At 37.0% G+C, this 72,089-nt stretch overlaps 1 protein-coding gene and 1 long non-coding RNA gene across 2 annotated transcripts; one reads left to right on the top strand and one right to left on the bottom strand.

Annotated features, from left to right (window-relative positions):
• Positions 1–32,980: 32,980 nt before the first annotated feature.
• On the bottom strand, positions 32,981–37,441 carry LOC125616532. Its single transcript, XR_007347173.1, has 4 exons — positions 36,933–37,441; positions 36,540–36,707; positions 36,067–36,214; positions 32,981–35,309 (listed from the first exon to the last, which is right to left on the bottom strand). It is a non-coding gene; the product is annotated as an uncharacterized LOC125616532 (long non-coding RNA).
• Positions 36,701–64,961, top strand: Has2 (hyaluronan synthase 2). The gene is made up of 4 exons (XM_015486425.2): positions 36,701–37,017; positions 48,085–48,711; positions 60,602–60,703; positions 62,363–64,961. Exons 2-4 carry the CDS (start codon positions 48,085–48,087, stop codon positions 63,290–63,292), a joined length of 1,659 nt encoding a protein of 552 aa, XP_015341911.1. The 5' UTR covers positions 36,701–37,017; the 3' UTR covers positions 63,293–64,961.
• The last annotated feature ends 7,128 nt before the right edge of the window (positions 64,962–72,089 follow it).

Raw genomic sequence — 72,089 nt, 5'->3', positions numbered from 1 at the left:
CCAGAGAAATTAATTCACAACAACCATATTAGCTAAAATGTGGGTCTTGTAATATTAACCCTAATTTCTAGCCTGCCAGCCTTCCTTGAAGATTTTTAACTTGTTAGCTCCTATGATTTCTTCAAATAAATCTTTTTCTTTCTCTCCTTTCCCTGCCTTCCTTTTTTTCTGTCTCTCCCTCTTTGTCTCTTTCTCTCTCTCCCTATACACACACACACACACACACACACACACATACACACAATTGTTTCTATTTCTTGGGGGAATGCTAACTAATACACATATAAAGACTTATAAATTTATAATGTTTAAGACTGTGGAATTGGTACAGAGAATCATAAATATATAAGACATGAAGTAGATTAGATGTTTCAGAAACAAACTGGTATATGAATGGATACTAAATATGTGACAGAAATAAAGTGATAGACCATAGGCAAAGAAAGCCTCTTCAGTAAGTGTGTGGAAATAATCACAATACATATGATTGAAAATAACATGGAATGCCCACATCATATCATTAAAAATCAATTTCAGAAGAATTTATTACCAAATATGAAAGGCAATCTTATAAAACTGTTAGAAGAAAATATAGAAGACTATCTTTACCATTTTAGGCAGCTGTCAAAAAAATTTACTTAAATGTAAAAATTTTTCTACATTAAAATTAAGAGTTTTGATTATAATAAACTTCATAAAGTTAAAAAAGGCAGAAATTAGAAGATAGTTGCAGCACAAATAATCAATAAAATTCTCATAAAATACATAAAGATCTACTATAAATTAATAAGAAAAATGTAAGTATTTGAACAGTTTTTATCAACACAAAGATAAGCTGGTGTTTAACTGATGTAACCTTGGCCTAAAACTATCTCCAAATTTGGATAGCGTCTTTACATAGTGAATTGTACCCAGACTTGATATGTAAACAAATTGTAAACTAACCCAAGTGTATATTCTTATAATCAAACAACTGAGTCTCAGCCAATCATAGGCTGTCAACTAATGAGACCATATCCACATAAAGCTAATGACTTAACATGCTTGTGAGAGGCAAATGCCAACTCTAACCATTCAGGCTGTTTCTGTATATCACTTTCTTTTCTCTTCTACAAATATAACCAACACATGTAGGAGGGTCATATATTACAAATTGATCTTAATCTGGAAAGTTCTCCAGTTCTAGAATATTTTTATTACTAAAAAAAAAAATCTATTAAATTTAACTCACCACTGTTGTTTCTTCAGCATAGTAAATAAACATAAAAATAGACCCTCAGCCAAAATCTGAACAATAGAAGTATCCAGAGAAATTAATTCACAACAACCATGTTAGCTAAAATTTGGGTCTTGTAATATAAACCCTGGTGAGAATGTTAAATACTTATAGATATTATATTGTCCTGGTGGAAATATAAGTTGGCAAAAATTTTTGAAGATATTTAATTATAACAAGTAAAATTGAACATTTGTGTATGATACAATCAGCAATTCTGATTATGGATATATATTAATACCTGAAAAATCAATACTTCTTACAACATGAGACAAGTGCAATGATATTTCTAGAAGCAACATTAAACATAGACAAAGGGAAGGGGTGCAGTCCAAATGATTACCAATAGCACAAATGGACAAAAAGTAGGAAAAGTTATACTAGTAAAAAAATAAAAATGACAAACACATGTATCAAAAATGACAAGTATATGTATCAATATCAAAATTTCTTCTGAAAAAGAAGCAAAGCAAAACTTCTTCATATAATTTATTTGATGTTCAAACATTTGTACAGAACTACATTCAAGCTAGGTAAAACTAATAAGCAGTGGGGATATATTTAAAGATTGCAAAACTATCAAGAAAAGGAAGAAAATAATTAAGAAAATATGATACTTCCTGCCATAAGGATCATCTGGTTTCTTTGGGAAAGAGGCACATAGAGGATTCTGAGGTATTGACAATGTCATATTTTCTTAAATTACATGAATATTCACTGCATCATAGGTATTTGGTAATATGCAAGCTATACAGGCACTTTGTATATTCTCTTTTATCTATCAAATATATTTCAGACTGAATCAAACACAACCAAAAGAGGATTAAAGGAACATCCTTCTGACAAAGCATGACTTAGGATGAAGAAAGTCAGAAGAATATGCATGGAAGAAAGCCAAGGGACAGGCAGAAGCCAGAACTGAATGTCCTGTGTGCTTAGCTGGGGAGCTTGGATTTTGTCCTTGAGATAATACTATTAATTGACTTCCCTAGATGCAACCTCCTGTTTCATTTTGTCTCACTTGCTGAGATTAAATTATCTTCCTTATCAGTAAAGGTCTCAGATAAACAGTTGACACAGTGATTGGCTAACACAGAGATTCAAAAGAAATAAGATGACTCACGGATTCGAAAAGCCAAGGTGCTACTGCCTCTGGATGCAAGAACAGGTGTACTTCTCTGGGACAAAGGGCTCCCCATTGTTGAAAGGGAGACTCAGGGTCTTTCCTGGCTGCTGCTGTAGTCCTGCCTCCGTGGTGGCCTCCGTGGTGCTGCCAAACTTTCACTACTGATGACTGATGTATTGTCACCACCACTGCCTTAGGAGTTGCAGCCAAAACCCAGAAAATCAGAAAAAAAGGGGGAGGGGGAAGAAAGAGAGAGAAATATGGTCCTGATTTCCAATCAATTGCCAGTACTTCCCAGAAACAGTACCTTGACAGTATAGGGTAAAAGCTCCAAACTTCCCTAAAATACATAGTAGAGCACAGAATAAAAGCAATGGAGTTAAGAGCAAATTAATTAATAATTGGCAAATCTTCCTATAGCAAAGTTCAGATCTCTCCCCAACTCCCACTGCCCTGAGAACTTCTTACTTTACCCAGATGAAGCTCTCAGCTGCCTGGGCCACTATGTGGCTCCCATCTTCTGTGACATCCATAGCCCCCTGCTGTGCATTTCCTGTCCAGTCTACCCTTCCAATCTCCAATCAGATATTTTGGCCCTAACAAGATCTTCCCAGTCTCAAAGCTTATCTTGCTGCTCCCATTCACACGTATTTCAGACTAAACTCCTGCACATTCTAATTTAATTCATAAATCATTACAAAGACCACTAAATAAGGTCTATTCCTTTATGGAGACTAAAATCTGTATATGTGAAGAATGAGAAAACAAAGAAAAAAATTGCAATAGAATGTTTTAAGTTTTATGTTAGATGTGTCAGTTGTGATTTGGTTTGGCTGCATTTAAGAGAAGATAAAGGCAGATGTTGATAAATGTTGGCGTATCTTTTAAAGCATATATTTCTCATGCAGAAACTTCCTGGCAGTAGAATAGTTCAGTTCTGAGATGCCGTCTCCACCAAGTTGCTAGGTATTGAGGCTCTTGTTTTTCCACTCTCGTATTCTTAGCACGTAGCTTCCATCAGCGACATCTCATGGGTCGAGACAGATCTTAGATACCTCACCAGCACATTTACCTGCTAGGCTGTTTCAAGAAAGAACACAGAGAAATGTAGCTGAGATGGGTTCCTTTTAGCAACTCTCACACAGTTATTATTATTGGCCAGAAATGAGTCTCATGGTCATATCCTGTTGCAAAGAATAATGGGAAATGTATTATTGTAATGTGTGTAAGGTTACCCCAAATCAGATTGGATTCTATTAACTAAGTGCAGATTGGATATTGGTTAGCAGGTGGCACTGCTGGACACAAATATAATATGTATGGGCATTCAGATGAGGGGTCAGAAACTCACATTTTGGGAAGTCAGAGAAGGGTTTCAAGAGGAAATAATTTCTGCACTCCTCCCACTCCTTCTCACCCTGATTTAGAAACATACTCATACATGTCTGTCTCCAACAAATAGAAAGCAGATTCTATTCTCTTCTTTTAAATAGCAGATTGTCTATATATATTTTTGTGGATTGAGATGAAGGTGATGAAATTTTTCAGGAAAAGGGGAAGGTGTGTCATCTTTGCTATGGTTTACTTGTCTTTGAACTTCAAGAAAAAAGTCTCGGGTTTTGTTTTATTTATTTATTTTTTAATCACAGAGGAAGTCTACATGAATAGTTCTTTGAAACATCTGTAACTTATAACCCTGAAAATTTCTTATTACTAATTGCTGATCCACTTGTTGCTCATCTCATTGAGCAGAGTTTCCTCTTAACCCCATCTGGGCAGTCCCAACAGCTCAGGGTTTTAAAGACAGGCCAACTTCAAGATCCTAGGCATTATGTGGGTAAGCAGCAGTGACTCAGGCTGTGGAGATTATGACTTGACATCCTTTCAGAGAGCATGGTTTTTGGAATAGGTATGACTATGAAACCAACATATGAGCACAGGTCATTATAATAACTGATTCCCAGATGAATCACATTATCTATTTCTGGATTTATATCTAAAGTTGAATGTGGCAACTTTGACGGAAAAGAATCTAAAACCAAATTGAGACAAATCCCTACAATCTGAGGAAATTTAAGAGCAGCTGTTAACACACCTTCTCTTATTTCATTCCATTTGTTATAGCTGGTGTGAGATTATTCACAGAAAGAATGCCTTTGTGAGATGACTACTGGTATACCAAGCAATGAAACCCAAGCTCTAACAGTGACTTTGCTTCCTGTATGGTTTCATTTTAAATCACTAAGAAATGAGTAGTCTTGGCACTATAGCACATGCCCGTAATCCCAGCAACTTGGGAGGCTGAGGCAGGAGACTGAGGCAAGTTCAAGGTCAGCCTCAATGTATTGAGACCCTTTCTCAAAATACAAAATAAAAAGAGTTGGGCATGTAGCTCAGCAATAGAATGCTCCTGGGTTTAATTCCCAGTACCAAGGGAAGGGAAGGGAAGGGACTACCTAGGCACATGTCAATTATGGCAAAGCTAATGGAAATACGGCTGTTCCATCTAGTACTGAGCCGAAGTCAGGTTGGAGACCTGGTCTAACTTGAACTAGGTTAGATCTTGACCCTCTGAAACACCTCTTCCCATTTTCCAATTCTGAGACAACTTGACAGAGTCATGTCGCCAGCTGCCTCCACTCAACATTTCTGCGTTATCAGCTGAGTGTGGAAGAGAGAAAGCAGTCTGTATGCCATCATGTTCTGCTGGGTAAGAGTCACGCTGGAAAACGGATTTCCTGGGATCCCTCAGTGTGCTCTCAAGTGCTCTAAACGAGCATCTTGGAGGTTTCCTTATCTCTTGGGAATGAGAGATAGTTCTCTGCTGTTTCCCGTGTTCATATGTGATAATCTGCGAGGAAGCTACCAAAGCCCCAATCTCCAATTCACTGTTTAAAATGATAAAGTCATGTGGTTAAGCACAGGAGGGAGGAGAAGAGCTGCCCTTGGAAACAGGAAACGCTCTTTTCTGGGAGGCAGAGCTCCAGAATCACCAGCCCAGAACCCCAAATCCAGAATACCTAGTGGACTGAGGTGATTGGTCCTGTGGGAAATGAAAGATGGCGGCTAAAAGCCAGAGCATCAGAGCTGTGATGAACCTTATATTTCTTTTCTATCTTTGTTGGGGGGCAGGGTTCAGAGAATTGAACCCAGAACCTTGCACGCAATTATATTTCCAGTCCCCCTTTTTATTTTGTTCTGACACAGGGTCTCACTAAGTTGCCCAGCTGGCCTTGAACTTGCAATTGTTCTGCCTTAGCCTACCAAGTAGCTAGGCATGTACCATCATGCCCAGCATGGACCTTAGATTTTTTTTTTTTTTAAACCATGTATTGAACCCAAGAGTGCTTAACCACTCAGCTAACATCCCCAGTTCATTTTTTGTTTTGTTCTGTTTTGAGACAGGGTCTCACTAGGTTGCTTACAGCCTTGCTAAATTGCTGAGGCTGGCTTCGAACCTGCAATCCTCATACATCAGCCTCCTGAGCCACTGGGATCACAGGCATATGCCACCATGCCTGGCTGGACGTAGATTTCTAATCCAACATTCTTGTGTTACAGATGATAAAACCAAGAAACAGAGACACAAAGACAGGATTTTAAATCTAGTTCCAATACTGTATCACAAGGCATTTGTGATTTGTTCACAAGTGGAGCCATAGCTAGGAATCTGACATCTATTTCAGTAAATCCAGTAGTTTATTGCAACCTATAGTAAAAAATAAGGCTACATGTTAACCACAACATAATTTATTTGTTTTTACATAGAATTACATCAATTCAATGTGCTCCACTAATTTCTCATGTAAAAAGAAATCAGAGTCTAATAATACAAAATGGCCTAATGGAAAGAGTCTAGGTTTAAACCTGGGTTTAGTAATCTTCAGTAATTGGACAAGTCACTTAAAATCTCGAGTCACAGCTTTGTCATCTATAAAACAAGAGAACTGTCACCTTGCAGGGTTGATGAAAAGATTCCAGATGATGTATGGCAAGGATCAATTTTCTGGTTGACATTGTTTATGTTCAGTAAATAGGAATTATTATCAATGTTATTATTATTAAACATCAGAAAGACAAATTGCTAGCTTTAAAATGAGAAGGTAAATTATTAAAATAATTTTTGTACAACCTTTTCAGAGAAATCGCTTTTGTGTTAAAAAAAAAAAAAATTCTAACTTGTCTACCTTATCTACATTCAAATCTTAATTCAAGCTCTTGAATCCCCCAAGAAAGTGGCCCCTCACCTCCTTCGTCCTGAATTACACCATGTTCTTGGATGTACTTGCAATCCACATACGTTTGTTGTGTTGTGAATGTTTCTGGGGTTGCCATGGTTTCTAATACTCATTTCTAATCTGCAGTGGAATGTTTGAACTGAGCAGTTACCAGTTAAAGGGAGGGAAGAGGCACGGGCATGTCAGACTTTGCAGCTTCATATAATATGGTCAAAAATCACAGTCAAGCCTTCTGTTTTCCTTATCTATAAAATAGGATCATTATACTTCCTTTGCAAATTTGTGGTGACAATGACATGGACTAAGACCTGTGAAAGCAAGCAGCTTGCAACGTACAAGATATTCCATCATAAATGCTATAATCATACCAGCCAGGTTAGCTCACCCTTTCCTTGACATCTTTAACTCTTTCTTCTGGTCTCTTTCCAGACAGTTCTCTGTCCTCTCCTTTTAACCACTTAATTAAATGTAGCTATAGAGAAGAGCAAGGGAGATTTAAGGAAGTGGATTTTTCTTTTCTTTTCTTTTTCATTAAAAGTCTTTTATTTTATAGAGAGTAATTTATGGACAAAAGAAAAATGCACAGGTAAGTGTTAAATACTATGAATTTTTCAGAAATTGAAACAATAATTAAATTTCAGAGTGAAACAAAGAATTTTTAAAATTCTGCAGTGAACTCCCATTACATTAGATTCTGCAGTGAACTCCCATTACATTGTAGAAGTCTTGATTTTGAAATGAAATGTATTTAGCATTGAGCTTAAAGTTGAAAATAACTTTTCAGTTTTATAAACTGACTACACTCAAGCAAAACACACTAAGTTTATGAAATATCTATTTTGTTATTACCTGACATTTTAAATACATGGCAAACATTACTCATGATGCTCAGATCTGTACAGTTTTCTATTCAGAAAAATTTGAGAAGTGTATGAGATAATAGAAAAAAAAATCAATACAGTTCAAATGATACAATTTTTCCAATAACTTACTTATATTCATTTCCTATGGTTTCTTTAACAAATTGCTACAACTCACTGGGCTTTTCTTACTTGCTTTTTTATTCTTTATAATTCCATCTAAACTGCTGAAGTCATTTGATGAGCAAGAATTTCCAGAGAGGATGGGATGTGTCAGTCTTAGTCACTTATGTAACTGAAGTGCTGAGTAAAGAGCCTGATACACAGTAGAGCATGAAATCAATATGTACCAAGATTTAAGTACTTGGCTTTAGCATCAACTTTTCTTGCTAACTTTGGCCTTCAGGAAAGTTATTTAAATTTCAATTCTGTTTGCTTATCTGAAAAATGAAGATAATAACAGAAGTAAATCTTTAATTTATACTGAGGATTGCTGAATGAGATTTATGGGAGGTCATTGTTTTGGACTGACTTTATCCACTGGGTTCCAACAGAACAGACCAAACCAAACTGGAATCACTCATGCTGTTTCCACAGCACTCAAGTGAAAGTAAGTTGATTATCCAACCTGAGAAATCAGAAGAGAGATGATAGCCAAATTCCCTAACAGGCTAGTTCTAGCCAGCATGAATAAGAAAGTTCGATCTGCTTCTGAACTTGTAAGAAAAGCAACCTGAAGTACCCTGATGTCACTCAATCTAATATTTATATTATGCTTTTCTCTTGTTCCTGCTCAAGCTACCTTATAAAAGCTATCTGTTTTACCATGCCCATCAGAGTGACCTAAGTCCTTAAATGAGACTCTACCCAATGCATGAATCATTAATAAAAGTTAATTTGATATGAAAACTAAATTTGTTATACTTTTGGTTTTTAGAGGTATCAAATGTAAAATGCTTAGCATATAATAAATAGTAAATATTACCTATTTATTATTAGAATATCAAGTGAAGGTAAAATAGTTGAGAGAAAGGGCACAGGTAATTCAATATTATTTACCCTATAGGCCAAGCATTAGAGGGTCCACTAGGTAAGGCCTGGCCCACTAACCCTCCTACAAAAGGCCATTCTAGACAAACAACCCTCTCTTGTCCCCCTAAGGTGCTGTCTTTCATGTTGAAGCTACAATGCCTCTGATGCGTGTACTTCATTGTATTGTGAATTTCTTCCCCAGTCTTTAGAAATCCTATCCCCCTTTTAAGATACAAACTGAATTCAGAAGATCACCATGCTGTCTTCAGCCACCTGCCTCCACATCCCCATGCTTCTAAGAATAAGAGGTCACTTGTCTCCTAATCTTCTGCTGTCCTTTGGCAACCTGCTCACACCTCCCTCACAGCACAGCAGAGAATTGCTTGATAGGCTTCAGTGGCTTATCTCTGTTAGATTAGGAAGTTCCTGTGCAGAGTCCTCTTCACTGCTTATCTCCCTCTCTAGGAAACCAGCAGGCCTAGGTTCCAGTCCACGAGATCCTATCAGATTGAGTTAGTCAAAATTGATGGGAGTTTGCAAAATCATTTGCCTTTGCTGCTTCTTTGTTAATTTGTTAATTTGGCGGTGCAACGGGGTGTGGTGGTGCATGCCTATAATCCTAGTGACTCAGGCAACTGCAGCAGGAGGATTACAAGTTCAAGGCCAGCCTCAGCAATTTATGGAGACTCTGTCTCTAAAATAAAATAAAATAAAAAGGACTGAGGGTGTACTTCAGTGGTAGAGTATCCTTGAGTTTAATCTCAGTACCAAAACAAAGAAATAAATAAAACAAAATATTGGCGATTTATTCTAATTACTTCTTACTGGAATTGAACTGTCAGTTTAGTTTCTTGAAATATGCAGTTTCAACAACACAGGATTGAGTGGGGTGGAGCTACCTTAAAAGTGATTAAAAGGGATTTAAAAGCAGTATTGCAGAGACACGCAAATCAGTATTATGAATCCACACCACCTATTCTCACACTTTTATAAAGTTTCTGTCCCTTTCTGCAGCCCTCCTAATGAATTGAACAGTTTAATCAACAAACTGACCAGAATGGGTATTAACTCTAGTAACTGTGGATGCATCTAATATTGGAAGTGTCAGTGAAGCAAGTTTAGCCTGACACATAGCCTTAGTTTTGAAACCAAGCAGAAGGAAAAGAAGCCTGCAATTGTGAACATGTGCTTCAGTTTATGTGCCCTTAATGTTTCTAAAGAGCTTTTAATAATTTTTTTGTAAAAACAATACTTAAAATACTTAATGATAAAAATAGTCTTATGAAAAAGACCCTCCCACTCCATTTCTGAAAAGTATTTGCACCTGAAAAGTATAGCACGATGTTCTGAAATTATATATCAATACACATAAAATACATTTTACATTGAGAAAATTATGAATAACATTGTATAAATATTGTACATGAATTCATAACATTTTAAAAATGCCATAGCTTGTGAAAACAGGTAGACAGTGTAAGTCTGTGCCTTGTTGGGTGTCTAGAAATCAAGCAGTTACGTCAGTGTCACACAATGGGAAATTTTCTCAGTCTCTCAAAGCTTTCAATTCTCTGGGCTAATCTTGGTATCTCTCCCACAGGATTGATGTGAAAATTAAAATTAAAAATGCACACAAAATACTAGAGTGCCTGATTGCTACAAATATCCACTAAACATTTCTTTCTAATGTTAAAAAAAAAACACATACTAAGTTTCTGCTCTATTATGAACTCTACCAGTCTGCAATGATATAAAGGTTAAGAATAGGCATCCTGCTCCTTATTCTGACTTTCTCTAGAAGAAACCAAGGAAGCCAAGAGGATTAAAAGTATAGAACAACTGACAGCCAAAAGAATTGGATACTGAAAGCAAATAAAGATCTTCGTCTTTCTTAAACTCCATCTAACCAAAACATTCTATTAATATTGGCACTTTCAAAGCTAAATTATTCTAATTGCAAAAGGAGTTTGTAGTCTTACCCTCATTATACAATTGTCCAATTTGGAGCTCACATTGCCTGCAGTTTATCAATGAGCAGGACAGAGATCTCTTTTTTTTTTTTTTTTTTTTGAGTCTTCTACCCTGGATCAGTGAATTCAGCAAGAAATTTTTGCTGACTCAACTGGCCTTCCTCTTTGCCTTCAACATAACTTGTATTTATCCTTCAAGAGCCAGTTCAAATGTTACCTCTTCTGTTTTTTCTTTCTTTCTTTCTTTCTTTCTTTTTTCCTTCTTGCTCCATATATTCACAGAAGAATTCATTGCTGTATTGCTCTAGCTTTAATGTTTCTGCTGTGCTCTTCTTTGCTGAATTCCTTCATTATCCACTCCATAACTTGACTATCGTATGCCTCCTTCTAGGGTACATCTATTATTTGGCACCTCTACTATAAGCTCTCTTAGTTTAAAAAAATCAAATAATTATATACTGATATATTTATTATTCATTCTCTAAATGTGAAATTTGGGCAATTTTGTGGGACCATATTAATATGTGGATCATTATAAGGTAATGTTCTGGGACTCTGGTCTACTGAGGAGCCAGCAGACCTAGACTTTGGGTCTTGCACCATTTATGCAACCCTGAGTAAGTTGCTTAAGGTCTAGACCTTCCTTTCTTTAGCTTCTTTCCTTTTTCCAAAATGTTAATTTGGACTGTATAAACTCTAAGATTCTTTTCAGTTCCAAAATGCTATGAGTTTGTAATATCAACTAAACTAAATACCCAGTACTTTTTTCCCCTTAATAAATTAAGAATGTCGTGCTGAGAGTTTAAACAATGTTAATATAATTAAAAAAACAGAGCCTGGTATTTCAGAGGGTGGGCTCTTCAATCAGAATTCCTGGGTTTGAATCTTCTATCCAATGCTTGTTTGCCCTGGGATTTTTGGCAAGTCATCGAAATTTTTGTGCCTTTGTTTCCTGATTTATTCAATGGAGACAATACAGCTTGTCTATGTCATATGGTTAATATGAAGATTAAATTAATAATATGCAAAGTTTTAATAGCAGTGCCCACCTCATAAAAGGTATTAAATGCCAGCTCTCATCTTACTGCAGTATCCCATGCCAGTTAACAAGACAGAGGGTCCTGGTACCAAGTCTCCTGGTCATACAACCAGTGCTTTTAAAACTGTACCATAAGCTATCTAATATGGTGCTTATAGTAATTATCCACATAAACATATTCAGAGAGACTGAGTTGGCTATGTGTTCAGTACTGTGCTAAGCTCCTTCCTGTTGAGTTCTCTCTGTAAGTTATTATAGCTCAATACCTATCTGCAATTTCGGAATCAAATACTGAAAGTGTTTCATAGTTTATTGGATATCTTGAGCTTTTTTAGAGTCAAAAACAGACTTGACATGAGGCTATTTATATACTTTATTCCATTTAGTGTGAACATTTATCTGATTTATGACATGATTATTACTGGATTTTATAATGGAGTACTATCCCAAATCCCCTAAGAATGTTAAAATACATTAATAAATTGTTAGATAATATCCAGTGTTTCTATAGCCTTCTTAGCATTCAAAACTTCAAAAATTTATTAGGATAATGGCAATGTTTCATAACTGAATTGTGATGAAACTATGCAACTCCAATTTTACTAAAAATTGTGAACTGTATGCTGAAAACAGGTGAATGTTATGGTATGTAAATCATACATTAATAAACTTATCTTCAAAAATCTTAGAAAAAATAAGACATATAAAACCAATAAATTTTGCCAAGCATGGTGATGCATATCTGTAATCCCAGAGGTTCAGGAAGCCAAGACTGGAAGACAGCAAGTTTAAAACCAGCCTCAGAAATTTAGTGAGGCTCTAAGCAACGTAGTGAGACCCTGTCTCAAAATAAAATTTCAAAAAAAGGACTAAAAATGTGGCTCAGTGGTAAAGCAGCCCTGGGATCAATCCCTCTGTACAAACAACATCAATAACAATGCATAGGCCTGTAACATCTCCAGTTTAATAACTCCAACTGACTAATATTTTGTGTTTAGCTTGAAATAGGGCTTAGCGGATAAAGATACTTGAGTCACACTCTTAAAGGATTTGAGTTTATAATGATCTACAAGGAATAGTGCTATAATATTCACCAAAGAGAGAGGAAATGACAGACAAAAAAAGTAATAAAATGAATTCATAAAAAATTAATAAAATTGAAGAAAAAGTCCAAATACTATTTCCTTTTTAATTTTTCCTGAGTTATTCCACTACAACATAATTACTTTTCTTCCTCTGACCTCCCAAAGAAGTTTATATCTTTGGAATGAATCAATTCTTCCTAATCATCTGCATCTATTATACAGAATAGTAAGCCCCTAGGGAGCAGAGACAGTTTGTATTCGTTTTTGCATTACTCATGGTGCATAAAAAAATGCCTAAGTAAAAATTTAATAAATAACTGTGTATGTGTGTGTGTGTATATAAATAACTGTATATATATATAAAACTGTAGATACATATATAACTATATGTAACTATAGATAATATCTATATATGCATATATATAACTGTATATTAAACAATTTCCTCAATAAAACTTTGTACATAAAAATGTTATTCTTTTATATTCTATAACATATCTGATCCCAAGAGTCTTGACTAAAGGATTATAGGTCATTATTATAACATCATGCTTCCAAAGTCAAAACCAAAGGTCATAAATGTTAATCTACTTGTTCAAAACGAAACAGCTGTCAAACAATGAAGCTGATATTCCAAACTAGGTTTGGCAGACTTAGAACTCAAACTGCATCTGCTTTGTCTGAAGATATTTTCAATTGTGGGTATAGTATCAAGAAAAAGTTGGGGCTGGGGTTGTGGCTCAGCAGTAGGATGCTCATCTTGCACTTGTGAGACCCAGGGTTCGATCCTCAGCACCACATGAAAATAAGTAAGTGAAATAAAGGTATTGTGCCCAACTACAACTAAAAAATAATTATTACAAAAAAGAAAAAGTAATCTCAGTTTTTTAAAAGAAGAATCCCTTGCAATATATCAGTCAATGTTACAGAAATATAAAACTTTTCTAATAGAGTTGGAAATGCTCATTATTTGGGAGACTGGAAGATTCATTGATCTTCTTTCTTCTCTCAAGAACTAACCTACTCTACAGAATATTCAAAACTATTGCATCTTAATTCTTTATTTTTTTTTCCTTTGGGCTACCCTTTTCTAACTGTATGATGTGAGCTAAAGTCAACAGTTAGAATAGTTAAGCTAATAAAGAAATGCACAAAAACAGACAAGCTTATCACTAATTGGGTTTTCTCTTTTTATACAATTGTTTTGCTTTGTTTTGCAGTGCTGGGGATCAAATGCAGAGCTCATGCATTCTGGGCAAGCATTCTACCACTGAGCCACATCCCAGCCCTTTGTACAGCTATTTAATAAATTATCTTCCAGAACTCATCTTCTCATGATGCAGGTGGGTCCTTTGCCACAATGTAAGGCCACAGGATGAACAATCGGATTTGAAAATCAATAAATACAGTCCAGATCTTTTTCCTGGGAAAGATCAAATGTTTTGAGTTTAACTTCCTCTCTATCCCTAAAAACATTTCAGAAGGAAAAGACTGATGGATTCCTCATTGGTCCCTTTTCCTTTGTATGTTTTGCTAGTTTTTTTTAAAGCAGGCTGAGAAAAGTTGTTGTTCATTATTGAAGCTCAGAACGTAGTCAGATCCCTTTGAAGTTTAATACAGCATCTGTTCTGCTGTCCAAAGAGAGTAGAAAATTAACATCTTCATCACATGGGTTTCAATGTCAAGCTATTGCCACCCAGAAGGTGCAGGTGCAAGGATATAGTTAGCTTTGTTGTATAAAGCATATTCATATGTGAGTGGTGTGTGTGGGACCACTCACATAAAATAAGAACTACATCTTATAAAATGCATACTTTAAATATAAGTTAAAAACACATTGATATTAAGCTAAAATTAGTCTTCAGATTGATTTTTCTGTGACCTGTCAAAGTCATTTAGAATTTAGTCAATAATAAACTCAGTCCAGTTTTGAAAAACTCAAAACTTTCTAAGGGTCTACTAAACTTTTCTGGTTTAGCTAATTGAAAGGTATGACTTCCAAAGTGGGAAATCTAATTCTAGCAGCCTGTATAAAGGGTACTTCTATCTCTTCTCCTCAATCAAGATTTTGAAAGTTAAATAAGAGTATTATAAAAATAATGACCAATAACATATTTTATAATGACATATGCTCTAATTTGTCAGTCTATAAAAGTACATCTGTGACATTGATAGGGACAGAGATGAGGCATATGACTACTCATTAGTGCCATTAGGCTGTGATAAGCCTTTTCCATAGTGCAACTTCTGTAATTTTCAGTTTTGCTTCCTTAGAGTGAGGTGAGAACCTAGGAATACCTGAAATGCAATCTCAGTGCAGAAGATTTCAATTTTTAAAAAGTTTCTCATTGATAGTATTTCAAATTAAATTAGATTTTATAGATTCATTAATTCCCCACACATTATATTTTGCAAATCTATGTAGAATTTACTAAAGCAAGGAATCACAGTAACTCTCAAACATACAGTCAACTTCTACTACTAGGAAGATAGAATACACATAATTTTTTCAATTTCTCTCACTAAATAAAAGCCTTGGAAATTATGCGTAAGCAGGCTTTGAAACATAAAGAAGGCAGATGGGATAGTGACCTTGGGATCAGAGGACTGACACAGTGAGTTTCCTAGGATTTCCTTTTTGCCTTATAAGTCTCAGATATGGAGGTGAAAAAGCCAGCCACCCAGAAATGCTGACAAGCTCAGTCAACAAGAAAGCCCTGTCAAAGCCTCCTCTCTTCAGCCAGAGGATCAGGGAAGGGACAGCCTAGTAAGACTGCAAACTTTTAGATAAGAACTGCTCTACTCCAGCCAAACACTGCAGGACAAACTGTGGCAGCACCCCATCCATGCAAAGGTCCCATTGGGAGCCTAGATTTCCCACTACATCCGGTTGTAACCAGGTGCCCCAAGTCCCACAGTCTCCTGCCAGGGTGATGTCAAAGACTCAACCAGAAACCAGTACGGCCTGTCTGCTGTCATGAAAACTCAATCCCCTGAAGTACCAATGGAGAGGATTTAGGGATCCCAGAGCTTCCCATCCAGCACTGTTCCTGCTCCATTCTGGGATGATACCAGTGAGGCCCAGTGAAACATAGGACCTTTACCACTACCCAGTGGTGAAAAGGCTGGATACCCTTCCCTACTCACGGTGTCCACCCTTGTCCATAGTTTTGACTACTCCAGCCAACACAATTTTTTTCACATTTCATTAAGAATTATTTTTGCATGTGCTGATCGCTTTTTGTCTTTATCTGAATATATGTATTTGTTTATTATCATTTGTTCCATTATTCTTTTGTTCTTTTGCTTTGTTTTTCCTTTGATGGAGGACTAGTGAGATTTTTGTCTCTGTATTGTTTTGGTGTTTGTTTCTCCTATTACCCTTTCTCTCCTTTCTTCTCCCACTAACAGCCAAATCCTCTTGTTCTCTCTTTTTCCTTGTTCCTTTTATTTTTTTTTTCTTCTTCTTCTTTATGAACTTCACTTGATATTGCTCTTCTGCTTTCTTCCCTGTCACCTTTTGAATACTCTAAACTTTCTTTTGCCTTCTTACTCCATTGTCTTTTTTTCTTAAGGAAATATATTTTTTTTACCATCTTCCATAAGTATTTAATTTATACAGTTTCTGTCCCTACCACTTATGTTGCAGTTATTAGTTCAGTGAATGTCACTGTTGACTTACAGTTGTTGCTATTGTTAATTGCTGATGCCACCATTCCCGGTTTTGAGGGATTTGGGGTTGTAAACACCTGGTATTTTGTTTTTAATACTATTTACTGTTTACTGCTATTGCTGTTCTTTATCATCTTTTCTGTGAGGTGCTGTGAATTTAGTGTGACACTGTGAGTTCACAGAGTAGCTATTCAGCTGCGAAGATTCACACCCAACCTATCTAAGACACAGGTATCTTTATTCCATACACAATCTAAACCCATTCAAACTTTAGCAATACTTTAACACAACAAATAGGTGGGGAAAAAAAAAAAAAACCTCCAAACTGATGACTAACTCCAAGCATAAATGTCTATGGGGAGACCTCAAGTACCTTTCATCAACATCTTCTCCTGCAGCAAAAGCAGGAAGAATTAATAAACGGACTGCAGACCCTAAACCTACAAGAGGCTTCATTGTAGATTGCTCCCATACCCTTTTAGAACATACAGAGTTTTCAAGTTTAGAAGAGCAATCACAGAGTGTGTACCCAATATATTCTACTGTGGACAACACAACTGTCTGACCTGCTAGAAAAACCACAGTCTTGTAAGATCTACAGAGAAAATGGGATCCTCAAGCTTCGATACAATAAACAACATATAAAAATACGCTAAATATCACAAAAAAAACTAGCAGGGGAATTACACTACAAAAACTCAGTTAGAAATGTAGTCAACATTTCACCAAAACCCGATATCCCAAAATACTGTGAGAGAATGCTCTGCCCTAAAAAGATCCTCTTATTAAAAGGGAAGGGACATCCCATTTCAACAGATGCACAAGTCTCAACATAGGGATACAAGTAATATGAAAAAAAAATAGGTAACATAACAGCTCCTTTAAGGTTCATAATTCACAAACAGCAGATTCCAAAGATATTGACATAGATGAAATAATGAATAAATAATTCAAAAGAATGATTATTTAAAAATTAATCAATTTTCAAGAGAACACAGAAAAAGAACTGAAAGAATTAAGGAAGTCAGTTTAGCATAAGGATAAGAAAATCAATAAAGAGAGAGAGATTGTAAAAGAGCAAAATGAAAATCTTGGAAATGAAAGGCACAATAAATCAAACAAAAATTTTTGTTGAACACTTCTCCAATAGAGTAGGCCATGTAGAAGTCAGAATATTATAGCTGGAAGACAAAGTGGCTTCCCTTGAATACACGGAGTGCATTGAAAAGAGGAAAATAGATAACCATAACCAGAATAAACAAGAATTCTAGGACAACATTAAGAGACAAAATTTAAGAATTATTGAAATTGAAGAGGGATTCAAGTTACAAGCTCATGACATAGATAATCTTTTCAGGAAAATAATAAGAGAAAAAAATCCAAATTTTATTCTGTATGGTAGGTATTTTAATTATAACATGTCATGGATTTTCAGATATTGAAGGTATTCAAAATTCCAAATATACAAGGTGAAAAAAACGAGCCTCTCCATCATATAATTAAAATATCTAATATACAGGGCAAGGTAAGAATTTTAAAAGCCTCAAGAGTAAAACACCAAATCATCTTTAAAAGTAATTCAATCATAATTATTTATGATTTCTCAACAGAAACTATAAATTCCTTGAAATACAAAACTGTCACACAAGATCGCTATATCCAGCAAAGCTAACCTTTATAATAGATGAAGAAATGAAAATCTTTCAGCAAAAGCGAAAAGAATTCCTGACTAGTAAGCTGGCACTACGTAAGAAAACATATAAGGAAATACTACACCATGAAGAAATTAAAAACAAACTCCAGAGCCCACAGTGGAAAAATATCATTAGATGAGGAGAGAAGGAAATGAAACACAAACATTACAAATAAATAAAAATGCCAGGAAATGACAAAAATCTCTCTGCAGTGACATTGAATATAAACTATTTCAAAGCTCTGATTAAGATATAGATGGGCAGAATGGATTTAAAAGACTCAACTCTATGTTTTTTTTTTTTTTTTTTTTCAAATGATTCACTTCCAGACAAAGACAATAGCAAGCTGAAAGTGTGAAAGTGAAAGGATGGAAAATGATACTTCATGCACATGGAGCCCACAAAGGAGAGTAGTTACTCTGAAACCTGACAAAGCAGACTTCAAACCAAAATTAATCAGAAGAGACAAAGATGGTCACTTCATACTAGCAAAGGGAAAAATCCAACAAGAAGATGCAATGGTGTAAATATGTATGTTTCGTAAATACATGTCATGCAGTGTAATTAATTAACACAACCCAACTCAGATAGACCTAAAAACAATAATATTGATTGATTTCAATACAACCCCCTCACTGAAAGGTCAATCAAACGTAAACAGAGTAGATTTTTCAGACCTGAAAGATAAATTGTAAATCAAATTGATCTAATAAACATCAGTAGAAAATTACATGCAATGGCAGTTGAACTCACTTTCTTCTTTGCTGCCCATGGAACTTTCTACAAAAGATACCACATTTTAGGCCAGAAAACAAGTCTTAGCAAATATAAAAACAATCAATATAAACTTTGCATATTATCAAATCATAATGGAATGAAATTAGAAATCAACAGCAAGGAATACTATAGAGACCACATAAACACATGGAAATTGAACAATATAATTTTGAATGATGGATGAGAAACGTAAACAAATCAGGAAAGAGATTTAAAAATTCTTAGGATTAAACTAGAGGGGAGACACTACATATCAGAATCTCTGGTACACCAATGAAGGTAGTTGTAAAAAGAAAGTTTATACCTTATGAGTGCCTACATAAAATATATATATATATATAAAAATCCCAAATAAATAAACTAATGGCGCATTTCAAGGCCCTCAAGGAATATGATTTATCCTATTTCAAAACCAGTAAAAGGAAGGAAATAATTAAAGTCAGAGCCAAAATTTATCAGAGAATTTTAAAAAATATAAAGAATCAATCTAATGAAAATTTTGATAAAATAAAACATCCTTTTTTTTTTTTTTTTTTTGAAAAGATAAAACAGACCTGACAAACTTTTGGTCAAACTAACCAAAAGAAAGAACAGGAAGACACAAATTAATAAAATTAGAGCTGAAAAAGGAGATATTTCCACAGACATGACAAAAATGGGGAGGATCATTGAGGGCTATTTTGAAAACTTACATTCCTATAAATCGAAAAGTCTAGAAAAAGTAGATAAATTTCTAGACTTAACAAAGTTGAACCAAGATGATACAGAAAACCTAGCTAGACATGCCCAAAACATTTGCCCTTCCGAATTTGAAACAAGAGGATATAGAAAACCTAAGGAGACCAAAATACAGGCAATGAGGTTGAAACAGTAATAAACAGCCTTTCAACAAAGAAAAGCCCAGGACCAGAAGCATTCTCGGTTGAATTTTATCAGACATTTAAAGAAAAACTAACTCCAAAGCTTCTCAAATTATTATATGAAATAGAAACAGGTGAACATTTCCAAATTCATTCTATGAAGCCAATATTACCTTGATATAAAAAGCAGACAAAGAAACATCAAGGAAAGAAAATTACAGACCTAAATCTGTGATGAAAAATAGATACAAAAATCCTCAATAACATATTAGCAAATTATATTCAACAACACTTTAAGAGGATTTGTACATCATGACCAGGTTGGTTTTATTCCAAGGACATAAGGATGGCTGAACTTGTACAAATCAATAAATGCAATTACTGCTATAAACAAAATCAAGAACAAAAATCACATAATCATCTCAATAAATGCAGGAAAAAAGCCAACCAAATACAACATCCATTAACAAAAAAACAAAAACAAACAAAAAACTAGAGATAAAAGGAACTTATCTCAACATCACAAAGAATATCATGAAAAACCCAAAGCCAACAACATAGTAAAGATGGTTAAACTGAAAACATTTCCTCAAAGATCAAGAATGGGACAAGGATGTCCACTCTTACCTATTTAATACGATGATTGAAATTTTAATCAGAGCAATTATTCAAGAGAAAAAAATCCAAAGTGGATACGAATAGGAAAAGAAGAAATCAAATTATCACTGCAAATTATATCATCTTCTGTATATAGAAGACCCAAAAAGCTCCATCAGAAGACTTCCAGAACTAATAAATTCAGCAAGTAGGGATTACAAACTCAATAGCTTTTCTAAATTCATTTCTAATAATGAATCTCATGAAATGGAATCAGGAAAACAATTTCATTCACAATAGCCTCAAAATATATAAACCAAAAAAAAAAAAAACACCTAGGAATAAATCTAAACAAGGAGATTTATAGAACACTAAAGAAACAAATTGAAGAAGATAACAGAAGATGGTATCTCCCTTCCATATTCATGGATAGGCAGAATCAGTATCATTCAAATGGCCATGTTACCAAATATGATCTACAGATTCAATGCAACTCCCATCAAGATATCAATTTGACTAAGAAAAAACAGTTCTAAAATTCACATAGAAAAATGAAAGCCTAGGTATGGTCAAAGCAATACTGAGCATAAAAGCAATATGGAAACATCATAACATCTGATTTCAAATTATACTACAGAGCTATAGTAATAAAAGCAGCATGATACAGGCAAAAAAACAGACCCATGGAAGGGTATAGAAGACCAGTGGAGAATAAAAGACACATAGACAATCCATATAGATATGGTTATCTATCTGTTCCTTGACAAATGTCCCAAAAAAACATGTTGGAGAAAAGATAGCTTTTTAAAAAATGGTGCTGGGAAAATTGGATATCGTTATGTAGAAGAATGAAACTAGATCTCTTATCCTGCACCATAGTCAACTTAAAATTGATCAAAGACCTAGGAATTAGACCAGAAACATTGCAACTCTTAGGAGAAAACAGGTTCAAATTATAGGCACAGGCAATAACTTGTCAATAGAACTTTTAAAGCTCAGGAAATAGTATTATAAATTAGTTAATGGGATGGCATGAAACAATTAAGTACATGAGGAGAGATCCTACAGAATGGAAGAAAATCTTTGACAGCTGCTTTTTCAGCAGAGGACTGATATCCAGAATATATAAAGAACTCAAAAAACTGAATGCCATAAAAACAAACAACCAGTCAATAAATGGGCAAATGAACTAAACCGCCACTTCTCTAAAGAATATAAACAGCCAAGAAGTATTTGAAAAAAAATGTTCCATATCTTTATCACTCAAGGAAATGCAGATCAAAACTCCACTGAGATTTTATCTCACTACCCAGTTAGAATGCCAATTATCAAGAATACAAATAATAATACTGGCAAGGATGTAGGGAAAAAGATTGTTCACTTTTAGTGGGTTTGTAAATTAGTCCAATCACTACAGATATCAGTATAGAAGTTCCTCAAAATATTAGGAATAGAATCATCATATGACCCAGCTATACCACTCCTCAGTATTTTTCTACAGAATTAAGGTCAATATACTATTGTAAAACATGAATACACACATTTATAACTGCACAATTTACATTAGCCTAATGAGGGAACCAGCCTAAGTGCTCATCAGTAGCTAAATGGATAAATAAATAAATAAATAAATAAGTGTGTGTGTGTGTGTTAATTAAGTCTTTTGTAGGAAAATAAATGAAACTTGAGAGGATTATGCTAAATGAAACAAAGCCAGACTTATAAAGTCAAGGGTCACATGGTTTCTGTCATATGCAGAAGCTCGAGAGGAAGAAGGTTAAAAACAATAGGGGGAAATGCTATGAAACTAGAAGGGAGATAATGACATCTTTCCCCCCAAATCCCCTAGATCCCCCCATCTCTAAATACACACAGCATCAACAATCAATATTATACACCTTTGTACTTAATTAAGTTGGAGAACATTTTTCATGTCTACTGAACTGCCACCAAATCAGATGGCTGTAATAAATTTCTGCTGATTAATTGAAAGTTTTAAGTTTAATAAGTAATATTGCAAATATCTGACAATTCATGTAGACTTTAAGAAACTAATTCCAAGTATGATGATAGAGATATGTTGAAAATTAAAGAATGGAAAAAAAAGAGCATCATGCAAACATTAAAAGAAAGCAGGTGTAATGGTTAATTTAAATAGTCAACTTGATTGGATTAAGAGAAGTCTGTGGTTAAGGGGCTTATGGGTGTGTCAATGAGGGTGTGTCTAGGAATGTTGGGCATGTGGAATAGTCAGTGGAGACCCTCCCTAAGTGTGGGCAGCACCGTCCAATAGGATGATGGCTTGGTTGGAATAAAAGTTGGAAGAACAAGGAAGCAGTAGCAGATGTCAGCTCCATTATTCTTGAACTGGTTCTGGATTGCTGCTGTGATCCTCTAAGAATAACAGACTCTGGCTTCTTCACTCTTCTAAAGTGGATTCTCCAGAACCCTTCGGTCTCAGATTAGGGTAGCACCATTGATCGTTTTTTTTCGGGGGGCTTCAGCCTCTTGGACTGCACAGCTACTGGTTCTTCCAGCTCTGCAGCCTGCAGATGGACATTATGGACTGTCCAGCTTTTGGTCACCTAAGCCAACCTAATAAGTCCTCCTTTTATAATCATACTTTCTGTTGATTCTGTTCCTCTGGAGAACCCCAACTAATATAGCAGGAATGTTGTATTAATATCACCCCAAATAGAGCAATGGAAACTACCAAACATAGAGAGGTATATCTGATCCAGAACTTCAAAGCCTAGGAAGGCAAAAGAGATAGAACTGTATGTGATGAAGTGTGCAGTGGTGTTTGCCTGTAATCCCAGCGACTCCAGAGGCTCAGGCAGAAAGATCCCATGATGGAGGGCAGCCTCAACAACTTAATGACACCCTAAACAACTTAACAAGAACCTGTCTTAAAATAAGAAAAAAAAAAACAATAAAAAGGGCTGGGGATATTACCCAGTGTAAAGCACCCCTAGGTTCAACCCCCAGTACCAAAACAAGCAAAAAACAAAAAGTTATAGAACTCAAGGGACAAACAGGCAAATTTGCAAAGATAATTAGAAACTTCAACACCTCTTTCTCAATCAATGGAGAGAACAATTATGTAATCAGTAAAACTCAACAATAGCATTTATTTAAAAAAAAATCTAACCAACAGTTTTATAGAATATTCTCCAAGAGCAGAACACATTCTTTTCAAGTACTCACCGAATACATAGATAGACCATGTCAGTCTAGAAATTCACAACAGAAAGGGAAGAAAATTTCCAAACACATAAAAACTTTTATATAACCCAGAGAAAGTTCCTAGGTAAATTAAACAAAAACAAAAACAAAAACCAAACATTTAACTGAATGAAAACAGAAACAGTATATTAAGACATGTGAAATATAGCTCAACAGTGCTGAGAAGGAATTCCTAAGGCTACTTAGTTCCATTAGAACTGAAGAAATGTCAAAAAAATCTATGAGAAAAATTTTTTAAAATAGATAAATTTAGATTTATTTGTATATTTGTTTAAATATGAATATATAGAGATTTCTTTGTATGTCTACAAATAAGCTAATATATTAGATTTCCCGTGAAAATTTGAAGACTGATCATATATATACGTATCTTATATATATAAGCTAACATGTATGTATCTGTTTCTCAATATACACAATTTTTTTCTTGAACATTTAAAGACTGATCAAATTTAATTAGGTCAGTCATTGTGAAGGTTTTGAGATAACAAAACAATTCATCTATAAAAATGAAAATAAGCTGATGATTGATTGCTCAAGAATATTTTGTATTAGACATCAGTATTAAGCTCTTATTCTTGCTCTCCCCTTCTCTTTCTTTCACTCTACTTACATATACTTTACATATCCCAGGCAGAGTACTAGGTGCTAAAGATTATTCAAAAGCTAGTGAAGGAGGGCCCAGTCACTGAATGAACCAACTCCATCTTATTTGTGGCTCCATTTGCCTCTTTTGACTCTTTTCCCCTCTGAGCAATTTCCTTCTGCAAGTTACCTTGGATTCTAGGAACAACAGGACCGACTGGTAAGTACCTTCATGATAAGGCACTGAAACTACTGACAAGCAAAGAAGAGCCTTGCAGAACAGAACACCCATAATGAGCAATTGTCCTGAAAGAAAACCAAGGACGCTGACTCCACTGACTCCAAAGCAGGAGAAATCTCACAAGGTAAACTAAACCACCCCCTCTAATGATGACCTTCCAGAACCTCACAGAAACCAGCTGAGATAATGATCAATTAGACCATGCTCTAACAAGGTAGGGTTTTTTCCACCAGGTAAGCAAACCCCCTACCACGTAAGCCCCCAACCCTAGCCTTTGTTGCTCTTTTCTATAAAGTCCCAAAGTTTCTGTCAGTCCCTTGAAGGCGGATCTTTTGTCACTATACCCTCATATCTGTTCTTCCTAATGTGGCCCACCCATGCTCAGCTTTGTCTAATTGACATATTGAGAGGGGTGGTCAAGCCTGGTCTTTGAGCCCAAGCTGGGGCTGGGCCTTCACCCAAGGACTCTGGTAGCACAAGAACTAGGAAAGACTGTGTCCGTGCTATTAGTGAACTATGTATGCTTAGTTCCTAGAATACATTTCTTCTTCATCTAAATAAGCTACTTATTTTCAACTTTAATCTTCAGTAACTGGAAGAAAGCAAAGCAGGCACTAGGTCCTCAGGTGTTGCTGGTCTGACGCTTAGACATCAATGAAGAAGTGGAAGGTTGTTAAGTCTTATTCTCCAATTTGAGTTTTTCCTCTGGAAAAAGCAGAGTTCTCCTAATCATAGTTATCTAAGAAGCCGGTTCCTCCAGCAAAATTCTGTTTTCCAATGAAGTGGTGAAAAACCATTATTTAGCTAAAAGACTGAGTAGTGTTTTCTCAGATACAACCCTCTGCCTTTTAAGTAAGTAGATAAAATCTTGAAGCTAGAATTCCTTTCATGTCACTCTGTCTCTTGGGGTAACTGACATGAGTCCTTAACATAATATCTTAATATAATATTTCTTTAATAAATATTACCTGAACAAATAAATTCATGATTCAATTAGTGACTGGTTACCTGATATATAATAACTAATACCTAATAATCTAATATCTAATAACTGACCTAGTGCCATACTGTGGTTGGATATTCTGAGAGGAGCCAGACTGGATTTGTGTAACTTCTTTTCACAGAGCAATGATTGCAATAAATTAAAAAAAAAAAAAAAGACATAATAGGTTTTGAAATAACAGAGTAAGAGATATTTGCAGTGAATATTGCTGGTGTCATTTGATTTTCTTAACAACACTATGAAAAGATAGAGAGGATAATGTGATATCCACTTTTCACATGAAGAATCTTGAACTCAGAGCAAGTTCCTTGCCTAAGATCCTTCGGCTTTGCAATAGGACCAGGTAAAACAACAGAAAAGTTATTCGGCTCAGGGTTCAGGAGGCTGGGAAGTCTGTGAGTATGGCATGCCTACACTGGTCAAGAGACTTTTTGTTCTGTTATTTCATGGTGGAAAGGAAGTCAAAATGCACAAAAGTTGAAGACTCAATCTTTATATCAGGAACCCACTCCCTTAATAACCAGCCCACCTGAAATCATGGTCTTCATCCAAGAGCCCTTGTGACCTGATCATCTCTTAAAGGCCCCACCTCTTAACCTTGTTATAATGGCAATTAAATTTCAACATGTGTTTTGGAGAGGATTTTCAAACAATAGAAACTCTTTCAAGGAAATATTTCAAATTTTGCTTCTAAGCCTTTAAAACATAGAGTGTCATGGTTAGGATATGAAAAAATTCCCCCCAAAGCTCATGTGTTAGGCCATGCAACAATGTTCAGAGGTGAAATGATTGTATCATGAGGCTCTGATTATCATCAGTGGATTAATAACTTGAATGGATTTAAGAGTAGGTGGTGAAAACTATAGGTAGGTGAGGCATGGCTAGCAGCAGTAGGTCACTGGGGCTGTGGCCTTGGGGATTATATCTGAACCTGGTCTCTTCCTCTTTCTTTTCTCTTTCTTTCTCCTCTGTCATGAACCGAGCAGCTTTCCTTCACCAGGCCCTTTCCTCTTGATTGGTGTTTCTGCCTTGGAGGCAGATGACCACGGACTGAATCTTCTGAAACGGTGAGCCAAAATTCATCTTTCCTCCTCTAAGTGGTTCTTGTCAGGTATTTTGGTCATGGTGATGAAAAAGCTAACAGAATTCTAAACTTTAGGTAGGTTTGGTGAATACACAAAGTTCCTTCCATATTACGTACTCAATATTTTAAAGAAATTTTTCTTTAGGGATTGAAAATCAAATCTACAGATTTTAAATCTTCCAGAAGACTTAACCACAGGCTGTGGGTGTAGCTCAGATGGTAGAGCACTCTCCTAGCATGAATTTGATCCCCAGCACTGTGCACAGAAAAATGTCTTTGGTAGCATTTTAGTTTTTGAATTCTGGGCATCATCTAAAAATATTTAGTCTATTAGAAGGAAGTCTATCAGAACAGGGGAAATCAAACACCTCCATTGCAACTGAGGAGTGAGTTCTTTGGGACAAGTACACTTGTCATCTTAAAACATCAGTGTTTTCACCAACATCAATAATTATGGCCAACATTTATTTCAGGCCTATCAGAGCTTTAAAATAATGATTTTATTTATTTCCCACAATGAATTTCTAAGGTAAGGTTTTTACTCTCACACTCATTTTACATAGTGAGAAATTAAGGCTTAGATGAAGTAATTTTCCCAAGATCACACAGATAATAAATTTCTGTGTGCCCAAAGTAATTTAAGTCTAGAGCCCTCAATTTTCCACTTGATATTCACTTACCTGTGATAGAAATTACTTGATTAATGTGCCAGCAGGTAACCTATAGATTACATAAACCTCATGGTGTTCAAGGCAACCATAAGGTAACAGAAGTTCTTTGGATTTCACAATCACATTTTACAAAAAAAAAAAAAAAAAAAAAAAAAGAGCATCGTTATTCTTTTGTTATCCAAGTAGTTTTAAGGAGAAAACCTATAATTTTAAGAATTATGTATAAGACATGCAGGAAGTCTATTTTTTCATCTATAACCATCCAGAAGGCTTTCAAACTGGGCATATTCCCAGGGCCCACTACTCTAAATTCTGATGAAATGGATCTGGAGCTTGAACTCAGAATCTGTATTCTTAAAAGCAACCAGATGATGGTAATGGAAGTCACCCTCCCACCACTTTCAAAAACACAGTTTTATATTTCTTTTCACCTCTGATTCTTGAAGCCACCTGGCTTTTCAAAACAAACAATGAAGCTACTTCCTAAATTGCTTAATTACAAGTCTGACAAATTCAGTGAGAACAAACAACAGGTGCTGTTTGCAAGATGAGTTTGGAACCCAATCAAATACCTCCTGTATTTGTTTTTGTTTTTGTTTTGTTGTTTTGCTTCAGCATAATATATAGTTGCTAAGTTCCCAGGCTCACACTGATCTGAGTTCAACTTTGAAATTTTAAAATGCTAAGAAGAAAATTCTATGGGACAGGACATATCTATAATTGAAGAAAATGTCATTCCTTTGATAAGCATCACAGTTTGTTGCTTTCATCCTCAAGCTATCCTGCAGTGGCTTTCAGGGTAGTCAGGAAATGCTTTGAGTCACACTTCTTAATGGTATTTGTAGGACTGATAGCCCTAGGTAATTCTCCTAATGGGGTCTTGGGCTAACACCTCTCTTAAATAAAGATAGGAAGTCTCATTTTACTGAATTGATCCAGGCTTTCCACCCTCAAGGATTTTCACCATGAGTGTTTGAAGGCACCTTTCTTTTTTTCTTAATTTTTATTATTGGTTGTTCAAATGTATGAAATATGATATGTGAAGGCACCTTTCTTAACCTGAAAACATGGAATAGAATTTGAAGTGTGTGTGTGTGTGTGTGTGTGTGTGTGTGTGAGAGAGAGAGAGAGAGAGAGAGAGAGAGAGAGAGAGAGAAAGAGAATATCAGGTGTCAATATCTGGGGCAAGAGAAATGTAATAGATTCAGAAAAAAAGATATATATTCCCTGCTTTTTCCCAAGTGACAAAATTCTCTTGTGACTCCTTTCTTCCCTAAATTGATGTATTAAAAGAAAATAAAGGGTTTTTTTTAACCCCCTTTCTATCTTCTCTTTAAACTTTTAAGTATATGCTGCTGTTTTTAAATAATTAGCAAGTTTTAGGATTTCATAGTCTTTTCAAAGACTGTGCAATATTTTTCTTGGATAGGTAAGTTTTACCCTGTCTCTGTTTAAAGAGGAACAGTCTGTGAAGCCTTTGAAATTGCATGGCAAACTGGCATGGTGGCACATGCCCATAATCCCAGTGGCTCAGGAGGCTGAGGCAGGAGAATCGCAAGTTCAAAGTCAGTCTCCCCAATTTAGCAAGTCCCTTAGTCACCTTAGCAAGACACTATCTCAAAATAAAAAATAAAAAGGGCTTGGGATGTGGTTAAGCACCCCTGGGTTCAATCTCTGGTATCCCCCCCCCCCCACCCCCCCAAAAAAAAAGAAAAAAAGAAATTGGATGGTAATGTTTGAGTACATATTAATTATTCTGGGAACAGAGTAAATCCCCACTCCAAATTATCAAAAAAGGTCACTTTACCTAGAAAAGCTTAACAGTTACACCTTCTCATAAGAAATCAGTTTTCCAGATATTAAGTCTATCTTTTTAAGATTTTAAAAAGCTAAAAACTTTGTTAAGGTTTCATGAATAAGATGAAATGCCACATAATTTCTACAGAAGGTTACTTTTTAAAAATTGATTATTTCCCTTATCTATTCACAAATCATAGNAGAGACAGTATATATATGGTACAAAGAGGTCTTATAATTTTTAATAGAGTGTGGAATGAGCAAATCAAGCCAACCAATCCCTCCCTCACATTAAATAGAGGACATCTGCGATGAGAACATTTAAAATCCACCTTCTCAGTGGATTTGCACAGTGCTCAACTATTAGCTACAGCAAGGAAAATTATTTATACATTGTAGATTCTTAACTTGTTTCCACAATCAAGACTGCTAGTAATTGCTTATAGACAAACAGATATTTCAAAATCTTTTCCTTAGTCATTGCCATTAAGACCATTAAAATATCAAAGGCCAATTGTATTACAGGGGCCTGATAGTGTATGTAGCACTTTCTGTTTTTGTTGCTTGTTTTAGAAAGTGAAAACCCTCCTTGATAGAAATTGTTGGCATTTATATCAAGGATAGTTTTTTTTTTTTTTTCCTTTTATGAAATCTGAGTCTGAAAAGTAAAAGTAAAAAAAAAGATATCTTTTAGTCTATGGACCTTCCACACCCTCCAATCTGAGACATGCACGAATCTGGAGATAGTATTTAAAATTTAAATAGTTTGATAATGGAATAGTAAAGTACTCCCACATAAGTATTCAGTGTTTTAAGGTAAAGTACCAAAATCCAGGGTTTGCTTTCTCTTTTAAAGTAAATGATTCAGATGGCCACCTGGGGATTTTGTTGTTGATCAAATCACAATCATTGACCTCACATACCTTTGGATATCTATCAATCATTTAAGGTTTTGTCTAAGTCATACAATATTTTGAAGCTGGTTTCTTTATCTGTGGAAAGGGCTATTGAGAGATGATTACAAATTGTTTCTAATGATTTGAGGGGTTTTTGTACCCTTCTCTTTCATTGTGGTAATCCTTAAAAGTAGCTCAAACAATATTCAGAGTTTAATTTTAAATGATCAAAGACTGATAAATTGCTGCTCTGATACAGTGAAATCTTCAGAAACCATGATAAATAAAAGTTATTGATAAATAATCCTATCATTTGTGGAGTTGGAATATGATGTTTATTGATTTCACTGCCGTGCAGTGTTAATGATAGACAATGTGTTAAATCTCACCTGTATATACAAGACATATAGAAGTTGTCCTAAATATGTTATGTTCTCAGAATCTTCCATGTTATAACAAGCATTACTATGTTTCTTATGTTTATGCTTCATGTGTCAGGGCTATTATTGATATTCCTTTTCTTAGTGTTAGAATGTTATGCTTGAATTTGGGGCCCCCAAAAGACCACCAGAGACCAAGATCGATGTAAGCAGCAAAGAGGTGTTTATTGTGAGCTAGCTCCATCCTCCGCTCGCACACACAGCAACTGGTGACGCTGAGAGGCCTGGAGCCCAGGGTTTGCAGCAGTTTTATACACTCTTTGGGGAAGGCAGGAACTTCACATACATCATGGCATCTCTTAGCAAATCATCACAAACCGTGGGAAAATCATAAAACAACTCTAAACATTGGTTAGCACATTCACAGGCGGGAACAAGTTGGGTAAGGGTGATTGGTTAGTACAAGAGGGGGATTTGTTTGAACTGATTGGTTTAAGCCATGAGAGGAGTATGTGTGGAACTACTTGGTTCCCCAACAAGTTATCAACCAGGATTAACTACTGGGAGGGTCATCTGGCATCTCAGGTATTTTCCCTATCTCATGCTGATTGGTGGTTGCTAGGGGGTTGCTATGGATTCTCACCTGGCCTGACTGAGTCAGGGACACCTGGTGCAGCAGATCTCTCCTGTTATTTGTATATAAACAACTCAGCAGGGTGGGTATGTGCCTATGAGTGCTCTGTGGGTCTTTCCAAGGACAAGGGTCAAGCCCCCTTCCTTGGACAGGCTTTGCTCTGAGGTAGAGGCTGGTTTTTCAAGAAGTCTTTTCTTAGTGTTTAAAGGAGTGGGAGCTTTCAGCAGGTTGTCTATAATCTTAAAATTTTTAAAAGCCAAAATTATACATCACTGAATTGAATATAACTAATATCAACCTGTATTTTCCAAAGTGTAGTTTGAAGATTCTTGGGGAAATCCAAGACCCTTTCAAGGGATCAATTTATTTTTATAATAATATACTTTTATCCTTCACTTTGTTGACTTGGCACAAAGACAAAGTTGCTAGTGCCTTAGTGTGAAATGAGTCAGTGGCACCAAATTGTGCCCCAAGAATAACTGAACACAATGGGTTCTCAGGTGAGCACAAACCCAAGGAGCACTATCAGGAGATAAGGGAATGGAGGAAGACTTATTACCCACAGGGAGTAAGGAGTGCAGAGAAGTTATTTGCAAAGTAATGCGCATATGGAAAAATGGAAACATGGAGATGGGGATTTCATTCAGGGAAGATACACATGTCTATTTAGGAAAGCACAGATAAGGATGGTTGTGTTTCTGAGCACGCTCATTTAAGTGTACATTTCTGAGCATTTTGGTTTAAGGTTCTAGTTGGAAAAGGTGAACACTGTTTTGGGCATGCTCAGTTCTAAGTTCTAGAATACCTGTTCCAAAAGGAAAGAAGCTCCATACCAATGCTTTGGGCATGCTCACTTTAGTACAGAGACAAGTGTACTCTGGGTGGCCTAAAAGAATGAATCAGAGTGATGTAGTGACCTGAGCTGGTTCCTCATAAATTTCTTCAAAAAGTTTTAACTAAAAGAAAGAACAACTTTGAAGGTGTGTTAATGGTCTTTTAAAGGGGTGGGAGCTTTCTCTACTTAGGTATAGGAGTTTGTACTTAGGGGTGCTGACAGGCTTAGTGGCCCACACAGGTACTCCCAGGGAAATAAAAAGCAAGTTTCATGTAAGGTCCTAGATGAAGTTGTACAAGTTATTAATTTCATTAAATTTGAACTCTGGAGTTTATGGCTTTTCACTATTTGTGAAAAAGTGGAAAATATACAGAAAAGATTTCTGTGTATTCAGCTATGACAGCTGTCTGGAGGAAGAACTCTCCTGTGATTGAATTATGAGCTAAGATGGCCATTTTAATCAAGGAATATCACTTGAAAGAACAACTAACAAACAAATTCCTATTATTCAGACTGAGATATTCTGAAGACTTTTTTTTTTTAATTAAATGAATTGATCTGTCACCGCAATGAGAGTAATGGATAGTATTTGTTGATAATGAAAATACTGGGTCCTAAGAGAAAATTAGAATTTAGAAAATTTGTGTTACAATGTCAGAATAACATTTATTGGATAGACAATTAGATAGAAATTGGTGATCTTAAAATTGTGACTGTTTTTAATATTGAAAATGAAAAATACATCAACATTTGGAAAATCTGCAAATCTCAGTAAATTCATATTTTTCAAATAATCAATACATGACATCAAAAATTCAAAAACAGTTGTTCCTTTTTTTTTTTAAACAGGGTTGCTAAGTTGCACAGACTGTCCTGAACATGCAATCTTCCTGCCTCAGCCTCCCAAGTTTCTGAGATTATAGGCACTTGCCACCAGGATGAGCAAAAGATGCATTTGAAGTGTAAGATAGACCAACATATTTTAATGTAGCAGAGTAGATGAAGTTCCTCTATACTGTTTTAGATCCAACATAACAGTTTACCAAGTTTCGATGTTGTATCAAAGAAGAACATGTAAATAGGCGATTAAAATATTCTTCCATTTTGAATTATATATCTCTATGAGGTCAGAATTTGTTTTTTTTCATATACTTCAATCAAAACAACAACTTAATGAGAAGAAAATATAAGAAAACAGCTATCTCCTATAAAGCCAAAACAGTAAAGAGCTTTGCAAAATTAGAAAACAATCCTACTTTTCTATTTTTTTTTATTTTGAAAGAGTTATTTTCACAAAAAAGATGTTATTAAGTTGACATATATTTTGGTTTATTATTGCATTAAATTAATTAATATGCCTCTTTAAACTTTTCAGTCAGCTTTAATTTCTAATATGATAAATACTGATAAACATATCAATGCATATTTTTTGAGGCTCTCAATAATTTTTAAGAGTATAAAGAAGTTCTTTACCCAAAAGTGTAAGAACCATTTACATAGAGAATTATGAAGTACTAAGTCCCTGGTTATGGGTACTTTGTTTATATCAGACATATGACCATTGTTTTGTATTTTGAAAGGGAGATCAGAAACAACGTACTGCTAACTCCCATCACCTTAGATAAAAGTTCTTTGTCTGAAGTAATTTGTTCTGTTGTCTTGCAAAGCTGAACACATAAAACACATTAACAAAAACTTTTCCAAATACATGGATTGGAAAAAATTAGGTCTTAGGATGTCAAAACCTGAAGTGGGTGGAAGAAAGATGACATTATTTGCTTGGATCACAAGATGACATTCTTGTGATCCAAGCAACTCCTTTTTAAGAAAGAAAGCTGAAATGCAAGTTGCCCCATGTTATTCAGTTGGTTCATATCATAATGTATGAATCTGGAGCTCATATCTCTTAATTTGGTGCCTAGGAACCAAGACTGGCTGACTGGTAGCTGAAATTCTGACGGGAAACTCATAAGTTGGATTAAATGGGAAGTTTTGGGATGTGTCCATGGGCACACAGAATAACTCAATCTGAGAGTCAGTGGGAAGATGGTAGAAAGCTGAAGCAGGTCACATGAGAGAGCACAGGACAAAGCAGTTGGTGATGCTTCCACTCTGCTTTGAATGAGTATCTGTGTTGAAGACTTCTCCAGCCTGGGATGCTTTTTGGGGGTAGTGGAATCTTTAGGAGGTAGGGTCTCGTGGAAGGAAGTTGGGTCACTGGGGTCTGTGCCCTTGAAGGGGATATTGGGACCCTGGACCTTTTTTCTGTCTCTCTTTTTGCTTCCCAGCTGCCTCTTCCACCAGGTACTCTCACCATGATATATTCCCTTTCCAGGGCCCAAAAACTAATGAGGCCCAAAGGCTGTAGACTGAAACCTCTGGAACTGTGAGCCAAATCTTTCATCCACATAAGATGTATATCTCAAGCATTTTGTCACAGTAACAGAAAGCTAACACACTTACCAACAAAAATTTAAGGAATACAATGCCAGAAGATGAGCTCTAATGCTTTTTGAGTATGTCCACAGCATTGAAGACACTTCACATTTAACACATTCCATCCTTACAACAACTATGCAAAGCAGGTATTTTTCTCTACTTATCAACTAGAAAATCAAGGTCCAGGGAGATGAAATGTGTTTCCAGGATCTCACAAACATTAAAGATGGGATTTGCATGCAAGATCTCTTTTATTTCGGATCCTTTTTTGCATACAAGGAACTTAATCCTCTGGCTTTAAGTTGTGCTGGCCTTTTCCCCATTCCCTTGGTGGAGAGGGGATGAGAGAAATGTGTGGATGTATATCAACTTTTACATCCATCCATAGCCAGAGGACACGTTCCTTTTTCTTTATGGCTCATGAATTATAAATTCAAGGGGAAAAAGAATAAATATGTTTCCCTTTGATGAAGAATTTCAGTTTTATGAAATGTTCTCACTGCTTGAATTTATTAGCATAGGAAAAGTTAAATGCTACTAAGCAATAGTTGGCACTCCTGCATTACATGTAATATCCCTGGAAGTTTAGAGCTGGGAGATTAAATGTCTCTTGAAGGTCTCACAGGCAGGCGGTGGGCACCCCACAATGTCCATTCTATTCCTACATCAGTTTAATTCTCATCACATGTAGGAGTATAGAATTAGGGAATATATTTTCAATTATAATTTAGCATTTGAAAACGACCAAAGAGGCCAAAAAAAAAATCAGGAAGCTCAAGTCTGATTAAGTGAGATGAAATTGCTCTGAAATTTAAGCCAGTCTGTCTAAAATTGAACCACCCCAGGCAGAGTTCAGACAAAGGCTGAAACCAAGAAGTTTTGTTGGGGAAATGAGTAAGTGGGTCTCCCAAGAGCGGCGTGAAGTCAGGGGGCCAAGGTAAAGCTTCCCAGAGGTGTAACCGCTGCATGTGGGGGTGGGGCAGGGTCGGAAAGGTGGAACACTTTGCAGGTCCGCCCGAGGGCTGGGCTGGCTGGCTGGCTGGCTACCTGGGGTTGCAGAGAAATTTTTTTTTTTAATGCTTCTTCATATCTACCAACACCACACCCTGCACGGAGTATTGAAAGCATCACCCCCAGTTTATCGGACTTTTCTGTTTCTGTTTCTGTCTGATTTGTTCATTATTGCCAAGTTTATTATATGTGATCCTTATCATGGGCCAATAATTTATCAAGGCTTGGTCGAGTTCGAGTGAAATGCACACCTCAAGGTCCCTAGTAAGAAAAAGAGGCAAAGAAAAAAGAAAATGTTTTACCCTGTTAACAATTTCATCAGTCTCCCCCAAAACCAAGTCAGTTCATTTGTGAATCCACTCATTTTTTCCTAAACAGTGCCACCTACTGTCCATTTTAAGACTTTTTAGCAAGGACCAAGGAGAAAGAAAAGGGGCCAAGTATCCGAGAAAATAAACTCTACTTAACTTTGGGGACATTGGGGGAAAAAAAAAACATGAAAAGCCAACTTAGCAGCAAAAGAGTAAGTATTTTGACTCGCCAGCTTCACAGAAAACTCGCAAGGAAGGTCATCCACTTCCTTAGAGATGGCTATATATACACATATATAACTATTTTTAAGAGTGCTATATCGAGTTCTCCAGACTCGATGTTTTATTAAATTTTTATCTTTAATGTTCTCAATTTGCTTATTTTTACCTTAAAGGACCATATTTATGGAAAAAAATACAATACTTTTCTACTTTTTTTTTCGCCCACCCACAGCGAAGGTTTGACAAAGGGGAGGCTTTGACATTTGATGTCAGTTTAAAAACTTTTGAGCTAGCAGGAAGAAAGGGTTAACAAGTTCTAGACCACTCGCCTTCTTTTGGGGGTCCCGGAGGCTTTCCGAGGCTCCAGGTGCGCGCGCGCGCGCGCGCGCACACACACACACACACACACACACACACCCCATCACAGTCCCTGCCCAGGGCAGCTACTTAGCTGAGGGGCATCATTTGTCTTTAAAGCAAATTACCTAAACGTAACAGGGCGTTTATCGCGTAGAGGGAAGGCGTGTAGCTCAGACAAGACTTCAGAAATATCTACAAAGAGGGTCTCCTAGCTCCGCCGCTGGAGGAGAGGAGGGAATCAGGTGGCGGCCAGCATGTGGGCACTGCATTTCTCTGCACACGTTAACAATCAAGTTAATTGAATTCATTGGAGTTTAGAACCGGCCTCTAGCTCAGAGAGGGCTTTGAATGGCCAATTTCTCTCTCTCCCTCTCCTCCTCCCCGCCTCCCTCCCGCCCGCCCCGCGCCTCCCGATGCTTCCCCTCCCCTCCGGGTTCCCCAGTCCACACCTCCCTCCTCCACTCCCCTAAACCCCCACTCCCTCCTCCGCCCTATTAAAACACCCACCAGCTCACTTGTTAAGACCCCCTTAAGTTGGAGGAGGCAGAAAGGCAACAACAGCGAGGAAGGAGAAGTCAAAGCGTCTGGAAAGAATTACCCAGTCCTGGCTTCGAGCAGCCCATTGAACCAGGGACTTGAACCAGCCCTAGCCAAAGACTTTTTCTCCCGATTGATTCTGCGCTTCCTGGGTTCTGCTGAGTCTTCACCGGCATTTTTTTTTTTTTAAATACGAAAAAGAGACTTTCCGTTATCGGTGGGAGGGGGACTGGAATACACAAAAAAAGTTAATTTATTTTTAAAATTGATAATTTTTAAAAAAAGAGTTAGAAGACTGAAGTGCAACGGAAATAATAAAAAGAATATTAGTGAATTTCCTTTCAAAGTGGGAGAGTACTAAACATTTGAGACTCCCCCATCTTTTTTAAATGTTGTTTTTAAATTTCTTATTTTTTTTGGCCGGTCGTCTCAAATTCATCTGATCTCTTATTACCTCAATTTTGGAAACTGCCTTCCAGCAACCCTCCGGGACCACACAGACAGGCTGAGGACGACTTTATGACCGAGAGCTGAACAAGGTACGTTACACAGAGGCGTTTGGGTGAACTATGAAGGTCCTCAGGCCAGGGAAATGGAAGAAATTGTCCACGTGAATGTTAGAAAAAAAATATCAGTTTCTATAGAAAAGTTTGAGGTCTGAAAATTTCCAACAGACTGAAAATGGGAGAATATTTCCGATCAGTATCAAGTTTAGCAATATATCCGTCTTTTCCCATCCGTGCGGATCTCGCCATAAATCCGCTGCTTTTTTGGGTACACAGGTAGCTTCTCTTGGGCAACGCTGTTTGTCCTGAGATGTACTTTTCCATTCTGCATCTTCTGGAGCGACAGAGGGACTCTGTGTTAGGAAAAAAAGAATTTCCACTGTGTAAGGAAAATGCATCCCTCACAGCCGTCCCTTTCCCCCCTGTCTCCCCACCCCTTCCCTCCTTCTTCTTTTTTTCCCACACACTACGTTGGACGGAAAACCCTGTAACTGTCCTGCGGGTTTTACGGTTAAGCAGCTCGCTTTTTGCTTGGAATGAAAGGGTTAAGCGATCCCGGTTTCCAGCTCCTACAAGCTGAGACCCCCGGAGAAGGAGGGTCCTCCGCCACCTCCTCGCAGCTACCGGCCTCACTCGGCCACTCCCCCTTTACCGAGCCTCCCCTCCTTTGCACTTCCCAAACCCCCTGCTCAGCTCAGCTCAGCTCCGGAAGCCTCACTCCGGCCAGGGGTCCCTGACGCAGGCGGTGGCACTCGCAGCTGGGAGCTGGAGGAGGGCGCGCATCTCTCCTCCCAGCGCAGCGCCCGCCCGCCCGCCGCCCAGGGCTGGGCGAGCGAGGGGACCGCGCGCTGTGCTCAGGCAGCTGCAGCGTCCTGGGAGCCAATTCCGACGTGGCACCGAGCACGCCGGCGCTTCTTTCTGGGGGCACCACTGGGTGGAGGACTTGGGGGCGCCTTCCCGAGCACCCAAACAGGGTGGGGGCTGGGGGCCCACGGGAACCCGGGTGAAAGTGGGAGTGAAGCCAGAGGCTGAGTTGGGATGGATTATCAACACCTTAGGCGGAATTCGTCACGCTAGTTCCCGCCCAGAACGAGCCAGCGCTCCGAAATGGGTCCCAGTGAACAGGAGGGCGGGTCTGAAAGGAGGTTCTGTGTAAGGGTGCGAACCGGGGGGCGAGAGAGGCTGCTTCCTCTGCCCGAGGAAACGCAGGCGAGGGGAAACGGCGCTGAAAGGATCATTAAAGCTGGCCAGAGGGGCTGGGAGCAGAGAGGCGGTGCCTGGGGAGGAGGGCTTACAGGAACCCGATCTTATTTCATGGCCTTAGGTGCCAGTTTCATCCAGAGCCTCTCCCTCCATCCCCAAACGCCAGCGCTGAATTCTTGGACTGAAAGGCACTGGCGCGCTTCTGCTCCCGGGGGAGCAAGCTGCTATAACTGTGCTCCCAGAGGGTTTAGGCACAAACCCTCTGGCACCTCCCTGCCCAGTTCCCCGCCCATTAGAACAGTTGCTGCCAAGTTGGTCGCTGCAGCTGCACAGAAATGCTACACCTCCTCAACCCTAGAGGCTGGGCTGGGATTGCCTTTGACGTCATACCCAGGGGGAGGTGTGACGCAATAGGTAGGGAAGCCCTGATTGGTCAGGAAGGGCTTCCCCCTCAACTCACAGCCTGAGTATCTGTAGACTTTCAAGTCAGCCTAGAGTAAAGCGAAGCAAGCTGGTGGACGGGTTTTGCTGAAGACGTGGGGAGGCTGGTAAGAGGGAGAACGATTTTACTCCCCGATGTAGATTTCAAGGCAGCCTCAGATTTCTCACTGCCCTGAGTGAAAGCATATGATAATATGCCTTCGGAGGTGTTAAGCCAGATTGTGATTTTTTAAAGGTCATTCTAATAATAAAGTTTTGATGGTCAATGCATATTCATAAGTATGCTACAAGGTTTTTAATTAAAATATATATTTCTATAGAATGGGCAAGAACAGCTATTTACGCCCGTCAACAGATTTGTAGATATTTTAGATTTTACAGAATTGGATTGAAAAGAACTTTTGTTCTCCTTTTTCTTCCAATATGTGCAAGTTGACTCATTCATAAAATTAGTTTTACTACATACCTTTTAAACACTTAATAAAATTACATATACAGCGGAGATACTGTTTTTTGAATACCCATCCTCTTTCACGGAAGTTTTCCCTAGTAGCTTGGCTATTCTTTTTTTCACTTTCAATGAAAGTTTAATACCTTAAAATACCTATTTTGGCATGTATACTATATTGTGTATGCCTTTGCATTCTGAAAAAAAAATTCCAAATTCTACATAATTGTTTCTGGATTAAATCTAGAATATCCTTTCCATTCTCTTTTTGCTTATATATTACCAGAGACAAATGCATAGGAAAATGTATTGTAGGTATACTGGCAGATGCATGCTACCTGGATTGCTTATATTGTACCTAGAATTTTGAAAACTTATTTTACATAGATAGTTATGAAGCATATAAAAATTCAAAGATTTAATAAATTGGTGGCTTGCATCAAATAAAGTTATGACTCTCTTCAAAGAAAAGGAGATACTTAGTCAAGTACCTTCCTGGAAAACAGGAATTGTGCAACAAACCAATAAAAAGCTGTTTGTAGAAAGTAAATTAGCTTGGGCGTGATCATTTTTGTTAGGTCTTTAGGATATAGTACTTTTCTCTGCATGATGTCTTTGTGAACTAAGATTTATTTAAAAATGTTTTTGTTTCTGAAATTTTAAAACACATACCTTTTTACTGATGGATTTCTTTTTCTATTATTGGCAAGGCAGGAAAAGCACTTTGTCTAAGGATCAAGGTGGAGATCTGCTTTGACAATGTCTGTCCCACAGTTGTGCATAAAACTTAAGATCAAATAACAAGTAATTGCATTATTAGCTTCCTGGCTTTTTCATGAAGTGCATATACCCCAGGTCTCCATTTGGGTTCTCCTTTTTTGCATGCATACCCAGGCCATGTTCCTCTACAAAGCTGCCAGGATGAGCTGGTAGAGCAGCCTGGGGACAGCTCCACACTTTATTCCTTTCTTATCCAGCAGCAATCTGCATAGAATAAGTATCATTCCCTACCACATGTAGCCTTAAATTATTTAACAATACATGCATATTATGGTGCCTGGGATTTAACCCAGAGTCTTGCACATGCCAAGTAAGTACCTTACCACTGAGCTACATCCCCAGTTCCCATTTAAGAATATTTTGAATGTTATCTATGTGGAATTCATAGGTATATACTGCCTTGCTTACAATCTAGGAAAATGTAATTGATATGAGTTGATTAAATATAATAAGGTCACAGTGTTAAGTTTTAATTTTTAAATTAAGTATTTATGAATGGATGTCTTTTAATTGAATACATTTGTATTTCAGGTAATTAAAAATTGAAATTAACATAAATAAACATTGAAAAGTCAAATAACCCAAATTCTATAAAGCAAAATATGATATAGCTTATAAGAAACAATAGCCATTATTTATCACATATCTATGTTACAGGTCCCAAAGTAGACACTTTCTGTATATTGTATCTTATCCTAACTTGAAAAGAATATTTTATGAAGAAACCTTGCCTCAGAACAATTATGTGACTCATCCAAAGTCACAGTTTTAGTAAGGGATGTGGATGGAGTTTAATCCAAGAGTTCAGTATAATACCCTTGAACTGTACTATGCTGCAGCTGGATTAGTTAAATTTTATGGGGTCTCAAATTGAAAAGAAACTACATCTGTTTGAGAGGACCAGAAAAGATTTCACACAGAGACTTGGCATTTGTGTTGCCTTTTACTGTCCATGATTTTGACCTAAAAGATAGTTCTCAAGATTCAATATGGGTAGTGAAGATACTCAGTGGCAGAGTACATACTTACACATTTAATATAGTATGAAAATTTCATGTCAAATCTTTGGAATGTTCCCCTTATCTGTAACTAAGTTAAGGATGATAAAGTTCAGGATCTAATCCAGCAGTTGGGAGCATTGTCATCCTAGGAGTAATTGATTAAAATTGATGGTGCAAAGAAAGAGAAATCCGAAACCTAAGGCTCTGGATGCAGCTACCACTGGTGTGATGGTGTGTTTAAAGGCTTGTATCCTAATCCTGCCAACTTGATGCTAGAGTCTTTGCTAGTATAACTGCCTTGAAACTGGAGGCAGACTTCAAAGACAGGGAGAGGAGGACATAAGGGGGAGAAAAGAAAGGGGTCTCAGTGTGCTGTATCCCAGAGGGCAAGTATTCTAATGTGAAGACTTTGGGGAATGATTTCATGTGAGTATTTTTGTCTCAGATTTCTAGACGGGGGCATTAGCAGAGGGAATCCACAGAAAGGATGTGCATCAATGCAAATGAGGCATGATATCTTTGACTTTAACCCAGTGAATGCCAAACCAAACTTTATTGCACATTAGAATCTCCTGAGATTATAATTAATTCCTTTCAATTAACTTAGAATGTTGTTAGAGCCACATGTCAGGGACTTTCCCAAGTTATCAGGTAATTTGGATGTACAGCACAATTTGAGAAATACCACTTTTAAATCTTTGACTCACTATGCCTTCCTAATCCACCATTCACAGGCAGATAGCCACCATGAGATTATGATTTATTTCCAAGAAGCCAATTTCCATTGTCTTTGCTGGTGTCACCTGCATATATTAATAGTCCCAATTCTAATTGTTCTCCTTATGGTACAAGGCCTTTTTCCTGCTCTTTGCACACAACATAAGTTTATATGTAAAGAAAGCCTGTGCTCTAGAACTGGTTCTGTTGATGAGATATGATATCAAGCAATGCTTTCATTATGGACAGACACATTCTTTAATGTCTTCCATAATTGTTTTGCCTTTGTGTGCTTATATTCTGGCAATAAGTTAGAACAACACTGACTTAGTCTTCAGTGGATTTGAAAATATAATGAGGAAGAGAGGAAGTACAAGTGCCCTTTAACTTCAGCTACTCTTCCTTTGGATTGAAATGTTAGTTTGCAACAGCAATAATACCCACAATAATTAATTTTTGAATGAATACATATTTCAAGTGCTAGACTTTGTTTATGCTATCCTTCCTAGTTAGAATAATCCTGTAAAAAGGAATTATTCCCATGTTAAAGATGAGGCAGTGAAGCTTAAAGAGTGGATAGGAGGAAGAATTTGCCGTCTACTCTCATCAGGTGGCAGTGATGAAGAGCACAAAAGTGAAACACTGAAGATGAACTCCATCCTGATTATGGACACTCAGTGATGGCAGTAGAAGTGTTAAACTTAATGGGTCTTGATCACATATCTAAAAATTTTGAAGTTCAAAGATAATTAAATTGTCCAAGAACATAGACTTCTTCACAATACCCTCAAGGTTTGGCTTAAAGTCAGTTTGCCAATATAAGGCAAGAATTGGGATGAATCCGTTTCTTCTGAATCCTAACCCTTCTATTTTTTTTTCACCATGCCACAGTTATTATTTGTTATCTAACCATCAATAGGTTAAAGGGGTGGAAGGTCGGGTTCATTAGGTAATGTCACTGATAGGACAATAATAGAACTGGGAAGATTTTAGGTATTAAAATGAGTTCCATTTTAAATCTCATTATCTGTTATTTGAGTCAATATGATTAGCTGCGTTTTATAGAGGAAAATGAAGATGTCAGCTCTTATGGAACTTGGTCAGGGTCAACCAACTAATTAAAGAAAGAGGTAGGACTCTGTCTGGAGGCCAAATTCTCTGGTATGAGAGGTGGATTTTGAATACTAGTGTATATGATTTAAAAAACTTTTGTTAGTCTAGTTAATGTTATTAAATTTTTCCAACTGAAAAGAAAATATACAGGCACACTTATGCTTGAGTCATTAGAACCCAAATGCAAAGCATTGTATAAATGAGTCAACAATACATATTACCAGGATAATGGATTACAGGTTGATAAAAGAAGATCTCATTATTCCTCATGTCCCAAACACAACCCCTGAAATCATAAGATTGCTCAAATTGCAACTCAAAATTGTTGTACATTGCTCTTGTGTGTTTTCTGTCTTTATTATCCAAAGGTCTTTTAGAGCTGGTTTAGTGTTGCCTACAACCATTCATATATATTAAGCAAGAAAGTATGGAGCTGTTTTTAAAAATGGTAATGGGGGAGAAAAAGTAAGAAGAACCATTGGAAGGGAGGTACCTTAAGGGCCTGGTTGACTCTCAGCATGTATTCAGTGTTCCTGCAGTGATGACAGGGATGGGACCCATGCCTATCTGTCTACATTGACTGCCTAAGTTCAAAAGAATTTATGCATTCATTTGAAATGCATTATTGAGTATCTTCTATGTGCCAAACCCTGCTTTCAGTAGGTTTCAGTATAGGGATCTAATGGTTATGGAGACTTGTAATTCCCTGTGTTCTGGAGAGTGCACAGGAACAAGTTAGAAAACCCAGCAGGGCAAAGGGTGAGCATATGCTGGGGGTAAGGAGATTGCAGGGTGGGGGATTATTTTAGAAAGGAGTGGTAAACTGTGACCTCTCACAAGAGGGTCATCTGACCTAATCTCTGCAGCCTTTCAGAGATGCTGACTCAACAAATTTGAATTCACATCAACCAGATAAATAAATGGAAGAAGCACTTTATGAAAACTATGGGAACTTCGTTTTCACCACTGCACTAGGGCACTGAGAGCAGCTGTTGTTCTCCCTTCATCCAACATTTTGCTCTCTGGGTAATGCAAAAAGGTCAAGGTAGAGGAAAAGGCTCTGAGGTCCAATGACCCAAAGAGTCCCATTTGGGGTATATGAGCTAACAGCAAGACTTTATATCTGCTCCACAGGTGGACGCAATGGAAACAGTAATGCCTTTCTTATGGTGAAACAGAATTTTGGCTGCTGGTATTAGAAGCAGAATTGCTGTTGCATAGATGGAATCAGCAGCTTCTTTTGAAACAATCCCCATGTCCCTTTAGGGTGCACTCACATGGGAAAGTATGTGAGACCAGAAATCCTCTCTGAGCATTGGCTGGCCTAGGATCTGTATTTGAGCAAGTGCCCATCCCCCACTTTCCACAATAGCAGGGATACCACTTTCAAAGTTTTCCCCCAAACTACCTTATACAACACCATTTTATTAGAACAAAAAGATGCTGCCTGTCATGAGAATTCAATTCTATTCAGCAAATATTTATCAAGAAGAGTCAGGCGTTAGACTAGTATGTGCCCCTAGTATGGTTTTTGACTTTGGACAGCAAATTTACATACTCAGACTCTTGGTTCCCTTGGCATATACATATATTGTAACATGAGTGAAGAATATATTTGTCACCTAAAGCCAATAAGATTAAATAAGATCATGCTACTAAACAAAACAAAATGCAAAAAAATTTCTTCACTGACTAAAATCTAATAAATGATGAATGAATGTTACCAGCCATTATAACGAGGATGATAGGAATGATGGGATTTCATTCATTCAACAGATATTTATTGAATGGTAGTAGTAGATAGTATATATAAACCATGCAATGTTTTATGTCCTTTGAGAACAGATGTGTGTGTGTGTGTGTGTGTGTGTGTATCTATTGACTTTATGGATCTTACATTACACTCTATTAAGCCATTCCTTACCTTGATTTCAGTTCTGTGGACAACAGAAGTTATTAAATAATTGGTGTCAAGGTTAAATATTTTTTGATAGGCTCAAGACTGATAATGAGCAAAAATTACTTTTTCCTATTTTAAGTGTTTGTGGAATATAGATTTCTAAATCTTTCTGTCTCACAGTAAGCAAGCTCTCATGATCTAGCAGGGAACTTTGTTTTTCCAACTTGACAGAAAAGCCATGTAGCCATGCTCCTGTTTTAATAGGAAAGTATGCTTACGAACCAGAGCACATGAATCAGGGATTGTCTCACAAAGTCTTACACATATGGCGCCCATAGCTGTGAAATGACCCAGGGGAATAATAAAAGAAAAAACACATCCTGTGTGTCACTCCCTGAGATCAATGTATTCACTCAGCAAAGTTGGCTCTAAGATGGGCCTTTTGCCCTTTAGGCTGTACTGAAGTGCTGTGTGTCATACTAGGCCATGCTGAGATATGAAGCAGGAATATAAGGGTTCAATTTTAGTGACATGGTTGCAGTTCATTAGTAACTTTTCCCAGGCTTCAAAAGGACATCCTGAGGCTCCCATGATGTAAGAGGGTGTTCCCACTTTAGCGGTGGCCAGCAGATGCTATGTGACCACTCTCTGTGTCCACGTGTGCTGATAAAAGCAAGGAAAATGTGAATAATGGAAAAGAATGTCAGGCAGCTCTTTTGCTGGTGATGGTGATTTAAACACAAGCTAAATACACACTTAAGCTTCTGCCTGGCAAAGTGCTTTAGTCCCCATGAAATTTTTCACTCTTGTGAGAATGACTCATGTCTTGGAAATGACAAGTTCCAAGTCTGGTGCTCCCAGCACCTTCAGGCATTGGTTAACGTGCCCTTTGGGAGGGCTCAGCACCCCGTCAGCTGTTTTAATTAAGGGGATGCTGTATTTGCTTGCCTTTCACCAAAATCTCACCATCTCACCCTTTTGCAGTAGTCTCAACTTTCCATTTGTGTTGAGGTTGCTTCTGTTAGGCTCCCATATTACACTGTATGGTGTCCTATGCAGCTGCTAAAAGTGGAACACACATTTGTGCTTGTTTTGTACGTTTTTAAAACAGACATGTTAAACTGCATTGTGTTTCTTTTTTAAAAAAACTTTCACAAATGATTTTATTTTGCTACTCAGCACAGCCCTATAAAGAGTCTTTGAAAAACATTATCATCTACATTTAACAATGACAACAACAACAAAAAGATGTTCATATGCTAGTTTCTAGGCTGCTGTGTATTACCTAGATTATACTAGCTAGGGCAAACTAAACCCCCAAATGCACAACAGCAAACAGAAACCAATAAAAATCCAGAAATCATTTCTTGTTAATATGAATGCAAGGGAAGTCCCCTGTCTGTGGGCGCTCTCTCTCTCTTCTCTCTCTCTCTCTCTCTCTCTGTCTCTCTCTGTCTCTCTCTGTCTCTTGCTCTCTCTTTCTCTCTCTCTCTCTCTCAGTGGTACTGGGGATTGAACCCAGGGCCCCACACATACTACTGAACTATACATTCAGCCTTTTAAATTTTATTTTGAGACAGAATATTGCTAAATTGACCAATAAAGTCTCAAAATTGAGCTCCTCCTATTTCAGCCTCCCAGATAGCTGGGATTATAAGAGTGCCTCACTGCACTGGGCTCCGAGTTCAAGCAGATATCCTGATTCTTGGGAGAGTCCCTTCTATAAGGCAATTCAAGAACCAAGCTCCATCATGGGACTCTACACTGCCCTAGATATTGATGTGTGTACCCAGCCTGCAGAAGGGGTCGATTAGAGGAGGACACCCTCTCTCTTAAATGATGCACATCTCAGATTTCAGGAGGCTGGAGTGTCATGGGTGTACCACACAGTCTGTGCACAGGGAAGAGAGGTAACACAAAAGCATCCATGCTAATGTTTAGCAGAAGTAGAATGCATACCTACTTAGGACCATTTTGATACATGAACAGAATGGGAATGTGTGAATGGTGTCTTTCTAGAGCTGAAAAAATATGGTGGCCATGCAACTGTCAACAACCAGGATGATACTACATTCCTATGTGGATATTCAATTTTAAATTTTGATTTGGAGTAGGAAACTATAAATACGCATATCAAGCAAGAGGTTTTACAGAGATAAATCTTAGCCCAAGTTTCCACATAAAATAACTTTTTTAGCTTTTAAAACATTAGTTGAGTCAAAGAAAAAGATTAAGTACTAGTTATATACAAATAAGACAAATATCCAAAATTGATATAAAGGTCCAAAGATGGGAACATTACATTTATATCAATTATGTCCTTATGATAGTCCATTCTTAGAAGAGGAGGAAAGAAAACCTCAAGGGGGAAAATGACATAATAGGTTTATCAAGCATCTTTTCTATGCCAAGCATTGGAAATTATTTTTGAAAAAACAGAAAAATGGCTCTTTTAGCTTTGAGTTGTTCAAACTCTCATTTAAGAGACACATAAAATGTAGGGGAAAGTACAAAACTGGTTATAATTAAAAACTAAAACGTGTTTTAGGTCTAACATCCTTCAGCTTTTAATAGTATGCACACTCACCTGTTGTAATTAAGCATGATGTTATTTCTTCTTGAATATATTCATTATTTCTACAAACACTTATATGTGCTTACTGTGTTCCAATAAGGTTCCTGATCCCCACGATCTAACATCTAATATTGATGGTGATAGATGAAAGGGATAGATATTTGATGTGTGTATCCAGTTCAAAATTACAAGGGCTTTGAAAAATATTGTGCAGAATACCTAGGAGTAGAGAATTGTTTGTGTCAATGGGAGATTTGGAATTAATCAAGGATAAACTTCCTCATTAACAGATTGAAAACAAACAAAATGAAGCTCTGAAAGTAAGGTTCAAACAGTTAATTGATGAGCTAGGAGATGGTTTCTCCACCTCCAATCTCAGCCAGATACATGGAAAGGACGTACATTGAAGGATTTGCATTGGAAATGAGAAGAAATTAGACATAAGAAATTTATCAAAATCTTCCATGGGTGTTGAACTTGTCAGTGTCAAGGAGTAAAGAGATAATCTGGTACAGGAAGAAAGATTATGCTGGGCTTCAGAAATTTTGATTCTATGCCTAGCTATGACCACATAGAGTACACTATAGTCAGAGAGGCTGACACATTAAAAACAATGTGTGTGTGCTGATAAAAGCAAGGAAATTTGTTTAATATATTATGGTATTTGTTTAAAACATCTAGGTAGTCGTTTAATACATTATGATACTTCAATAGCACCATTATGGATTGGATTCTTGAGTTATGTCAGAAGGCTGTCTTTAGCCTCATCTTGAAGATGAGCAAAGTGGGTGCCAAAAGTCACATAGCAAGTGAGGGAGTAGAACTTCTACATGCTCCGTGTAGTGCCCCCCATTGACACCATGTGTATAACAAGCTTGGGACAGGAATGGTTAACTGAGAGTGTCATTTGATTATATTGCAGATGCATTGTGAGAGGTTTCTATGCATCCTGAGAATAATTGGAACCACACTTTTTGGAGTCTCTCTCCTCCTTGGAATCACAGCTGCTTATATTGTTGGCTATCAATTTATCCAAACGGATAACTACTATTTCTCTTTTGGACTATACGGTGCCTTTTTAGCATCACACCTCATCATCCAAAGCCTATTTGCCTTTTTGGAGCACCGAAAAATGAAAAAATCCCTAGAAACCCCCATTAAATTGAACAAAACTGTTGCTCTTTGCATCGCTGCATATCAAGAAGATCCAGACTACTTAAGGAAATGTTTGCAATCTGTGAAGAGGCTAACCTACCCTGGGATTAAAGTCGTCATGGTCATCGATGGGAACTCTGACGATGACCTTTACATGATGGACATCTTCAGTGAAGTCATGGGCAGGGACAAATCAGCTACTTACATCTGGAAGAACAACTTCCATGAAAAGGGACCTGGTGAGACAGATGAGTCACATAAAGAAAGCTCTCAGCATGTAACCCAATTGGTCCTGTCCAACAAAAGTGTTTGCATCATGCAAAAATGGGGTGGAAAAAGAGAAGTCATGTACACGGCCTTCAGAGCACTGGGTCGAAGTGTGGATTATGTACAGGTAAGTCCCAGATTCCTGCCAGGGCAAACATACATTGAAATAAAGCAGCTTTTGTGTCTCTCCAGTCATATGCTATAGCCCATCCTTGTCCTGAACACAGTACTTCTTTCAGTTCATTTGAAAACAGCACGACTGTTGAAAGCACATTTTGAAAGACAGAAAAAAAAAATCTTGTAAAACTGTTAAGACTATCTATGAAAATGCTTAAGTTGGGGGGTCATGTTCTTGGTTAGAAATCAAGATTATTTGGACAGGAGACCCTTCCTTCCCTTCCTGTGCCACCTTTCCTTCTCTGTCTCCTACGTTCTGCCAAGTCAAATCCAACGTCATTTTCCACACCCTTAAAAGTCTCCAACTCTTGTAAGAAAATAGTGTCGACCTAAGCGAGGGGTCTTGACAGAATCTGCAGGCTGAGGGAAGTCTATATTATGTTTTGGACACAGATTGGGAAAAATGGGAGTGGAGAGGATGATTTTGATTAAAAAGAACAGGGCATTCAAAATTGAGCTAGAAAGACAAGGAAAACAAAAACAAGTTAAAAAAAAAAAAAACTTAGAGCAAAATCGAAGTAATGTTTATTTCACTCCCCAAACAGCATTACCTCACTCACTCCAACTTGACCTTTGAGAGCATCTGTGATGATGTTTGCTTGCATGAAAATTAGGCAGGCTGTGTCTCTCAGTAATTGGCTGACAGCTCACTATGGGGTTTCTCTTGTCCCAGTTCTCACTGAGGCTTTCTTCTTTCGAACATTAGGAAGATCCCTGCGAATTTTCTAATTTTAATTTTCTGTAAATTCTTTAATTGGATTTTGGACATGAGATATCAAGAAGGAAGAACTATCACTGGTATAAGAAAGCTACTGGAACACTGCCCTCTTAAAAGTAAAGTCCTAGTTTTCAGAATATCCATTCTATTTTTTAAAGGGTCTTTATTGCCAGAAGTCTTAACTGTTGGATTTCAGAGTAACGAGAAGGGAATGAGCATTGGCTTTTGAGTCAATTTGCTGAGATCATAATCACAGATATTACTAACTGATTGACCTTGCAGACCACCTTCCTGGGCCAAGGATATAGCTCAGTTGGTAGAGTGCTTGCCTTGCATGAACAAGGCCCTGGGTTCTATCCCCAGCACCACCACCACCACACACACAAAAAAAACCAAAAAAACAAAAAACCAAACAAATAAAAAAAAACCAACAACAAAAATCTCCTTCCTAAGCCTCAGTTTACTGGAAAGAATAAAGCCATCTTAGAAACAGTTTGAAGAAAATTTTGTCAAACAATGTATTCCAAGTGCTTAGCAAGAGTTGTTCATGATATTATTGTTAATATGATTACAACTTTTACTGTTAATATATTTATTATATAGTCAGCTAGTCCATACTAAAAAAAATTATAGTATCTGTCATTTGTCACCTTAGGATTAATTTTAATTTATATATGAAGAATTTTGAGGTATTTCTTTGTCGATACCTATCCACATAGTAAGCTCTCCTCTGGGGAGTTGGCTGAGTTTCTCTCTTAGGTTTCTCTTGATTTCTCAATGGTAGAACTTTCACATTTGAGGTGGCTTCAGTTATTGCAGGACATTTAGGATCTACATATGCAACTCTAGGCCTAGATGAGAGGATGGCAGGATATTCTTAAAGGCAGGCATATGAGAGGAACTTTGAGGATATGAAGAATGATGCTCTGTGCCTAAAATGAGAAAACATCTGTTTTCGTATTTTGCCTTTAATTATAGTTAAAACAACTGCTACATTTGTCAGGTCTAATCAAGAAATCTTTGTGTGGGTTTTTTCTCTTTCTTTTACCTTCCCCTCCCAAATCCCCTTCTTCCATCACTCTTGTTTTAAATTTTGTTTGTATCCTTGACAACTTCACACTGTGCCTGTCCAGGAAAAAAAAATTCAAAATATGAAAGGTTAGAATAAGCTTCCTGTTGGAGGCCTGATCAGGCTTGAGAACTGTCCTTCCTCCAGGCTGAACCCCTCCAGATAGACTTACCCCAGCAGCTGCTCTGACCTAGGCCCTAATGCCTCCTGGGACTCTCAGCCAGTTCCAAGCACTCCAACATATGCTAAAATCTTTTAATGTTCTGAAGCTAATAATTCCATCCTACTATTCCTCTTCAAATCTCCTAATTTTGGACCATGTTTGACCTATAAAAATGGTAATTTCTTCAGGTTTAGACTACACACTGAACACTCTGATCTTCTGACTGTCCAGGCTTCCGGAACTGCAAAGTCGAAGCCACCAAAAGTAATATATGGGAGAGGGTTGTGAGGAAGTTGGCTACCAAGTGCTCCTGGTGATCAAACTTGGCATGTGGGCTGGTTAGGGAAGGAAGGCAGTGAAGTCGGGTGGCCATTCACAAGAGCAAATGGGGCGCTGAGGAAGAGACTGATGACCTGCTTGTTCACATACTTGCTGGAGAATTCTGCTGGGATATGCAGAGAGATGGCCAAAAAGACTGGGTTCCACTTGCAGCTGGGTCCTCATCTCTCCTCAGCACTCTTTCCACTTGATTTTGAGTGTCTAGCTTATTTCTCTCATGACCTATTATTTCATACCTTCCCCATGCTCCCAGCTTCCTGCCCAAACTCCTCCCAGCCTAACTACTAACAGATGACCTTGCCTCCTACTGAGAATCAAACAAGAGTACTGGGTCTGAATGCTTTCAAGACCACCCTTATTCTGTTCTGCTTATACTGCTTCAATAGTAGCCCACCCCATATCCTTTCTACCTACCCTCCTAGGATAAGCCTCTATCAATGGCCACTGTCCCTCTATTGTCTCAGCTTTCATCTGTAGTCCACTCTACTGACTCATGTCCCATCCCAGAAGCCATTCAAATCACAAATGTTCATGCAGAACACTTAGGGAAGCCCTAGTCCAGGAGGAGGCCTACATGACAGCAAGCTTACCTGGTGACTACTGGCCACTTTCAGAGAGAGAGAGAAGATAGAACAGAAGAAAATTAACAAAGTGATAAATGAATAGAAAGGGAATGTAAAACCAAAAAGGAGAATGAGGAATATCTTTAAAATTTAGAATCAATGTATTTCCTAGATAAACTTTGCTTTTCAGTAAAGAACAGATTCTGACCTGACTGGATATGGCCTAAGATAGAGCAAAAGTCATTCTTACTTCTTCAGACTAGAGCTTCTCTTGGCTCTTTTATTTACTAAAGTAGCACATGTTTAGAGTAGCATGTTTTAAAAATAGAAAAGAAGCACAATGAACAAGTTGAATTGACCTGTAACCAATACAGAAGTGGAGAATGAATCTTTCCAGCCTAGATCCATCTATTTACCTCTAACCCCCAAATCAATACATGCAGTTCATTAATTAAAAAAAAAATATATATATATATATATATACACACACACACACACACACACACACACACATAATATAGCAAAAAGATGGTGTCATCCATGCTGCACATTCCAGCTAAGGTCACATAGGTGATGCTTTGCCTTCTTGTTTCAGTGTAATTATCTTCTTCTTTGTGTATTTGGTGCCATGTTTTTACATTTCTGTGCAGTGGTTGGTGGGGAAGCTGTTGAATGTGAACCCAAATGTACTACTGAGGTTGTTTCTCTCTGGTATTTCTAAGCACAGGAGAGCTGTGACGTGCCTTATGCAAAAAAGTCCTTTAGGTATGAGTTGTGCTATTGGGTACAAGTTCAATGCGAATGCCAACAATGTATATTAATTAAGGTATATTCAAGAAGAAGCTAAAATAAACAGGGTTACGTATTGATCAGTTGAGAAAGATTTTGTACACAGGGACTTAAAGGAACCTAACCCTGTGTTTCTGCTAGAAGCAATTTTTTGGTAATAGCTAATCAATCTTCACGGCAACTTTAGAGAACATAACTACCATAAATAATGATAATTAACTGTGTATAATATTTGCCTGGTTCCTGTTCTCTACAGAAAGCCTAAGCAACTGAAATGTTCTGAGGGCTAGACTCCAGAATTGAGAATATTTTTTTCTTTCTATTCTTCATGTCAGAGGAAAGGATTAACAGCATACTGAAATAGGAATGAGGAAATCTGAATTCCAGACCCAGATCTGTTCTTTATTTGCTATGGACTTGGCTCCAATTGAATCATCAAATGAGCTTGTAGAACACATGATCACTAAGATCCCTCCCAGCTTGGGATTCAACTCAGTACCATCTTATCTCCATTGACCTCTTGATTTTTTTTTTTTCCAGCAACATACTGGAGATCTGCTAGAGACTAAAACAAAGAGAATTAACAAAATTTCTTTTCATTTATCAATTACTATCATGTTTCTCTTATCACTTTGAAGCTGCCATTTCCCCAAATCTGGGTTCTTGAATATAAACTCTGATTTAAGGGCTACCATTATGGGCTTTCCTGATTTGTTTCTTTTGAATGAGAATTTCAAACATTTTGGGGGAAAAAAAAAGGTGTTTCATGGCTCAAGACTTAAAACAGTTGACAACATTTGATTCCCCACTTTTCCTGGTGGCTTGTCACCTTCACTCTGCAGCTTCTATAACTTTCACTCATGTTTAAGCTTTCTTAAAAAAGGAGACTGAACAACCAATAACTTTTTTTTTATTACTTTAATGCTTGGAAGACATTATACGTTGACTAAAGGTAGGAATTATGTTATAATGACTTGGATAATTCATTCTCTAAAGGAATGCTTATATCTTTCTATTTCCTTTCCAGAAAAACATAACAGAAGTGCCAAACTGCTTAGATGTGTGTGAATTAGAAGCTTTCTGTTGGCTGGATTTGAGATCCCATACCATAATCCAAATTACTTTTAGAGATGAGCCTTTCATTGACATTTTTGATTATATCAGAAATTTTAAATTGTGGGCAATATTTTGTTTCTGTAAAGGTTACTTTTTGTCCTTGTTTTCTGTTTTTTCCCATGTCGTGCATGTATGTAGTCCTCCCCCCCAAAAAAATTACCAACCACATGTTATTCCTTTTCACCAGACATTGAAGTTTTCAGGGTCTAGATTTAAAAAATAAATTTGTTATCTACATTTATATACTTCCAAATCCAAAGATCATATTCCTGTTTGCCATGTCCAAACCAGGTGGAGCTGCTTCCCTCCACCATGTCCTTCCACCATGATGTTCTGCCTCACCTCAGTCCCAGAGTCATGGTGTTGGCTGACTGTAGACTTAGCTTCAGAAGCTTTGAGTAATGTCATACTCTTCAAGTTCAATGGTAATGAAGAGATGCCAGATACAACGCATACTTATGTAAAGTTAAGTGAGTCTAAGTATGCCATTGGCCACATGATGAGCTTTTGTAATGTAATGAAAAAAAAGTACAAAGACATGAATTGATGTGAACATACTTTATATACAAAGATATGAAAAATTGTCCTGTACATGTGTAATAAAAATTGTAATGCATTCTGCTATCATGTATTTAAAAAAATAAAATCAATTAAAAAAATTCACAATGGTACATTCTAGGTCAGGAATGAATCATAAATCAGCTCAAACCACTCTCTAATTATTTTATTTCTTTTCCCTAATTAACAACCCAATTTGAGGACTTTTGCTGTCTGCTCTAGAATTCAGCTTTTTGATATAAATTGGTTGGATATTGGATGAGACATTGGTTTCCTCGTTCTGAGTAAATTATTGCTTATTTACCATAATTATAACAAAGATGCCTTCTCTCTGGACTATTGTCTTGAATTTGTGCCTTTGGTTTTGAATTTTCACTTCTTAGTACATGTGACTTCCATTTTTGAGGATTTTTTTATAAGCTAGCCATTATTAAGTGGTTTACATACATTATCTCATTTATCAACCATCCCTACCAATTAAGGAGATGGTATGGGTATTCATATTTTCACCTGATAGATGGAGGCTCAGGAAGATGAAGGGATGAGTACAAATTAAGAAGCTAGTTCAAGTTTACACAGCTGGGAATTATGTTGAGAACCAGATCTATTTGATTCCAAGGTCTTGTATAGTGCTTTCTTTTCCCTCCTATGGTATGTTTACTCTGGTTTACCATTAGGAGTTCAGGGAGAGTAGAACTATCTTGGGTTTCCTAGTAATTAACTATTTTAAGGTCTTTTTGGTTCATTTGTTTGTTTTTTGTTCTGGTCCTTACCCCTTTTCCTTAGAGAAATTGCTAGGGATGGATGAGCAGAATCTTCTTTTACTTTGGTTAAGTTGTGTGGCAGGGACCAAGAGCAAACTGCAAACACTCTAAAAATAGACTCACCAGGTCAAAGTTAAGATGAAGGGTCAAGGTTAAGATGAAGGATCAAAATGAAGAAGCAGCTCAGGTTTAAGAAAGGATTGAGCCTTATAACAGGAAAAGGGTGAAGCCAGTAGCAACAGCAGTGGTCTTGATTTGTTTTCAACCTGTTTCCTCACCGAAGGCAGTAGGAGGAATAAAGATTTTCTCTTGCTGCATTGGCTTTCAGCATCCTTTGAAGTAGAATGAGAGGTAGAGAAGGAGATCCATCAGTCAAGCTGAAAGGAAAGATATTTTTTAAAAAATGAAATATGGACACATGGCATTTTAGACAGGGGTCTTATAATTTGAAAGGTATTGGATGGAGCAAATAGTAACATTGTAGAGAACTTTTTTGGGATTGCTGTGAGGTAGATGAACTTTTAATATTAGTGAGAAAATTTGCAATGGATAGTTTCATGTTCCTTTTACTGATTTTCTCCACTGAGACATATATTTGTGGTAATGATTACCATGATTCTTTAGACTTAGATTTGCTTAAGAAATATAAAAATTTAAGGGTCATCACTTTATACTAATGGGATTCTACATCTACAGTCCTTTCTAATTCACAAAGTACTTTCATATGTGGGATCTCACTAATGCACTATGATGGTGGTACAGGGCTTGTCCAAGGTTATAGACATTGTAAGTTCTGAGACTTAATATTTTAATTTAGGTTTCTTGATTCTGTGGGCATTAAAATAGGCAAAATCTAAAGAAAACCTGCATAATAGTTTGTTAGTGAGGCTCAGTGGCACATGCCTTTAATCCTACCTATTTATGAGTCTGAGGCAGAAGAATCCCAAGTTCAAGGCCAGTCTGGGCAACTTAGTGAGACCCTATCTCAAAATAAAAAATAAAAAGGGCTGGGGTTATAGCTCAGTGGTAGAGTCCCCTTGTGTTCAATCCCCAGTACCAAAAAAAAAAAAAAAAAAAAAAAAAAAAAAAAAAAAAAAAAAAANGTAGAGTCCCCTTGTGTTCAATCCCCAGTACCAAAAAAAAAAAAAAAAAAAGAAAGAAAGAAAGAAAGAAAATAAAAGGTTTATTAATATTCTATTCTTTATTTTTAATTTTTTTAAAAAAATCCTATTTTTTATGCAGTTACTGCTCTTTATAGCACAAGAAAATGGAGGCAACTTAAAAAAATCCTAGAATTAAAATTGGGGCTTAAAACATATTTAATCTCAACATCGCTGTTAATTAGGTTATTTATTTTCATAGTACTAGGGACTGAATTTTATGTGCTCTACACCTGAGCTATATTCTCAGCTCCTTTAAAAAAAAATGGGACAGTATCTCACTAAACTGCTCAGACTGACCTAAACTTTGAGCAGCTGAGAGTACAGGCATGTGCCACAGCCACAGAGTCTGTATGGTGACTGTTATGTTAATGAAAGTAGATTATTATTTTGAAACCAGGGTTGGCAAACTTTGCTTATAAAACAAATAAGGATAGAATATAATTAGGAAGAACCAGCCACTTCAGTGTTAACCAGTAAATATTCAGCCTTGCAACTGCTCCTCTTTGCTGTTGTCCTGTGAAAGCAGCCATAGAGAACATGTAAATGAGTGAGAATGGCTAAATTCCAGTAAAATTTTTATGGACAGTGAAGTTTGATTTTCATATAATTTGCATGTGTCATAAAATATTCTTTTGATTTTTTTTCTGCCTGCTTAAAAATATAAAGACATTCTTAGCCACTAGGCTATATCAAAACAGGTGGCAGGCTGGACTTGACCCAGTGGCCAGCCCCTGTTTTGACAGGGAACTAAAGGGAGGTGTTAACTCTTGGCTAGAACAGAATAGCTGAAAGGGCACTGATCATATGCTTTTTTCACTTGATTCTGTGGATAAAACTGAGATGCCTGGTTCTTCCCAATAATTTCATTTCATCTTGTCATTTTCCACTCCCTTTACTCAAAAGTTGTGACTTTGTTTCATTTCCAAATCTCCTAGTGAAAAACCTTTCAACAAATTGCAGTGATACTCTCAGTGTGGCCCAAAAGACTTTTGATTTGTTCCTGGTTTCCTATATGCAAATCATGTCTGTCATTTTTCCTTATGTGAAGTTCAATTCTGCATGAATTGGTGTGTCTCCCACAGATTCTAGCCCAGAGCTGAACAGCCAACATTCATGAACGTGCACACTTGTTATTGGTGAGGAGGTAACTAGATATTTTGTCTTTGCTGATTTTAAGGGCCAAGGCGGTGTTCTTCACATCCTACTAAGCAAACGTCACTGTGTTCCTGAATATACATGCTTTTCCAGACTGGCAAAGACTGACTTTCCAGTTGGCATTCTGTCATCAAATAACATCCAGGAATGGAAATTCTTTAAAACTCATAACTCCTCATAGAAGAAACCCCGTTCCCAAGAGACTTCTGAGAACTTTCCCTTCTAATGCAGTTAGGTCACCAAGGGAACAGTCTCTCAGAGGACATTTGGCACTTCCCTTTTGGAAACAGGGAGGGGCACAGGCCAATTTTAATATGCAGAACCTCAGAGGTTTGGTTCAAGTGTGGTCATTTCAAAGAGGCTCTTTCCCTGCTTGCTTGGGCTCCCAAGCAGGCGGAGTTATTTGAACACTAATTCCGGATTGCTCCCTTCCTGTTGTTTTTAGACTTATTTTAGCTTTTTGGTTTTACCTTTCCCAGCTTAAGTCAATAGAGGAGGGTGTGGCCATGAACTTGGGAGGCTGGGTTCTAAGGTGGGCTGGACTTCTGCCTTCACCTTTCTCTACCCTTATTGCAGGACTCCTGCCTGGCTTGAAGCCATGTACCAACTGGTGATAGACAAAACATAAGAGAGGAAAACATCTCTCTCAGATAACTTTGTGTAGTTCCTGAGGCTTGGGATAGCTGGATTTAAAACCAAGTGCTAGTAAAATCCTGTTTTTCAAAATAAAAAATTAATGCCTACCTTTTTTCTAATTTTCCTCCTTAAAATAAAGTGACTATGCTGAACCTAAATGAAATGCCAAAAAGTAATAAATAGATTCTTGTTTTAAAAGTGAGTGCTTCTAAATAACCAAACTAAAATTTTAAAAATACAGGAGTTAACCCCCAAATTGCCATACTTAAATCTATAGGTGTGATAAGTTCACTTTTTATTACTGAATGTCCCTTATACTCCTTGAATCCTTAAATGCCAATAATGCACTTAAATCAATCTTTTCACCAGCATTTTTCATTAATGGAAAACTTTTCACACACAAAAAAAAGCCATTAGTAAAGTTAAGAGTGGTACTTTTAAAAAATTTTGTGATTCCTTAGCAAATAATATGAAGAATACATTCTGCATTTATCTAGTGTCTTCTTCAACCTTGAGTCTTTATGCTGCTACACACTGATTTTTTTTTCAAATGTTGACTTTTTATGGCAGATTTTGGAGAACTGTTAAGATAATTACTTTTGATTATAATTATAGTCACGTGTCACTTAATGACAGGAATATATGCTGAGAAATGCATCACTGGGTGATTTCATCTTACAGACATCATAGAATGCACTGGCACAAAGAAAGATGGCTACAAGATCATTAGAAAATCTTGTAGACACGGTAAAATGTGGTCAGTCTTTGAACAAAGTATTGTTAATGTGGCACTTGATTGTAAATAGACTAAATCTTGATTCAATTCAACTAGTATAGCTGGACTTGTTGGCAGAATAATAAAAAATTAGCTAATATTCTATGCCAATCATGTCCTTCATTGTTTGGCTGGCTCATCATGTGAATTCTGATCAATTTATGTTTGTTAGGGCCTTGGTGCATTCAACAGAAAAAATACTATGTCCAATTAGTAAATATTCCAGGGATAATGTCTTAGTTTATTTTCTGTTTTCATCACAGATTATCTGAGACTAGGTGATTTATAAAGAAAAAAAATTATTTAACACACTGTTTTGGAAACTGAGAAGTTCAAAGCCATGGCAGCAGCTTCTGGCAAAGGCTTGTCTACTGCATCACAAGAGGATAGGAAAGCAGAAAGCCAACTGTGAGCATGTGCAAGAGAGACAGAGGGACACCCTCTTTTTTTAATTTTTAATTTTTTATTTTTGTATCAACCTGTTCTCACAATAACTAATCCAGTTCTGAAAGAACCAGAGCTTATTGAGTGAGGATCAGCCTGGTCCTGAGAAAGCCATCTGTTTGTGAGGGCTCTGCCTCTTAGAGGTCCCACCACCTTTCAACACTGTTCTGTTAGGATTCCATTTCAATATGAGTGTTCAGGGGGACAGACAGTTTCAGATCATAGCAGATAGGAAGATGGGGACATTTTTTTTTCCTAGTTCTGGTTTTCTCATATGATATGGAGGCAGCTCTGTCCATAAATTTAGTCCACCAGGACTCTGCCACCTGACTTCCTCCTTTCCTGAGAGAAGAGTTGTGCCTTAATCTAATTGGTGAGTGTGGAAGGAGTAATGGTTTACCCATCTTTTCTTTCTACCCTGTGTTCTGGGATGGGGCTGCCAAAAGATACAGCATTAGTCAGACCCTTTTGAAGGGGCACACATTGTGTCTGCAGAGGAGGCAAGTCTTACTTGGACACCGTGAGAGACTGAGTCCAGTGCTGGGGGACATGATTATGACCCCCCTTCTTTACACAGAGAAACCCTATTCTTCATGTCAGCCTCATAACTGTACAGGTAGTAATATGGATTCTCTAATCTGCTTCATTATTCTTTTAAATTTCTCAGTTGATTTAGAAGTCAGGCCAGAAAAAAAAATTACTATTTATAACTTTTCTCACTTTGGCTTCTGATAAAAATGACTAGTAGGGGTGCACACATTTAGAGGAATTCCAATAATCTTAACTTTAATTTTATAGTTGGTTTGGCTTCATCATTGCTTGTTATGACTTTTATAAGGATTGTTTTTAAGAATAACAATTGACAGTTCTAGAATAACCCAAGGTGATTTATATCTGCTTTTAAACCCTGAGGCATAGAAGAACAAATAACACTCTAGAATAAAAAGGTTTTCTGAAGGTCACATGAGTTCTCTTCCCTTTGCAAAGAAAGAGGGTATTTGCAAGCCCAGGTGGTATGGGCACTGAACTCTCTTGCTTTACAACCATACAATCACTTGGAAGAGACTTGCCTTCTGTCTCTCAATCAGCATATTAAAATGAAGTGGGGGTTGGGGGCACCACTAAATATATCTTCTTTTAGTACAGTTGGATAATTTTTTTATTATTATTATTCAAAACTGAGAGACAAGTTTTTCAATTCTTATTTGAGGAACTGAAGAAAGACATCTAGGGTGACTAACCATCTGAGTTTCCCAGGAATGGGATGTTATCTGGGACAGGAGACTTTCATTGTCAAAATTTGGAACATCCCTGGCAAAGTGAGAACAACCTGGTTAGCCTATAAATTATACCCAGCACAGCATTTTAGCTCTTCTATCTAGCAATGTCACTAACTTAAATATTGAACTTTCTGAAAAGTCAACTCTTTGTATTGTCCATGATATAACAAGAATAACAGATTCTTGTGAGACTTGTTCAGTGAGGTCTTGTGACAGTAAGGCTTAGGGCATAGCACATATGCCTAATTTTGACTAAAGTGCACTCATAGTTCTTTTCTTTAACTCATTTTCTTTTTTCTCCTTTGCAGGTGTGTGATTCAGATACTATGCTTGACCCTGCTTCCTCTGTGGAGATGGTGAAAGTTTTAGAAGAAGACCCCATGGTTGGAGGTGTTGGGGGAGACGTACAGGTGCATACAGCTTCATTTTTTAAAGAAGACACTTTTAAAAACACTTTCTTTATCAATCCATTGAGTACATATTTATTATTCTGTTCCAGGTATTGTTCTTGGTGCTGGACCCATTAGAATGTGCCATGGGCCCATTTCAATGTCTCATTTCCTATCTAAATTGAAATGATCTATTATTTCTTTCCTTAGTCATGGGGTATCCCCTGTGTTCATAGTAACTGATAAATTATATACAACATAGCATAAATGTGCAATGATTTCCACCATATCTCCTGGGGTCACAAGTTAATCTTTAGTGTTCTGCTAAAATCTGATATTGGAATTCACTTAGTTATAGAAGTAAAGAAGTGAAAATATGGTAAAAAATATACTTCTCTACTTAAAATCTAGCCAATGTGTGGTTGATTAAAAATATAAATTGGAAAACAAAGGGAGAAAATAATTGCAAATAATCAAATGTATACTAATAAGGCAAAGAAACAGCAGGTAGGTATTCCAATATAAACCATCATTTAATACCAATAGAAAAACAATCAGTGAAACAAGTATTAGTGAAGGTAAGTTTGAAACTTGCAGAATGGAAAAATGAGTGTGTGAAGATGTGTGAAGATTAAAACAAGAGTCCTTTGAAAACATGAGGTTAGACTTTAACAAAAGATGAGACAAAAGGATAATTATCCTTGAAATTTAGATTTTGTGGTGTTGCTGTGTAACCCATTTTGTGTATGCATGTTAGTAGAAATGGTGAAAACAAATTGTTTTAGAAAGAATAAAGAAATAGACAGGTGATACAAAGGAAGCATGCAAAATCCAGATTAAAAAATGAATAATAGTGAGACAGTGAAGAACATTTAGACATATCACCAAGAAAAGGCATAATTTTCAATAGACTTTATATAAAGCATTATTTCAGGATTCAGATTTTATGTGGAGGTCAGAGTGAATTCTTTTTTTTTTTTTTTTTTCGGCAACACAGTGAGTGGCCTTTATTTTCTACCATTTGTAAAAAACTGACATTTAGACTTCAAAATTTATAATACAAAATTATGGGCAGCAGTTTAAAACGTTTCAACAATGGTGAGATTCCACTTTGCTGACACAAACAAGGCTATTATTCCATGTTCAAAAAGTAGATTTGTCTCAAGACCAGAGTGAATTCTTATGTCATTGGCATTACAAGACAACGTGGAGAGCAGGGAAGGAAAACTGACAGCCAGGGATTGGATCAATTGGAAATTAACTAGAACAGGAAGGAGCAGGACTTTAAAACCTTCACACTTTAGATGGTGGGAAAGAATGGTTGGAGGAAGCAGTTATGGACTGAGAACTAAAGCCTAAAAAACTCAGTTTTATATCAGAATAGCTGGAACAAGAATAAAAAACAGCAAAAAGAAGACAAGAATAATGAAGTTGAAGAAAATGGTCACCATAGAAGAATACACAGATACACACACACACACACACACACACACACAGGTCAAATTAATCTAGCAAAACAGAAGACAAAATTGACTATGTCAAAAAGAGGAAGGAACCCAAGTAGGGGATAAAACAACAAATCTCATGCTAGGTAGTCATCTCAGTATGGTTCAGGTTTTCTTGGCATTTTTAGCTAAAGCATACATTTATTTATTTATTATTTTATTTTCCTCCTTGCAGATTTTAAACAAGTATGATTCCTGGATCTCCTTCCTCAGCAGTGTGAGATACTGGATGGCCTTTAATATAGAGAGGGCCTGTCAGTCTTATTTTGGGTGTGTCCAGTGCATTAGTGGACCTTTGGGAATGTACAGAAACTCCTTGCTGCATGAGTTTGTGGAAGACTGGTACAATCAGGAATTTATGGGCAACCAGTGTAGTTTCGGCGATGACAGGCATCTAACGAACCGGGTGCTGAGTCTGGGCTATGCAACAAAATACACAGCTCGATCCAAGTGCCTTACTGAAACGCCTATAGAATATCTTAGATGGCTGAACCAGCAGACCCGTTGGAGCAAGTCCTACTTCCGGGAGTGGTTGTACAATGCCATGTGGTTCCACAAACATCACTTGTGGATGACCTATGAAGCCGTTATCACTGGATTCTTTCCTTTCTTTCTCATTGCCACAGTAATCCAGCTCTTCTACCGGGGTAAAATTTGGAACATCCTCCTCTTCTTGTTAACTGTCCAGCTAGTGGGTCTCATAAAATCATCTTTTGCCAGCTGCCTTAGAGGAAATATCGTCATGGTCTTTATGTCTCTCTACTCAGTTTTATACATGTCCAGTTTACTTCCTGCTAAGATGTTTGCAATTGCAACGATAAACAAAGCTGGGTGGGGCACATCTGGAAGGAAAACCATTGTTGTTAATTTCATAGGACTCATTCCAGTGTCGGTTTGGTTTACAATCCTCCTGGGTGGTGTGATTTTCACCATTTATAAGGAATCTAAAAAGCCATTTTCAGAATCCAAACAGACAGTCCTAATTGTTGGAACATTGCTCTATGCATGCTATTGGGTCATGCTTTTGACGCTGTATGTGGTTCTCATCAATAAGTGTGGCAGGCGGAAGAAGGGACAACAGTATGACATGGTGCTCAATGTATGATCTCACATTGTTGATGTTTGCAGGCACACAAGCAGACACACACACCACCTTAGTTCCTCCAGGGGCGCTACAGTAATTGTGGCATCAGATGATGCCACCAAAGGAGACATATCACTGCTGCTGCGACTTGAACAAAGACATTTTTATGGATTATTTTGATTCTGCCAAAGTAAAATGATACATCAATAAGAAGAAATTGAAATTAATCTGTTATTTCTATGAAAATGGGATGGATTCTTTGTTTATGCACTTTTTCCTTACCGTGCATCTGCCTGACAGTGTTTGCCCTATATACCTCACTAGCCATGCTTTATGTGGGTTATCATGGAAGAAAAGGATTTTGGAAACTCAAGGAAAAGTTCTTTCAACCTATACGACCTAACTTATGGACTGTTTTGATAGCTAATTTTTTTAGGAAGGATTTCTCTTCTTTTTAACTCTACCAAATGAAATGCCAAAGGAAATGTTGAAGGCCGTTGGCTGTGCTGTATTTTGATATAACTGTACTGTGTTTTAAAATTTTGTATGCTGATTTTAAAAACAAATTTTGCATATTCTATATTTTACTTTTCTGCCAAAATACACCTGTTCTTCCTTTTTTTAATAAAAATAAATTCTGAAAAAATTCATACTTAAAAAAAAAAAAGACTTGCCCAAAATGTGAAGCTTGGTTAACTGATGTTCATGATAGAAAGAATAAAATATTTCTCTTATTCTATACCTTTTAAAATTGAATAGTTTGTTTCTGTGAAAAGAATTTAAAATCTTCAATATTCTAACTTTTGGTTTTCATTTATTTTAGAAAAGGCCAATATATCTGTTCCACTTTGGTAGTAAACATACACACTTATGTATGTATCAAAAGAATTCATTGAAGAGCAAGGTCCAAGGGTAGAAAAATGCAAGTTTTTCTTCAGGTAATACAAAGGGAATGCTAGTCCTTGAAAGAAAACATGAGGCATTCAGCACTGGACAAATCATGAATATCAAAGAGGAATAATTCTAGCTATGTATTCCCAAGCCAAATAAAATGGAAAGTGGAAAAATTATCTGAATAATTTGGACAAATGCAATGCAGTTCTTCAAGGTCCTGTTTTATAACCTGAATGCACCAGTTCCTATCTGTACATTGAACATTTTCATCTATTATTTGAATTGGCCATTTTGCGTTATGTATTAGTATGATGTTTACCCAGGTGAACTGGATAAATTGTAACAAATATAAAACGTACAGATTCAAAATTGGCAGATTAAATCTCTGTGTCCTTCTACTTTCCAGGGAAGACTTTTTTTTCCCTGAATTATTTAGATAATGAATGGCCTCATCTCTCCTGTTCTTGGTCTCCATAAAAATGTCTGCACAATAGAAATGACAGCAAGATCTAATAAGTCCTATCAAGAATTGGCACATATAAAAATTGACGAACCTGATACTCTGAACTTGACCAGTTTAGTTGCTACGGGGCCTCATTTGTTCAGTTTGTCTTTTACATGATTGATCTTGAGTTGTAGTTGGTGCTGTGTACACCTGTGTTGATGCACAATCAGAACATGTGAATAGTTGAATAAAAAGCACTGTGGTGAAGCAGAGACAGTGAAGAAGATCAAGCAGTGTGCTCTTGTTTTTCTGCTTCCCTTTTATGCAGATACCTAGCACAAATATCCTAAGGAAAAAACTGCATGTTCTACCTACCGAGTATAAAAAGGTACATTCATCTTCTGAATCTCAGACTCTCACGGATTGGAGAGCCTGTGGGAAACAAACACACCATGCCAATAATTAAGACTAAAACTTGAGTTTGCCTTTTTAACTATTTATGTTCTAAGTTAAGCTTTGATAACATTCAAATGTCAAATTCTCTCATTCTTAAAAAAGTTGAATTAATTGCCTGTATTTATTTTAGCAATTATTCAATGTATTTCCAGTATAGGATGTATAGTATAATTGATTTTTTGTAAATAAAATATTTTTGATAAAATCATTGCCTTTTTTTCCTGAGGGAAGGGGAACTTTGTTTTCTTGATTGTAATGGTATGGATTTAAAAATGGGGTATAGAAAAAAAAATCATGTTGGGCAAAGATAATGTTACAGAATGGCATATTTGGTAGAAATCTCTAAAATTAGTATGGTTTGGAAATCTGTAAAACTAAGAGACAAAAAGATAATCTCAATCAATGTTAGCCTTTTGTCTTTGATCTTCTTTCTCTCAACTCCCTTGAAAGTAATCCAAATTTACACAAAAGTTTGATTATAGTAACTTATAGCAGAAAAATCACAGATATGAAGAAAATGAGCAAGTTTATTATAGCATTATTTACAAATAATAACGAAACTTTAAAATAACCTAAAATTCAATAATGAAGGGGAAAATTAACTCAACTATGGCATATCCAAATAATGGAACATTGTTATCCACTGAGCACAGTGTTCTCAGAATATCTGAGGAAATCATAGAAGTGTCATCCTTAATAATAAATAACTATTCTGTATAGTAACATGCCCATTTTGTAAAAAAATAAAAAAAATGTTCAAAAATGGTTATCTCTAATACTGGGAATTTGACCAATTGTTATTCTGTAAACATTTGTTTGTTCTCTAAATACCATAAACATGTATGCTTTTATAATCAGAAAAAGGATAATAAATGTTTTTTAAAAGTGGGTTGGGATATCTAATAGCATTTCCTGGTTTGAGGAACTTTGATGGTAACCCATCTTGCCACTTCTCCCTCAAATTCATCTCATTTCCTAATTTTCATAACTTAGATTCTGTGAATCTTTTATTACATTGGTACTGATACATTACAAACTAGAGCCACTAAGCATAATTGCCACAGTAGATAACAGAAATATGTATAGTTCCAGTTCCAATATTGATAGTCATTTGGGGCTATAAAAGGACTGGAGATCTTTTAAGGTGGTACCTTTTAGGTTTTGCTGGCCCTATGGTCAGTTATCTGAATCCTCCTCAACTCTGCTATCTTAGCACAAAAGCATCCTTAGGCAATACGTAGACCAAAGTGTGACTGTGATCCAGTGACACTCTATTTATTGGCAGTGAAATTTGAATTTTATGTATTTTTCACATTGTGGAAAATGCTCTTCTTTTGATATTTTCAAACATTTAAGAAATAAAAAGCCATTTTCTTAGCTTACCAGCATTACCAAAACATTCAATGTATCAGATTTATTCTGCAGGCCATAAATTAATGACCCCTGCTCTTTTAGGAACCTATTGACTTATTTGTACCATGGAATAACTGACACCTAATTTTTGAGCATGAACTTTACTATGTGTTAAGTGTTATCAGAAGCAGATTTTATAGATTAACTATTTTAGTCACCATATCAGTTCCAAGGGGTCCCACTATTACTGCCATTTTACAGGTGAGGAAGCAGAGTCTCAAGGAAATTTGGTAACTTCAGATAATAATACCAGTAAATTGCAGGGCTGGAGTTCAGTGTCCAGGCATCCTGACATCAAGGTTACCCTTCATACCAGTGGCTACTCACTGTATTGTCCATAGTCCAGCAGCGTCAGCCATGTCTGGGAATTTGTTAGACATGCAAATTCATGGCCCTACTCTGGAGTTATGAATCAAAATCCAGGGGATTTAATAGTATTTCCTGGAACAGGTGCATAATTAGACCTCTAGATGACTTTTGTAGACATGTAAGTGGGAGAGGCATGGCCCTAATCCTTAATCTTATATACTTCCCCTCCAGAGTGAGGATCATTTCTAATATATCTGTCCATTCCTTTGTATTCTCCTATTAAGCTTTGCTACTTTTGGTATCATTTATGAGTATTGACAGATAGCCAGTTTTAACTAAGTTTAATAAGTACCAGTTACGGGCAGAAATGAAGAATACTTGTTTCTATACTCAAGGAGCCTATCATTGAGTAAAAAGACTATTATCTACACAAAGATTTGATGTAAAACAAAATACAGGTATAAATAGTGGCATGAGGATATAAAAAGAAGGAATGAACAGGTACAGTTAGCTGTGTGAAGGGAGGTTTCATGATAGATAGCATGCTGTTTGGGTTGGTTCCTAAGAATGTGCCAACATGAATGGGAACTAAGGACTTTTCTGTGGAATAAATAATATGATTAAAGTGATAGACATATGATTTTAATAGGTGGTCTTTAAGCAACACTAATATTTAATTGAGGTGTGGGTTACATTTAAGCAAGTGTAACTATAGTAAGTAAATTTGAAGGTGGACCGCAGCTGACCATACTCAACTGGGAGAAACACTAGAAATGGGTATTTACATTAATTCAGACAGATCCTGGTACATTCAGGAAGTTTTTAATGGGGTGCTTACAGTCTTGCAAAGTTGGGTACTTTAGGTGGTTTGGGCTTGAATATCCCACATGAACCATTGTATTTATGGTCATGATTTGGTCTGAGCATGTTTAGAATAAACTGGCATTGTCTTCGCATCACTTGATGGCATTTGTCACACACCTTCCCATGGCCTTGGAAGTCACACCCTCACTTCATTAATGGCATGGGTTTCTGCTGGTTACCTAGCCCATCTTTAGTTTCCTTTCTGTGAGGAGTCACAACCAGCTGGTCACGACAGCCATTTGACTGAACCTTTGCCATGTCCCTCAAATTCACCTCTCATCCTGTTAAGAAATTCTTTTGTCTCTTGACTAAATCATTGAAAGCACCTCCTGATCCCCTCTTTTCACCCCATTTCTATTTCATCCAGTGGATGCTCTGTATTTCTGTCAAAGGCCTAATTTGGGATACAAAGGTTTCACCTGGCCTCATCGTCAGCAAGTAACTTGTTGCATTGAACACTTTAGAAAGCACTCGGTGATGATGGTTAAGCTCCACCTTCCCTGGAAGTCTCCCTCCTACTGTTTTCCTTGGTCCTACTAAGTTAGATGCTGTGCTTCCTCCTGAGCACACTGTGCCTTCACCTTCATCTTTGCTTGCATTTTCCTCTCATCTGGAAATGGATTTTCAATGGTTCCTCTATCCCTGTACCTATTGATCAGAATTCTTCTACTTCCTTCAATTCACTATCCTCTCCTTTCCCATATTCCTCAACTTAAAGGGATTTCTCTCCCCTCTTTCTTACTATATTTCATGTCCTCTCTGTTATGGGATACCCACTTTCTCCCACATTTCTAACAGATTGGGTCTGTGTGATCACAACTGGATAGACTAAAGGTTTTGGGGGGATTAAGGAGAGGTTCTCATCATTTTTTAAAAAATATCTCCATGGTAACTAGCAGACGCAGGTGATAAATAAAACTTGGTGAATAAACAAATTAATGCACCCAAGAACAAGGAAGGAAAGATGGACCCAAATAATGAATCTTGGGCTGATGCTTTTGTTCCAATAAAAAGAGTCCCTTGGGCACTGTCTACCAAATTAAGAAATCCATTCATTAAGTGGATTTTTTTTTTAATATTTTTATTTTTTAGTTCTCGGCGGACACAACATCTTTGTATGTGGTATGGAGGAGAATCGAACCCGGGCCGCACGCATGCCAGACCAGCGCGCTACCGCTTGAGCCACATCCCCAACCCCATTAAGTGGATTTTAAATAGTGATTATTTGCCAGACTTTCTTGGGATTTTGGAAACTTTGTTAGGGAATTTAGTTCCTCCATTTAGCCAAACTCCCACCACATTTGGGGCCTACACGGAAGCTCTTTTCCACTTTTCCTTTCTTCTTTGTGATTGGAAAAAGTAGAAATGTGGATTCAGTGAGTGCTTGCTATATCAGTGCTCCAAGATGCTGAAAGATCATCCATGAAATAAATAAATAAGATTAGCAAACACTGAATATGTCTGATTTTTACGCTGCAGAAATTGTTAGAAATCTTCTATGTATTGATGAGCTTTATGAACCTGCAAGAAACGCCCATCACATTCAGAAAACCTCACACTTAAATTACAACAGTCCTTGTTCCACAGGGATGTTCTTTATCATCTGGGTGAGCATTATTATTCTGCAGAACACGGTCCAGGTCACTCTGGTATATAATTCCTGACATCACAGGTTGGATTTGTTTTCACTCCAGATCTGGAAACACCACTCAGAGCTTAACCTCCAGATTGCTTGAGTAATCAGCACCAGGTGTGGAGACCATGGGGTAATGGGGAGACACTTTCAGGTTCACTTGGCTGAGCCTCTGACTACAGAATCAGGCTCTTCTCCAAAGAGCACAGTTTGTTCAAATGTGGTTGGAAAGTTCCCCACACTGTCGCTTAGGCAAACCTAAGTGACATGTTTTAGCTCCGCTGTTCAGGGCAAGGAATGTCATCCTGGTGTTTTGGGAAGATATACAATTAGTGGGTTAGACAATATTTGACATAGCTTTGGCATGTATGAGAACACCGTAGAAAAAAAAACACAATTGCTTTAAGAACTGAGGGAAAGGTTGCCATCTGATTCTCTGTCTTGGATTGGGCTTTTTGAGTTACAAAACAATTAAGTCGTTTTCATCAGGTCAGGACAGAATCACAGTACATGTGCTCATTCTCAGAATGAACAGAGGCACTGTGTGTCATTTAAGTAAACATTTAACTTCTCCAGACACCACATCATGTGTCTTTCTCAATTAAAAGAAAAAAAAGAGATGAAAGTTTTAAAGAAGTAAAAACCCTGGAAAAAGAATTATTTTGGGGGAATCAAAATTGAGTGTCTGTTTCATGAAGCTATTGATAGAAGCACAGCAGAAAGGAAACTTTAAGCACATAAATCCAAGTGGGCTATCTTAATTCTTCACTGAACTAAGGCAGAGGTATTAATAGAAGAGGAGAGCAGAGAATGTCCAGGCTCCTTCAAATGAGGAAACTGAGACCCAGAACTGATTTCAGCTCTTAGCCCAAGGTTTAAAAGCTAGTTACAAACTCTGAGGTATCTGGGTCTCTTCTACCCATATACGAGTTTGTGTCCTGCTTTATATTCTGGAAACCTCAAAAGTGCAAATTCTAGACAGCTTCTCCACTCTTAAACTGATACATTGAAGCTCTGCTTAAATTTGTTTCCCTTGAAAGGAGTTGTAAATTATACGCTTTTAGGATTATGGGACTTTGATATTTAGGTTTTAAATATAAAGCTACCCAGGATAGTCTAGCACAGTACTTAAAATGTTTAGCTCCATTAGGAGATACCATAACACACCAAAAATGGATTCTAATGCTCTTTCCCCACACCATTTTGGAAGTGGATAAGGCCACACAAGTTTGAACCTCTGACTCATTGTGTACTTGGGCTTTGGTGGCAGACTGACTAGCATTCAGAGAACTGCTCTGCTACTTATCAGCTGTATAAACTTGAGAAAATTACACCACTTTTTTGAGCCATGTTTTTCTCATGTGAATAATAATACAGGGGATGATATTCAGCTCTCAGAGTTATTGTGTAATTAATAAATATGAAAAGTGCCTAGGAAAAAAATCTTGCCAAATAATAGGAATTTAATAATATTTTTCTTTCTCTTCCCTCTCTTGTAAACAACCAGGTTCATTAGTGTGGTCTCCTTCCTATAATTTCTCTACTCAGCAAAACACTGGGCTCAAAACACTGTAACTCAACTACAAAGAAATTTTACCTGTCCAATTTTTTTTTAATTTACCCATTTCCTTTGCTTCTCTAGCTTTAAGATTTTCTCTATGAATAGGTGGCCAACCTCTCATTCAGACACTGAGCTGGCAAATTCTTTAAAAATTTTTTTATTCACATGTAATAATTGTACATCTGATTGGGGTACAGTGTGATATTTCAACACATGCATAGAGAGTGTACTGATCAAGTCAGGGTAATTAATGTCTCCATTTTCAATTTTATTTTTAATGTTTGGAGTCTTTGAACTCCACTCTTCTAGATATTCATAAAATGTATAATATGTTTTTCTGTTCTTAACTGTATATGTTTCTAATATGTGCTGATGTCTGAACAAGAACACTCAATGAATAGTTTTGAACCTGACAAATGTTTTAAATGTCTAAAACCCATCAGATCAATATATTAGGAAGAGCACGACAGACATTGGCTTCTTATGAATTTGAGTCCTGACTTCATTGGTTCTGGTTTTTAGCAGACACCCCAATTTCTTCATTTGTAAAAGTGTAAGAACTCCCCAGATACAAACTTCATAAAGGGACACTATCAAAATAAAAAAAAATGATAATAACACTAGAAAAAAAAAGCCCACTGGAAATTCAGAAAAAAATTCTCCATATTTGACTTGCTGTTATTAGTTCTGAGCATTAGAAGAAGTCATTCAGATTTTTACCACAGCAAAGGTTGAATTAGGTTCCTGAGTTCCTAATGGACTCTTCTTTTCATCCTTGCTACCTCCCAGGTCAAGTGCCAACACCTCATGCCTATTATCAGAGATGTCTATCCTATCTTTCTTCCATTATTGATGTTCTATATTTCATCATGAAACAATCAGTGGGAAAGCACAACATCCACCTACTTAGAATTTTTAAAACATTTTCTTATTTCAGGGTACCATGTTCTATAAGGCTCAACAGGGCCTGCCTCCATCTCTTTCAATGACCACCTGTTGAACTTCTTTCTTTCTTCCATACTATAATACACACTGTGTTCTTCCTGTTCCTCACCAGGTGCTATTTTTTGTGACTGAAGCATTTTTTTTCCTAGAACTTAGCATGCTTGATCTCTTCTTGTCATTTATATCACCTTCTCAGAGAGTCCTTTCCCCATCCTATCTAAAGTGAAATTCTAACCCTCCATCGCTTTTTACCATATTGTTTTGTTTCTTTTCTCAAAAAATACAGCCACCTCATTAT

The sequence above is a fragment of the Marmota marmota genome, unplaced genomic scaffold (genome assembly GCF_001458135.2).
Source record: "Marmota marmota marmota unplaced genomic scaffold, marMar, whole genome shotgun sequence".
NCBI lineage: Eukaryota > Metazoa > Chordata > Mammalia > Rodentia > Sciuridae > Marmota > Marmota marmota.
The sequence above is the reverse complement of the archived record's forward strand: the minus strand, read 5'-3'. Positions and strand labels throughout refer to the sequence as shown.

Bases quoted from the DNA above. Each gene is read 5' to 3' on its own strand.
- Has2 (XM_015486425.2), top strand. From the start codon at position 48,085: ATGCATTGTGAGAGGTTTCTATGCATCCTGAGAATAATTGGAACCACA. The intron at 48,712-60,601 runs GTAAGTCCCAGA...TCTCCTTTGCAG, and splicing joins GAAGTGTGGATTATGTACAG to GTGTGTGATTCAGATACTAT. The intron at 60,704-62,362 runs GTGCATACAGCT...TCCTCCTTGCAG, and splicing joins GTGTTGGGGGAGACGTACAG to ATTTTAAACAAGTATGATTC.